The sequence below is a fragment of the Sesamum indicum genome, unplaced genomic scaffold (assembly GCF_000512975.1).
Source record: "Sesamum indicum cultivar Zhongzhi No. 13 unplaced genomic scaffold, S_indicum_v1.0 scaffold00120, whole genome shotgun sequence".
Lineage (NCBI taxonomy): Eukaryota > Viridiplantae > Streptophyta > Magnoliopsida > Lamiales > Pedaliaceae > Sesamum > Sesamum indicum.
In genome coordinates, this window is record NW_011628049.1 from 1 (window position 1) to 69,331 (window position 69,331).

The 69,331-nt window shown below is 34.3% G+C and overlaps 6 protein-coding genes and 1 long non-coding RNA gene across 8 annotated transcripts; 1 reads left to right on the plus strand and 6 right to left on the minus strand.

Annotated features, from left to right (window-relative positions):
- Positions 1-4,169: 4,169 nt before the first annotated feature.
- Positions 4,170-6,039, minus strand: LOC110011292. The gene is made up of 3 exons (XR_002286270.1): positions 5,860-6,039; positions 4,529-4,996; positions 4,170-4,376 (listed from the first exon to the last, which is right to left on the minus strand). It is a non-coding gene; the product is annotated as an uncharacterized LOC110011292 (long non-coding RNA).
- A 2,226-nt stretch (positions 6,040-8,265) lies between these two features.
- On the minus strand, positions 8,266-14,290 carry LOC105178998 (probable inactive receptor kinase At5g10020). The gene is made up of 3 exons (XM_011102580.2): positions 13,287-14,290; positions 9,880-11,538; positions 8,266-9,062 (listed from the first exon to the last, which is right to left on the minus strand). The coding sequence occupies exons 1-3, from the start codon at positions 14,224-14,226 to the stop codon at positions 8,485-8,487; spliced, it is 3,177 nt and encodes a 1,058-aa protein (XP_011100882.1). The 5' UTR covers positions 14,227-14,290; the 3' UTR covers positions 8,266-8,484.
- Positions 14,291-24,281: 9,991 nt separating this feature from the next.
- On the minus strand, positions 24,282-35,209 carry LOC105178999 (uncharacterized protein sll1770). Its single transcript, XM_011102581.2, has 21 exons — positions 34,592-35,209; positions 33,697-33,832; positions 32,824-32,990; positions 32,240-32,360; positions 32,043-32,143; positions 31,644-31,742; positions 29,940-30,050; positions 29,671-29,750; positions 29,498-29,567; positions 29,238-29,311; positions 29,055-29,124; positions 28,827-28,915; positions 28,003-28,127; positions 27,620-27,700; positions 27,479-27,539; positions 27,290-27,344; positions 27,087-27,185; positions 26,897-26,986; positions 26,145-26,204; positions 25,936-26,060; positions 24,282-24,785 (listed from the first exon to the last, which is right to left on the minus strand). The coding sequence occupies exons 1-20, from the start codon at positions 35,057-35,059 to the stop codon at positions 25,944-25,946; spliced, it is 2,274 nt and encodes a 757-aa protein (XP_011100883.1). The 5' UTR covers positions 35,060-35,209; the 3' UTR covers positions 24,282-24,785; positions 25,936-25,943.
- Positions 35,210-38,491: 3,282 nt separating this feature from the next.
- Positions 38,492-41,236, minus strand: LOC105179000 (cytochrome P450 CYP736A12-like). Its single transcript, XM_011102582.2, has 2 exons — positions 40,130-41,236; positions 38,492-39,236 (listed from the first exon to the last, which is right to left on the minus strand). The coding sequence occupies exons 1-2, from the start codon at positions 41,003-41,005 to the stop codon at positions 38,622-38,624; spliced, it is 1,491 nt and encodes a 496-aa protein (XP_011100884.1). The 5' UTR covers positions 41,006-41,236; the 3' UTR covers positions 38,492-38,621.
- Positions 41,237-46,699: 5,463 nt separating this feature from the next.
- LOC105179001 (cytochrome P450 CYP736A12-like) lies at positions 46,700-49,665 on the minus strand. Its single transcript, XM_011102584.2, has 2 exons — positions 48,644-49,665; positions 46,700-47,560 (listed from the first exon to the last, which is right to left on the minus strand). The coding sequence occupies exons 1-2, from the start codon at positions 49,589-49,591 to the stop codon at positions 46,946-46,948; spliced, it is 1,563 nt and encodes a 520-aa protein (XP_011100886.1). The 5' UTR covers positions 49,592-49,665; the 3' UTR covers positions 46,700-46,945.
- Positions 49,666-57,110: 7,445 nt separating this feature from the next.
- LOC105179002 lies at positions 57,111-61,529 on the plus strand. 2 transcript variants are annotated; one of them, XM_011102585.2, is made up of 14 exons: positions 57,111-57,505; positions 57,779-57,817; positions 57,925-57,978; positions 58,161-58,224; positions 58,579-58,637; positions 59,218-59,342; positions 59,423-59,485; positions 59,806-59,864; positions 60,089-60,168; positions 60,318-60,356; positions 60,520-60,582; positions 60,685-60,732; positions 60,822-60,950; positions 61,058-61,529. In XM_011102585.2, the coding sequence occupies exons 1-14, from the start codon at positions 57,260-57,262 to the stop codon at positions 61,103-61,105; spliced, it is 1,116 nt and encodes a 371-aa protein (XP_011100887.1). In that variant the 5' UTR covers positions 57,111-57,259; the 3' UTR covers positions 61,106-61,529. The 2 variants fall into 2 exon arrangements, with proteins under 2 accessions (XP_011100887.1, XP_011100888.1); XM_011102586.2 differs by lacking the exon at positions 61,058-61,529 and having other exon boundaries at positions 60,664-60,732; positions 60,822-60,890.
- Positions 61,530-62,312: 783 nt separating this feature from the next.
- Positions 62,313-68,491, minus strand: LOC105179003 (protein CPR-5). Its single transcript, XM_011102587.2, has 5 exons — positions 68,080-68,491; positions 64,506-64,562; positions 64,179-64,214; positions 63,167-64,042; positions 62,313-62,985 (listed from the first exon to the last, which is right to left on the minus strand). The coding sequence occupies exons 1-5, from the start codon at positions 68,440-68,442 to the stop codon at positions 62,455-62,457; spliced, it is 1,863 nt and encodes a 620-aa protein (XP_011100889.1). The 5' UTR covers positions 68,443-68,491; the 3' UTR covers positions 62,313-62,454.
- Between the last annotated feature and the right edge of the window lie 840 nt (positions 68,492-69,331).

The following is a 69,331-nucleotide window of genomic DNA, read 5'->3' on the forward strand; positions in this document are numbered from 1 at the left end:
TAGTTGAAGTCAGGTTATCTATAAAGTTATGTGACGACTTTTATATTATAGCCTGCGAAAAAAGTGAAGAAATTAAATTAGCAAGATGCCAAAAGAATAAAGTGATCAAACAACACATGTTTATTAATGGTTTCCAGGCCTAGGAAAGATGAATTGGGGTGTTGATATCACAGAGCCGCATCCCCTTTTAACCTAAATCAACAAACTACTCTTGACAGCATTCTGTTTTCAGAACTACGCATCATTAGGAATATCAATGTATCAAATGGATCTTCCACACGTTTCGAAAACTCTGACAACATGTCCAATGCCCTTAAACAGAAACAGGATGTCTCCCAAGTTGATGAATCTCATTAACATGAAGAATAAGATATATATTAAACAATCAAGCAGGCATATGCAAGACCCTTGGCAAAATTAGGAATTTATAACTTGAGCATGATAATCGTACAGAAAGATGAGGACTCTTCCCACCATCATCTCATTGTCGAAAAGTTCAGGGATATATCGTAGAACTAAGGTAAGATTACAGCCGCAAGAAAACAATTATGATTATAACAAAACTAACTAAGAGAATTATTGGAAACCAAAGAAAACTTCATAATGAGGGTGTTTGTAATCATGACGTTCAAGAACAGAAACCAAAACTGGCAAAAAGAGCCACGTAGATACAGCCAAAAGATGGCTTATATGCACAATAGATAACAAAGCAAACAAGATATCAACAGGCTAAATCCACAACAAACAACACTTCTCATAATATCATTACCCACATGCTACACGTAACATGTGGAATTCTCAGTGAGAGTCCTACCATCCCTCAGTTGTTTCCCAGCAAATAACAATTACCCATAATGCACACATTAGCTATGGGACGAAGAAAACCAAAACTGTTTGTTTCTTGAAATTCTTGACAAAAACATGGACTTCTTGAATCTTTTGAGTTCAAGAATCCATGATTTCTTGACAGAAACCTTAAATTTCTTGAAATCTTTTACAGAGAACATAAAAGTTGTTGAATCTTTGGGTTCAAAATACTTGGTTTCTTGAAATTCTTGGCAAAAACCTTAAATTTCTTGAATCTTTGAATGGAATGGAAAAGGGCCTTGTTATTTGTCATACCTCAGGTCTATGGTAATTGATCGGAGAAAACAAAGTAAACGAACCTTTTGTTGGGTACTCCAAAATCTGCACAAGAACACATCCATACGTTAAGAAAGAATGAAATAAGCATAAAAATTCCGGTACGCAAACCCAACTCCAATGGTTTGTTTGGACTCTAAGCAGAAGTCGTTCTTCACGAACCTCCTCTATCCCGACTGCCGAGTCCCCTATGAGGACAGCCTTGAAGAGATAATCACACTCTTCGTCGAAGGACTCCGTCATGATAGACGGATGGAACTAAACAGAAATCAAATATATGTGTGTCCAAAGAACAATGGTACTGTATAGGTAGTGTTTGATGTGTGTAGAAGTTGAGAGTAAACAAGAAGATGAAAGAAAGATGCAGAAGATAATTTCAAGATTAAAGAAGAAGTATTTACAAGGCAGTATATATACAGAGCCCAACTGCACCTAATCAAGAATTCGTTAATCTCTTCCCAACGGCTAGTTGGGTATTCTGGCAAAGAAGAAGCGCGATAGCAACTTTACAAGACAGAGTTGCCAGTTAAATAAAAACACGCCTAAGACAACTAATAAAAGTGTTAGTGCTGATTCGGTTCTCACGTTTTCTTCTTCTTTTTGCACTGCCTACCATTTGTTGATTCCACAAAAAATCCTTATTATTTTATTAATTTTAGTGTATTTATTTATTAATAATATTTTTATCTAACTTAATTTAATAAATATATTAATTGAAAACATTGAATTTGTACAATCTTGTAACAAATTTAATAAAATAGGTTCATTGAGTTCTAAAATTATTAATTAATTTTGTATGTACATCTGTTATTTAGATTTAATTAAAATCCAAATATTTTATCTATATATTTATATATTCTTGTCACATTTTATATATAAATACATAAAAATATACTATTTTAAGAGTATGAGCATCACATATTTATATTCCTTATAAACAAAAATATAGGTATACAAAAAGTCACTAAAACATTAAATTAGTATACCAATTTTTTTATAAATTTTATTTTATATGTAATAAAAAAATATATAAAGAATATAGAGACTAAATATATTCAATTAAATTCAAGTGGGATTAATAATTATTCTATCTAATTTTTTAGTGAGTTAAATAAGTTGATAATTAACATAAATGATCTAATACTTCTAACTAAAAATAATATAACCAGAAAAGCACAACAAAGATCATTATGATTTCACAATGTGTAATTTATTGAGGAGTACAAGTTTAATTAATTATGTTGATATAATTCATGCTAAATTAATAACTTAGATAAAAAAAAATTAGGTTTGAATAATTTATTTATATTTCATACACATGCGTCTCAATTTATGTAATATTTTAAAAGTTTTGAACCAGTAATTTGGAAGAATAATTATTTTTATGCCCGAATTCAATTCAAAATAAAAAAGATATATATGTTTCTAATCTTTTAATGAATCTTTATAAAGAAGTATTCTATTTTTGACGTGAGATCAATGTACTTGGATATGTGGAAGATATGATGGATTTTCTCAAATTAATTTTATAATTTAAACTTTAAAATATGTTAAAATTAGATTATACATATTTATTGCATGGGACAAAATCGAACAACTTCTTATATGTATTATAACACTTTATAATATTATGTCAAATATCAATGTAATTATTCTAAAGCAAAATGATTTTGATATAAAATAAAATATACATGTACAAATTTTGAAAAGAATTGATCTCATAACTTTACTATCTCAAATAAGTAATTTAATACGTGAATCAATTGAAAATAAATGTCATCTCTCTTGCATTACATATTTGGAGAGCCAAGTGTATAAATATTGGGTTGAAGTTCAATTTTAATAATCAAGTTTCGGTATGAATATTTTTTTCGATTTCAATCAATATACATTTTACACTGTCACATTACTCAATTTGTTAATAATTTATTGTGCAAATAATTATTTTAACATTGTCTCAAAAGAACAAAACGCCTGCATGAAATATCAAGAACTGACACTCAAATATGTACAGATACTGTTGCTCTCTCAAAACAACATTTAAGAGAAAAATCCTTCATATCTTCCGGATATCCAATAAATTCAACAAAATTATAGAAATATTATCCTTGTTCCATTTCTGAAGTGCGAGGCTCGAAAAGTAGTTAGCCGCAACTTGCCAACAGGGTCAACTCCTAGACCCCTTTTATTTAATAGGTTCGTGGTATTCTTTCCGTGCCATATTAAGATTCGTTTGTTAGCCACCGCACAAACTTTTTCATTTGTCATTGTATCCCATAAGCCATCACTAGCCAGAACAAGTCACTCGTCTTCTAAAACACGAGGCACAAACATGACTTTGTGCTCTACTATAATCTACAACTTTAAGTATCTATCACCTGAGAAGTATGAGGCAAGACATTTTGTAAAATAAATGCAAAAGTTTGAGAATTATATGAAAAGCACCTTCACGTGGCTTTTAACATGAAATGCTATACAAATGTTGGTTAGTACTTTCACTAGGAGAAAAAGCAGATCCACAAAATCAGCGACGTAACTTATAACATGAAATGGTATCTAATTGCATTACTCATGCTAGGCGCCTTGACCAAAAGAGTATAGCCACACAAACCTTAACTCAAATATGTGGGTAAAAGGATGCGTAAGTATGTTTGCTAGTTGAGGTGGAAACCACTTCATCACCTCCATTTAGCGGAACACTTGAACCTTAAAATAAATCTTTGCATTCACCTGGACAACTGCTTTTTTATTTATTTATTTATTTATTTTGCCCAGTAATTTCAAACAGCACAACTGATTCTCGTCCTGGAGTCACTAATAGAATTAATTGAACATCTCAATAATTTTCCAGTACCTTGACAAAATACCATGACGAGTTGAACCTCTCAACTAAACTAACTAAAAAGCAAACACATAACATAACCTCTTATTCTATATGCTCGAGATTGCACGAGGATTTACTGATTGTTGGATCTCTTACCCACAAGTCACATTGGAGGCCTTGACCAAGAGTGGAAGTAGGACATTGCATTACAATGAGGATTCTGCCAGAAACAGATTGTGCCAAAAAGGTGATGATTACGAATTGCTATTTATCATTGAGAACAACATTCATGCTGGTTCACAAGAGTATGCAATACATGAAGCCTAATTCAAACCTAAATTACGAGGCACGAAGAAATTTATAAGAGTGGTGATCTTGAAACTTTACAAGAACGGGGTCCTTGACATCCCTGCAAATAGGAAGAAATTTAACTGCTAGTTAAGTACCAAAATTATGAAAGTGTGCAGCAAAATGGACCAAAAAAAAAAAGAAACTTATCAATCAAGGTAATAAAAAGGAATCACATATACAAAATTATATAGAGTCAAAACACTACGGAACTGGGTTTCTTTCACATCTTCTAGTGCCAGATGTCATCAGAAGTAACTCCAACATCACCAAATGCAACAGCCTGAGCAAGGATTTTCTTCTCAAAGAGCACATCAGGATGCATTCTCCTTCTACTTCACACATATGAAAATAAATCAAATTATCCAGGTTGTACACCAGTAAAGATCCCTCAGTTAGTGAACTCTGCATGCAAAACCAGGAGGGTTTGCCTCAACTTTCTTTCATTAGAGTAAATATTCTCACCATGTGACAACATAGAGCAATCTTACCCTGTAAGGCAATTAAAACCCTAAATCACATCAAATATGAGAATCTTAGCTGGAAAAACTTATCTTAACAATGCAGTCTCTGCTGACACAGAGACTGTGGAGAGGAGTCACACTGCTGGCGTAGATGATTCAAGGTCTCCTCAGCAGTAGGGGAAGTGTTCACAAAGCAATCAGGACGTTCCTCAGACAGCTTCGTTTCGAGAAATTTAAAATCAATAGTAAAGCAAAAAATGATGTGTGAAGAAATATGTCAACGTGCCTCAAATGCACATCCTGAGGTATGATATGACTGAACAGCATTACAGAATAACAGAGCCAAGAACACTGAAGCACTATGAAACCTGGACAAATGTGAACTGAAGATGTTTAGAAAAATTTTTGTGAAAATTTCATCTAGATCATGTCCCAATAACCGAAAGAGCTCACTGAAAATAACTTATGGTATGCAATTAGGAGTTGAGCAACCTATTGGCACTGGAGACACAATCATGCTTGGTCTGGTTTCAGACTGCACACAACCAAGGCTGAGTGGAAGACTCCTTGTTTCTACACATTAAACTTAATCTTGTTGAGACTATCCTTGATGCTTGAAATTCTTGACACAAGACTTAGAATTCTTGAATCACAAAGATTCAAGACTCGTTTGTTTATTGAAATTCTTGACAGAAAACATGAAGTTCTTGAATCTTTGAGTTCAAGATTCCATGATTTCTTGAAATTCTTGTAAGAAACCTTAAACTTGTTCAATCTTTATTTGTTTCTTGAAACTCTTGATAGAAAACATAAACTTCTTGAATCTTTAAGTTCAAGATTCTTTGATTTCTTGAAACTCTTGAGAGAAAAACATAAAGTTTTTGAATATTTGAGTTCAAGATTCTTTGATTTCTTGAAATTCTTGACAGCGGTTGAATCTTTGAGTAAGAGTTTTTTGTTTCTTGATAGAAAACTATTAATGTTCTTGAATGTTTGAGTTCAAGATTTGACAAAAAACTAGGACTCTGTTCAAATGAAAAAAAACATAAAACAAAGAAAGGAAAAGGGCCGTGTTCATACCTGGAGTTGGATGAATTGCTGCAGAGAGAGAAAGCAATATTGTTGAGTAATGTGAAGAGGAAACAGGTCTTCAACTCAACTCTCCAGTCTGTATACAAGGAGATAGATGAAAACTTCTATAAGCGTGTTGTGCTAAAGGTTTTTCATATTAAGAGTGATGAAAAGTTTTCTAGAGTTGCATCCGATGAAGTCTGTATGAGCGTGGTGGTGTGGTAGGCTGGCTTGTTTATATTGAGATGAGAGAAAGAGAAAGAGAGAGAGAGAGAGGGAAAGAAAGGAGTTAGTGACCGTTGCGATCCAAGAGTATTTTGGGAAATTAATTGACAACAAACTCAACCAACAACATTACAGTTTCTTGTTTCCTAAAATAAACATCATTTTTCACTCTTTGTTTTCATAATCAGGAAACCCCAACTCAGAATGCTAATGCCAAATGTGTAACCCAGTCCCATTTTTATGAATTTTGATAGGCGCTTACGGTTTGGCTCTGACAAACCACTTCCTGAAATAACAAGCATAAATTACATGGGAAGAATGTTACATACCGTGTATCGATTTTTCTATTTGGCAAGAAGAAGAATTTTACTAGTACTGATGTTGAAGGGATGACCCAAAACCATACTAACTCAACGTGTTTGGTTGGTGTTGGGAAACGGGAAGGTTTGAGTTTGAGTTTGGCTTTGCTGCCTGGATGGAGGATATGTTTTAAAACTTGTTTGATCGATAGAGCAAAGTTTTTTTTAAATCTTTTTATTAGGTCTATGTATCCGATTTTGATCAACTTATGTGCTTTTTTGCACACTTGTTAATAATCTACACATATTTCAGTTCATAATAAAAAAATACAATTTAACATTATTTGACATCATATCCTATTGCTATCAAAACTGTGCTATACGGCAGCTTCTCTTTCAAGCTTAATATCATGATTTCACAAAACCTCTATTTCACTCGCAGTTGCCAATTTCCCTGATTATAAGTATTCCAAATGTGAACATCGTCACTACTTCTCATTTAACACCACAAGTACGGTTGTTTTCACGACCAATTAACTAGATATCCATCATAATAATGTATACCAATCAGTTAGAGATCAAATGTACTACTCCTACATGTAAGATTAGTAAAGAAATTTCTTGATTTCATATAAAAAGTAGACGATTTACCCTAACATTCCTGCAGGAGGAGCAGGTGTTACATGATTACCATTCGGGACCTAAGAATTCCATAATCCCAATATCAAAGAGAAATCTTGGATTCCATTGTTGATCTGCTTGATTTTAGGTTTCGATGGACGACTGGAGGCTCTATATATTCATGGAGGTAACCTAACCTCAGGAAACAATTCTTAAGAAAGGATTACACAAACTAAAGCTTGACTTAACACAGAACATGAAAGTTGGTAATTCAAAGTGGAGAACTCAATTTGGGAATTTGAAATTGCTATTTCGTTTTTATATTATTGTGATCTTTTTTGTGTATTAATTTACTATTTATTCACAAAAAGCTGAGCATGAAACCTTTTATTTGATTCGGGTAAATTAACGACTATAATTGAATTGAGAATTGTTACGATACTATTTTTGTTGTAAGTTTTTTAATTTAATTTTCTTATTATAAATAATGTTTCTAATTGCTATAATTACTTGTTCCAACATGCAATATTTCAAAACGTTGTTTCAATTATTGAAATTTTCCAACAATTGGAAGCGGGATGTTGAGTAGGAATGCATAGCAGTTTCCCTCAGGGATGCCCTTAAGCACAGTAGTCTGAGCCAGCCAACTTGGACCCTTGAATAGTCTTCCTTCCCTTCAGATAAGTACTGTGAAGCTCGATGGAAGCAATTCTCTTGCTGTCTGCGCTCTTGTCAATCAAAAGTAGGGGATTGATTAAAAGAGATGGATTCCTTTCGAGGCTCGGGCTAGCTTGTTTCCTCCGACTTTGATTGCTTCATTGTGCCCAATTCTATCGCTAAAAGCGAATTGCCAAGGCATGGCCTTATTACCTTCTTTCCTTGCCTCTAACCTGTTCTCAAATTCTTAAAAGTATATGTAAAATTATAATTTATCATTTAAAAAGACGTTTTGAACAATTCAATAAGATGAAAAGACAATGAACTTGTTACTACACCAATGTTAAAATTAAGAGAATATTATAATTTTTTAAATAAATAAATATTTATAACTATGTAAAATCTGACATGCATCAAAATCTCAAACTACTAAAAGAATTGTATCTCAAATCATGATTAGAAGCTAAATTAAGACAATCTTACACGAGAAACTGATCACTAGTGCTAGAGCTTTCAATTATATAGAACTGCCGGCGGGAAAAATACAAAACAAAAAAGAGAAAACCTTTAAGCAAATTAACTGAAACAATTATAGTGTATAATAAATAACAAGTTACAGCAAATGGGGGTATTCCCGTCAATTAAATAATGGACTAAACATCCCTTTACACAAAAGTTGAAGGGGAGGAACTAAACATATGTGAAGATCAGCCCAAATTACAAGGCAAATGGAAGAAATTAAAAAAATTTCCAAAAATAGAAACAAATGAAAACAGGTCACAGAAATTAAAAAAAAAAAAAGAATTAATTTCAAGACACATGTACAAAAATTTCACACAGATATCGAACAGATATCCTCGCAGACTTGTCTGATGTTAGGCCTTTCATTTACAGGAAGAATGCACCTTAGTGATACAGCAAGCAAGTCATCCATCGCCTTGGAGTGTTCCTCTCCACCAGCAATGTCTCTGTCGATGCAATCCATTCCCCGTCCCTCTCGATCACAAAGCCGTACCCAATCTGTAAGATCGACGGCACCTGACTGGCCCGAGATAATGTCGCCGGCACTTCTTCTTGTCAATAATTCCATCAAGATTACACCAAATGCATATACATCAGCCTTAAATGAAGGGACGGGTTTGGCTGAACTAGCGAGTTCTGGGGCACGGTAGCCAAGAGCCCCCAGGTTAAGTATCTGCTCTGCAATTCCTGCAGGGGTCATCAGACGGTGGAGACCATAATCAGTGAGTTTAACATTGTACTCAGTGCCCACCAATAGTACATTTGTCGGCTTTAGGTTTCCATGAGGTAGGCCTCGGTCGTGAAGGAACATAAGAGCCTGAGCAACACCACTAGCAACTTTTAACCTCTCGCTGAATAATAAGGGAGAGTACCGCCGAGGCGTGGTCTCTGCATGAAATGTATATACTGGTAAATATTTTGGCATAGTATGAAAAGTCATTTAAAACTATAGTTAACCACATGCTTTGTAGTAAATGCGTGATTTAAACTAGCAAAAGCATTCAAAATCAATTACTGTAAAAACGATGTTGTAGTAAATTCTCATTTGCGGGTTCGTAAGTGCAATCACTAGGAAAGGTCAGGCCCAAGGAACCAGTAAGTTAAGACTTACAGACAAGCACCAAGAGCAACAACTCAGAGACATAGACAAAGATGATAATAGAAGTAACAAATAAAGTTCCTTGAAAGCAATTCACAAGAAGCTAAATTAAACCTGGAAGTCAGAAACCCTTGAGAATGCAATTTTCAGAATGCTTCAGATGGCATTTCGGGCAATCCATCAGAGTTTAATATTTCAGACAGAAAGTAAAAATGATGAAAGTTAATTAATTGATTTCTCATCTTGAAAGAATATCAGTAAAGGTATTAGCATAAATCTGATGCTAAACTGAATTTGCAAATCTTTAACAGACACTGGGGCATTAAACAATGGAAACAGAAAGTCTGTCATAAGTAATGTAGGTTTACCGATGCCATGGAAATGGAATTGTAATGAATTAGACATATTGAGATGAAAAGCCTCTCCTCAAATATGTATACTAAAGATCTGTTGCAAGATTCTGTAAATAATTTCATGGCCTCTTGCACCTCAATATCAGGCAAATCACTATATTCTATATGGCTGAAGCATATAAGAAAAACGCCAATAAAGTAAATCCAATTTCAGATCCAAATACTATATAAGCAGTATTATCCAAATCCTTACCATAAAGATGTAAAGCCAAGCTATCTCCCACAACATAGTCAGCCAGAATAAGCCTCTCTTGTTCTCTTGGCCCCCAATAATAAGCTCGTAAAGGTACAATACTCTGATGTCTTACTGATCCAATCTTTTTTACTTCCTTTGCAAATTCTTTCTTGTGTTTGACCAAGCCAACCCTCAACCATTTTACAGTCAGCATATGCCCATTATCTAGGGTAGCTTTGTACAAAGTGCCATGACTACTTCTACCAAGTACTTCTGCTGGAGCTCGAGACAACTCCTCAGCCGTAAATACTAGAGAGGTATCTACAAAGAACAGCTCTCCTGCCAATCTATCTGGCGAATACACATCCAGAGTAACAGGTTCTAATGTGTCAATGAATCGGGGGGAGGACACTATTGGAGACCCGGGAGACGATTTCCTTCCAGAGGTTGTTGGGCGGTTATCTTGTTCAGAAGGATTTGTGGAAGCAGCACTAGCAGCCACTCCCTCAGGCAATACATTCCCAAAAATTTCAGTACCAGAACCCATTTGGCCCGACAAAGATCTTGAGTTTGAAGTTAACAAATGATCATTAGAAAAGCTCAACGAAGTTGGAGGGGGCTCCATGCTGGTATGGAATCCGAAAAGGGAAGTACGAGCAAACCTTCCTGCTTTGATATCTCTACCGGGGGTTTGGCCACAAAATCCTCTTCGGACATGGAAATCGTGAAATCGAGCCCGACGATAAGCTAATATAACAAAGGCAATCATCACAGCAGCTCCAACAGATGCAACAATAATGGCTACTTTAATACTAGATTTTGACCTATGATGGTTTACCCTGTCTTGAATTTGTTTAGGAACATGATTACCAGGTGCAAAACCATGACGGGGTTCAAGGCTGTTTCCAGAAAATGAAGAATCAGGAAAGTAGTTCAAATTTTCTGGGATCTTTCCTGATAAGTTATTGTAGGCCACGTCAAAGAACTTCAGTGTCAATGGTAGTTTGTCAGGAATATTTCCACTGAAGGAGTTGTGGGACAAATTAAGGTACTCAAGGACACTAAGTCTGCTCAACTCAATTGGCAGCTGCCCAGATAAACTATTGTAAGCAAGATTCAACAACTTCAGCCTCCCCCAATTACCTATATCAGAAGGTAATCCACCCGCCAACAAATTATTTGAAAGATCTAGAGACTCCATTGCTGGACCAGATGATAGAACCAGTAACTCACTAGTATGTGAGCCTCCAAGAGGAATTCCTCCAGTCAAACGATTGGTAGACAAATTCAAATTTGTTAAGGTAATTGAAGCAAAGAAGCTATGTGGGATTGGACCGTCAAGTCTGTTGGAGCTAAGATCAACTGTATTGAGCTTTGGCAAGGAGCCCAATGCAGAAGGCAAGTTTCCTTCTATGGAATTGTTTCTAATACTAAGCACAGTCAGTCCTTGGAACTGCATCAGATTCGGAATGCTGCCAGTCAAGCTGTTGGAGCTCAAATCTAAAATTTCTAAATCAGCATTCCAATTTGTCAGAACAGAGATTTCATCTGATAGGAGATTTCTGCTAAGATCAACAATCCGACAATTTCCTATTGAAGGCGGCAAGAGCCCGGAGAGTGAGTTTGACGAAAGATTCAGAGTACCCAAAGTTGTTGAATTGATTCCCGGAATGACACCTGATAATATAAACCGAAACTTTAGGTTTTATGTTCAAAGATAGTAATAACAGATAAATGCAACAGCAATAAGAGGAAGCAATGTTTCCTGTCACAGAAATATGGCATTCTTTTTAGCCAAAAATATAAAATGGTGGTATAATAAAACTTGTTCCAGTTACATATATGTCAAATATTACCACTTCATGATATTAGAATCTTAAATCTGATTCTTGGTTATGTTGGGTACAGTAGCTATATGCACATGATACTCCATTTAAAGATCGAAAAATAAACAGCAAATGTGGCACAGGTAGTAGCAAAAAGAAAATCCAAACTCCATGTGAATCTATAAGAAAACAGAGCAACTAATTCAAGAACACAACTTTAAATGTGAAAAGACGTGCAACTTTTAGTTGAAGCATCTACTTAAGGTATGAAATGTAATGACCACCATCTTTATAGACAAAAAGCTTCTCAATTTTCCGGCTTTTTCGTTAAGAGACTGAAAACATTAAGGCCATATTCATCCGGACCCATTTAATAAAATTGACCAAATCAACTACTTTAAATTGGTTCATATAAATAAAACCCACTGCACTCGTTGTCAGTTTTATTTTGCTTCAATCACCTTAACTTGATTGTCAACCAATTACTCTCAGTAACATAAATCCATGGTAAATTAACCCAGCTCTACGGCTTCTGTCACCTATTCTCATCTACCAGCTACGCTAGAAAACCTATATCGGCGTCAGGAAATTACCATGCCTACGATCTTTAGCACTAAAAATCCAAGCACTAAAATTAGCTGGGGCCAGAGCAAGTTGGGTAGAGAGCCACAACCAAATGGAGCACAAATTGCATCAAAATACAAACAAATGGCACAATTCTCCATTCAAGCACTATCTCTAGTCAACGTATGAGTTGATATATACCTCTGCAACAATTCATTAACCAAAAAAGACAGGATATCCCCAAGTATGGCATCTTCTGGACCATTCCAACTGTCAAAGATCCGAGCTTATTAAAAATTGGACCATTATATGATCCTTAGTTCTTGTAATTTTGTAAAAACGTGCGTGTCTGACGCGCATTTATTTGAGGTGGTAGCTGCTGCATGGTGTTTTATTTATCTCTCAGCAAAGTAGACAGTAGAAATTTAGGTTTTACTTCGAAAAATTCTTGTTAAAAGTGTGCAATCACATCTTTTGTTTCTACTGCATTTTCTTTTTAAACTGCACACAAACCTTGCCATAAGTGACAAAAATGAGTCTTACAACAAAAACAGTTTTCTGAGCCTGATATTGACTTTGAGATACTTTTTCGTGTTCAATGAGGCTCACAATAAATGCCCATCTGAATGTTCTAGCTTGAGGTCTATGCAATCAAAATAAAAGTGCAGCTATTAAACAACTGAATACAATAAGAGTTCTTCTTATCGTTTTGTGATTGTATTAAGTTAACAGTATATAAGTACTATTCGACTGGAATCAAATTAAGCTAAATGAATTACACCACACCACCCCGCAATCGCAGATCACATAGCACAAAATAATTAATGGACAAATGTCCCACAAGAGGTGGCCAAAAGATCAAGGGTAACAAAGCTAACTTTTTCCAACTATAACCACATTTATTCACACAAGAAACAGCCCATCATAATTCAAACAAAGAAGGGCCAAAAGTTTTTTCAGCATAACACTGATCTATCTGAACTAAAATTAGTCATTAATATAAGCAACACAGCAGAATTAAAAATCAAATCTCACCCGATAATTCATTCCCACTGAGATCCAACTCTACCAGTGGGAGTTCCCCCTGCAAGAACCCACCTGGCACCAACCCAGAGAGCCGATTACTGTCTAGCTTTAAGACCTGAAGATTTGGCAACTGCCCAAAATCTGGAAGCTCACCAACAATCCCATTGTCACCTAAATCCAAAACCCTCAAGTTACGGAATAACTTCATCGCATCGGTCCCCCAAAGGCTGCCTCCCAGATCATTCCCTCTCATATTCACGAACTGCACAGTATTAGCCAAACTAGAAACATTCTCCACGCTCAAGTCCATCGACCCAAAAAACTTGTTTCCACTCAAATCCAAGTACTCCACGTTCCTCAGCTCAGGAATCAGCTGCCCCACACTCCCCTGGAGCTGATTCGAATGCAAATCCAACACTTTCAACTGCTGCAAATTCCTAATTCCTTCCGGAAAAGTCCCAGAGAAGTTATTATTTGACAAATTAACAAAATGCAGTGCCCATAAATCAGTCAAGCGAGCAGGAATTGGGCCGTAGAACTGATTTCCTGAGAGATCAATGACTTGGAGGGATGATATCACACCAAGAGTCGGGACCAACCGGCCGGAGAGTGAATTTCCGGCAAGGGTTAGATTCTGCAGGAACTTCAACGGAATGAGAGTGCTGAATTTGAGGTCGCCAACAAGGCCGAGTCTGTCGAGGGCAATGGCGACGACGGAGGAAGTGGAAGGGTCACAAACGACGCCGTGGAAGGCGTCAGGGCAGGCAGAGGCGTTGGAAGGAAAAACCCAAGTGGAGAAGATTCGGTTGGAGGGGTCGGATTTGATGCCCTTCTTGAACTCGAGGAGGGAGCGGATTTCGTCGTAGGAGGCGGAGGCATGGTGGTGGTGGTGGAAGATGAGGAGGAGAGAGAGAGTGAGGAGGAGAGAGAGAGAGAGAGTGAGAGTCATTGGTGGTGGTGGAGAAGTGGAGGGGGTGCTAGGAGTGAGGAGGCATTGGGGGGTGGGGAGGAAGAGGGGTAAAGGGGAGGGGGTGGGGAAATTAGGGTTTTTATATTATTTGGGAATGGAAGAAGATGATGAGTTGGTGCCTGTGTGTGTATGTATAGGTGTGTGCTGGTCTCAGTGTTCTTCTCTCTGAGTTGTGTGTGAGAGAGAGAGAGTGTGTAGGGTTTTTATATGTGGAAAATGAGTTGTTAGAGGGAGATGAGTGAAAAAGGTGTAGAAATGGGAGTGGCGTGGGCCCCACACTGTATTTGTATATCTATACATACATATTTTTATTTCTTATTATTTTTTTAACTACATCCAAAATTTCCAAAAAAAAAAAAACCTAAGAAAATTCACTTGATCAGATTATAATGAAAATTTTTATATAAAATAATTTTATCATATTTGTTTAATTAATTGAAGTAAAAGAATGTAAAACCAGTTAAATCTAAATCTAATAAAATAGAAATTTATTGATATAATTAAATTAATGAATATAAGTATGATATTTTAGAGTAAATTCATATTTCGTCTATAAAATAGTTACTTTAATACCTCGACTAATAAATAGTACTGAAAATTATTGATATAATTAAATTAATAAATATATATATGATATTTTATAGTAAATTCATATTTCGTCTATAAAAAGTAGTTACTTTAATACCTCGACTAATAAATAGTACTGAAATTTACTGATATAATTAAATTAATAAATATAAGTATGATATTTTATAGTAAATTCATATTTCGTCTATAAAAAGTAGTTACTTTAATACCTCGACTAATAAATAGTACAAAAGTATTGAGTGTAAAATATTAAATTATGTAAATTAAATTCTTCCCGCATTCGGCTATTGAATTTATAGTATTTAATATTTTTATACATAATACATAAAAAAAACTGTGGCTTTTAAATATTCCAATGAGTTCTTCCTATATTTTTATTAGTTAAATATTTTTACACTATTATTACCATATTCTAATCTAATTTAGTTAAAAGTGTTCATAATATTTCATACTTTTCTCATAACAAATATATACAAAATTATTCTTATTTTTTTATTTTTTCATATGGTAGAAAGATACTTCCTACATTGCCCAAATCTTCTCCAAATAATTGTCTTTTATATGTTTTAGGATTACAATTTTAGAAAATAATACAAGATAAAGTTTTCATCTTCTTTATGACTCCCATGTTTGTTTTTCATATAAATAAAAGTGAGGTTGGTGTTAAATTGGACTTATCGATGCTACATTAAGTATACAATACTTCGAACAGTTAGCTATCAACACATACCTTATTAAGTGAATGAAAGTATATGACGATTATCTGTATACACAATGCACAAAGCACCGAATGCACACTGAATTTAATTGGATAAATGCATAGTGCCTATCTTAATTAAGAAAACCTAACTACAATGAATGTTTTCTTTCAGTAAAACTCGTAGAGACATAAATATTTGGCCATTGAAATTTCACTGACACGTTACAAATTAAGCAAAATCTCCTTCGGTCAAGTGTTATAAATTGACCACCGCCAGCCAATAATACACCGATATAAAATGGTAAAACTCCACCTCTGCAATGAGGTTTGATCGTAACATTGAAGTTGAGAACTGGTATCTTAAGTACCAAGTAGAGCACCGTATTAATGGTATTGATATTTAATTTTAGGAATTTTTTTTATATGTAAATAAATCGAATATAAAAATATCAAACGATTTGAATAATATTATATTAAGTGCGAGGGTTATACTATGCCAACATGGGTGTAATTCATATTGTTAATATTTTTTAACTCGATTTTTGCTTGGGGGGGAGGGGCGTTAAATTACATCCACATTTTTTAGGTTCAACTAGTTACAAATACACTCCAATATATTAAAAATTACAATCATCCCACTTGAAATTTGTTTCTTCTTATGTGTAACTTTATGGTTCCCACAAATTTTACATGGAATACACCACTTAATTTTGATCATTTTTTTTCTAGCTAAAATACTCTTAGACCATACTTTAAATAAGATATCCTTAGTTACATTCTCAGCATCGCAACTCTTTCGATTACTAAAGGCACCTGGCTTGGCCTTCTTTACTATTAGTTTCAATCTCTGCTGATGAGACACTTCTATCCTGGGAATTACCTTTCTTTAGTATAAGCATTCAAGCTCCGTTGATTCTCCCCTAATGGTGTCGAGCATGCCCAGAGCCGAAATCCTTCCCGGCCATTGTAGCACGTGTGTCGCCCAGGGCATAAGGGGCATAACTTGACGTCATCCTCACCTTCCTCCGGCTTATCACCGGCAGTCTGTTCAGGGTTTCATGAGGGTTGCGCTCGTTGCGGGACTTATTTTAAAGTGAAGATTGGTAATAACAAAAAAGAAAAAAAGGCGAAAAGACAGCTAGATACATATGGGGACATGATGGAGACAATTCAGAGTGATGCATAAAAGAAACAAATTGGGAATTTTGATCATTTTATCAAATTTTATATAACATTTTTCTTTTTTCCTTCCGCCAAAAAAGAGGAAGGATATGTAAACACTTCTAAAATTATTCAATCAAGCTAATAATCTTTTGCAGGTTTTAAGGAGGTAATTATAAGTTTCAATTTAACATGAACGTATTCTATAATTAGATAAAAAACTTGAAAATGTGTCGATGTAATTTCCGTTAAAAGAAAAAAAATCCATTTTAGAATACAAAGTTGTGAGAACAAGAAGGGTACAAAAGCATGAACAAGTGTGCAAACATTGAAGCAATAAGACCAATTGTGGTCATATTTGCCACAACATTTATGTGAATTCACAAGCGTAAGTAAAGGGAACTCGCATTGTTTCACGTTTTACTCTCCTGTCCATATGTGTACAAATGAGCAAGAGACAACTAGTACAAATTTTTCCCACTTTCCTTGTGCATTTCTTTAGGGCTTTTGAGATTAGCTCTTTGGCTGAAAATCTTGGCCTTTCATTATTGTAGCAAATGGACATGATTTCTCGATATTTGATATTTTCATACTCGTTTTATAATAAAAGTTCTGTTCAGTTACTTCACTAGCTCTAATTCTTTTCAATTAAATAATAATTGCGTCTTTGTTTCGAATTTTTGGAAATAAAATATTTACTTCATAAGATATGTCGGGATATACTATTATATTTATGCTGATCAAAACTAATTAGGGTTGATCACCTTGTATAAATTAAAAAAACAAAAAAAATGGATGAACAATCAGACCTAACTGTTGTTATGTTATGATCACCAAGAAATATGATCTTTGTTATGATCAATTACTATAATCATAAGTGAAAAAAAAAACACGAATCCTAATTAATATTATTAGCTATTGTTTTCGCTGACATACCATTACAGATGTTTTTGGTCATAGCTGGGAACCATGATAAATATTTCGGATATAATCAGAACCATGATAAATATTAATTAACTATACCACACTATTTCTGTTTGACCGTGACAGATAGTGTTGATTTATCATAATTTTTAAATTTTAATAATTTATAATATATGGAATAATTTATCCTTTTTTATAAATAATCAAGATTGTCATATGCCTTTTAAATTTTTGTTAAATAGATTATCTTCCGTCTCATTTTCTATTTTGATGCAGAAATCGAACTGAACTGCAAGGCTTTTATCGTAACCATTAAATCAAGACATCATCGATATATATGCAATATTATCCGAAACAAACAAGTTTACAAAATAGAAAATTAATGTTTAGGTTCTAGAATTTTGTAAAAGCTTTCTTTATAAAAACAAATCATGATAAATTAATATTTTCGCAGAACAAAATATGACAAATGACTTAAAATTAAAAACATAAATATCACAAAACTAGGATTTTACGTGCATATGTTACATTCTAGTTTTTAAATTTTTCGACATCTCTTTGAATATATCTATTTATGCACTTATACTCCAATTTTTGTCGGTTTTTCTGATCTAAAATCCTTTTATATTTATTCAGAATATCTATTTGCATATTGCACTAGAAGAAATATAACTTTTCGTTATAGTTAATTATCATAGCTAAAAGTAAAAATTTGTAGCGAATACTAATTAATCAATGATTCACAATTATTACTACCCATTGCTTCTGCAATCCATCTCAAGATACTAACTACTGCTAAAAATGATGGCAAATATAAAAACTTTATGTAAATTACAGCTACCTTATTGAAATTTGACATAATTATAAATACTTTGTCGTTGTTAGAGGAATTATAACACCTGATCAACTTTGAACACATAAGTTTGTTCTATTTATGATCAATCCATTTCAAATTTTAAAATTTTATGATTTTTGGTATATATACTTATTTATGAGATACTTAAATTTGGATGTTTGTGCTAACCTGCAACTTGGAATTTTTCTGAGTTTGGTTCCAACATTAACTTTCTTGGTATTCATCAAAATCATATTCTAAAATGGTGTATGAATATCTGGGCAGATCTTAATTCAGACCCATAAATAATTTGGTTAGAAATGCAAATTTATAAAAATTGTGAAGATGATAATTTCATTTCTATTTTAAGAAATAAAATATACCGCCTTTTTTTTTATGAAAAATTATATCAAAAAATCGTGGCCTCATGATCTGAGTTAAGTGTTGTAACGGTATATGTGGATATTTCGTTTATTTTATGTGAATTTATTATAATTTATTAATTCTTAATTATGTAATTATTTAATCATTAATCGTAGTATGTATTAGTTACTAATGGCGTTTCTAAAGCAAAAAAAAAAAAAGAGAGAACTAATTGTAATTATATACATTTATAAACTAATTATATATATTTCTAAAGAAACTTTGCTAATTAATTACAAGCAATCAAAATTAAACCTAAAGATTTTTTGCCAATTTTTTTATTTATATTATAGAGTGTTGTTGTTTACTATTTATTATAAATATCTTATTGCATAACTACAAAAATGAAACATATTATTACTACTAATGTCTAAAATTGTCAATACTAAAAGTAAGATTTATTTATGATTACTTATATGAAGTAGCCAAAAAACTTGAATTTCAAATTTAAAATAATCTTAAAATACATGCTAATTAAAAAAAATTGACACGAATAAATGAGACCGGCCCCACGAGAATTTTGAAGTTGAATATCTCCTCAAAATTAAAAAAAAATATTAAAATAAAATAGAAACTCAAGAACTTCTTAATAATTTAAAATTTGAATATATAATTTTTTTTTAAAAAAAAAGCATAAATTATGTTATCTGAATGAATAACATGAGGAAATGATCTTATGTCTCCTTCAGGGTCTCTATCAAAGTAGGTCAATATTGTCCTTGATGACTTTTTCATAATTTGCTTGGAGAGAATCTTCCTTTACTTTAGAATTTTGATCAATAATGCATAGTAGTTAAGACAAATAAGACTCAAACCCTAAACTACAGAGTTATTCACATTGAACATGATAACGGACCACAAGAATAAGGAGAAATAGCATTTTTCGTCTCTTCACTGAGTGTCTTTTTATTTTTGATCTCATTAGTTACAGAATTCTCACCTTTTGTATTGTAAATTTCAAAATGTAGTACTTTTTATTGATTTCATGACACATTTTTTTAATAAAAAAAGCAACATGGTCTATAATGCATGGGCCGAGAATGCTACTTTTTTAAAATTATGTGACTAAAAGTGAGAATTTATTGACCAATGAGACCAGAAGTATAAAGATTCTGTATTTTTCATTAAAGTATTTAAGGAAAAAGGTACCATGAGACCAAAAATGCTTCTTTTTAGAAGTTATGGAACCATAAATGAGAATTTTGTAGACAATAACACCAAAAGTGAAAAGAAGTTACAGGATGAAAATTGTTATTTCCTCATAACCACATAATAGTACGTGTATGAGATCTATCATAAAAGAGTTACATTACGACCAACAAATATATGGTTGTTATTCACTGTAAACATCTATATATGTAAATTACACATTCCCCCAAAACAAATTTAACATTACACTTCTAGCCCCTCCAGTAATTTTTTGTTCCCATTGGTCAATTTCTGCCAGTATGGAAGCAAATTTTTTGTCCATACTTTTTGTATTTTTATAATTTAGTCCTTTATCTTTATAGATAGCAAATATGTCCTCTAACATAATTTACTGCAATTTTAGTCCAGTAAATTGATCAAGAGGAACAAGACCTCAAATTAAAAATAGCACATACTAGACACATGCTTTTTTTTTTTTTTTTTTTCCAGCAACATTTGCAAACTTCAACAATTGAAAGACCAAAATACAAAAAATTAAAATATTACAAGACCTATTTACTATCTTAGAAAGATAAAAGATTAAAATATCAAATTACCAAAAATACAAGACGAAAATTACATTTAATCCTATATATATAGCATTCGTTGTCGTTTTTGTTATTTTTCTTCCTTGGTAGAAAAATATAGCATAGGAAAGAATAAGTAGGAAATGTGTATAAATTAATGATAATATGTGATTGACCCACCCATGTGGTGGATTGATATGGAAATATATATTTTGATGAATGCAATTCTTGAAGAAGAAAAATGAAGTAGGCACGGCACATACATGTGATGTGATGCAACTTTGTTTCCCATCAAAATATTTTTGCCATAGTAATTGATGAGATTGTTAGTATCTCCTAATTTGAACAAACATGAGATGGTATGTATTTGTCCACAACTTTTATGTTACATCTTCCTTTTTTAAATTGTCCATCATAAAAGGGCTAATCCTTTTCTAATGAAATAACACGAGGACGAGGACGAGGACGATGAAGACGACAAGAGAAGAGGAGGCGCAAAAATTGATCGGTCCTACATTAGCGGAAAAATCAATTAAATGTCAACTTACAACATTTTATTTTTATTTAAATGCAAAATCGATATTATATGAACAGCGTAAATGTCATAAATGATTTCTTAAATTTGTATTTAGAATCATTTCAATTTTTTATCCTCGTTTCCTAGTCTTATTATTTTTAAAGTTCCCAGTTCCTCAATAAAATTTGAGGCAAAAAAGTTGGAGGAATTCTGAATCATTTAAAAAAAAAAATAGTTTATCCCTCAAAATTCTGTAAGCATTACAAGAAAAAATAATTTTTCCCGACTACGAGTTGAAAATTATGGTAATTGAAGACTATTTATTATGGTCAAATAAAATTAATGTAAAAACTTAAACTTTAGACATAGTTAATCAATATTTATCACTATTTTAATTATGACAGAAACATCCGTCACAGTTTTTAGCTATACAAAATGTTTTGGCCTCATATGCATAAATAATGGCTAAAGACCGCCGCACAATCAATTTTTTTCTTTTAACCATATACATAGAAGAAAATATATTATTGGCTACAATTTTATTAACTATTGACTTAAATCGTGGTAAATATCTATTATTAACTATGGTTAAAAAAATAGATGCAAAAACTTAGATTATCTATGATAAAAACTATTTTTAACCTGTGTATGAGGAGTAGCAAATATTACATGTCTTTTAGCTATCATAAATATTTTAGTCACACTTGCAAAAACCACGACTAACAACCATTGTGTGGTTATGATTAATGACTAAATAATAGAGTTATTTATTTTTTATAATGACAAATTAATCATGATTAAATGATAAATTTCTTCTAATGATAGTAATCAATCATAGTAAAAAAAAATCCATATTTGTTGTAGCGATGTGCACATCACATGACCAAATTTCGGTGACTATTTGGCCGGATAGTTGACTGCGGACTGGAATGGCACTAAATGTGAACTTTATGGATGATAACATTATGAATGAAATAAAGAATTAAAGTGATTTTAAACACAAATTTAAGGAGTGATTTATAGCATTTATTCTATATAAATATCATTAATGCATGCTGATTCAATTGATAAAAACATGTCACTTTCTATTAGACGGCATATTTTTATATTAATATGAGAACTGCATTGGTGGATAATTAATTATAAATATTTCTTTAAACTACTTATAGTTCATGCAGCCTGCTTGGTCCTATGATCATAATCTCAATTGAAATTATTTAAATTTTTTAAATAAAAAAAAGAGTATTTAGTAAGATCAATGCTTTAGAACTCACCCTAAAAATTTAGAACCCATATATAGATTTTATTGAGTTATAATTATACATATATGAGTGTGAACTTTATGGTGCAACACAAGACTTCTTCAGTGTGAAATCAATGAATTGGAAAAAAGAAGACGACAAAAAAGAGTATCAAACTTTAATTTGGTGTTTTATATTTAAGGAAATATGCCTTTGTTGAGACATTTAAATTGGTGGGGCTGAAGCAAGAGTTTTTGGGCCTAACCCTTGAAAAAGACTAGTGTCTCTATAATAAAATACCAACGATTTCTTCTGAGAATTGACATGATTATAAATATCTTTTCGTAATTATACCAAATTTCAGGGGAGATCGTTGTAATTTACCCTAAAATATAAGGTAAATTACAATAAATTTTTTTAGATTTGTCATAATTATAAATATTTTTTTGTTTTCAAGAAATTATAAATACTTTTTGAAATTGATGGCTGCCGAATTAATACCCCCTACAAATGGGCTGTCATGAGGGGTATTTGCTACATGGCTATTAATTTTAGTCGATATTTATAATTGTTCAAACAATGATCGGATATTCGTTATAATAAAAACTCTCAAGGAACTTGTTGTAATTTACCCTAAAATTAAGATTAATGACAAAATATTCAAACGATGATTTTAAAATTGTTACTGAAAATATGCGTAAAGTGGCAACAACTTTTATCTTGTCACTATATAATTGTTAGTGTAAAAAATTTATATTATAAATTATCGCTATAAGTAATTAACAACACATTTATGTTCTCATTTTTTTGAGAAAAATATGAAAAAGATCCCAATATATTCTTCAGTAATTAACAGGAAAATAATATTTTTTGGTTCATGCCACGATATTCAAGTTGGGCACTTAGTTAAGTGGATTTTCACAATGATAGCAGCATTTTTTTAATGGTATTTTTATATTCTCATTTATCAAAATTCTATAACATAAGTTGTGATTTAGCAGTACTACAACAAATATAATGTTTAATTAAAATTAATTTTTATAACCAAATATTAATAATTGTAGTAAAAGATTATAAACCACAACCACACAACGATTATTATTCGTAATTTTTGTTAGTGTGAGTAATACATCTCTCATAACAAAAATAATTTTTATGATGAATAAGTTAAATTTTTACATCGATTTTATTTAATCATAATTAATAATAATTATTTACAATGATTTTTAATTCATTCCTAATAAAATTGGAGGGAATAGTATTTTTTTCCCCTAGTCTAGCTATCTTAGGGAGCGGCTGGAATTTTTTCTTTTTTTTTAAATATTAACTTATTTTATGGAGTTTGAAATAGACAAATTAGCATAAAATATACCTTTATCCTTGTTCCTTAGTGGAAGTGATTATTTAAATTAAATTCGTCATAAATGTAGAATGTTTGGGTTGGTTTAAATAATGGATTTTGATTAAATGAATCTCAAATAAGATTAAAAATTAATAATTTTGGTTGGTGGATTGACATACCATTTTAATTAATTTATTTAAATATTTTTTGGCACATTTTCTTCTGGATTTTTGTCATACAATTACTTTTTTTAAATTAATTACAATTATAATATGAATTTCAATCATTAATTCCTACAATCAACAAGCGACTACTATGAAAAGCCTTGGGTTAAGGTTTGAACTCCAAAAATCACCACATCAACCAAGGCTTCAATTTTCTCCAAACGAACATCATAGTGTATATGATGTTGTCAGAATCTGATCTAGGGTTAAACTGTCGATCCTTCCAATTTACTATTCTTTATCAAACATCATACTCTCTTCACGGTTGGAAAAGTTTATCCGAGATACCTTCCGACCATCATACAACTCTCTACTATATTGCTCTTATGTCCGACGGATCACAGACTAACACTAGATTGGATTCTGACAACAGAGTGGAAAACTGATTTTCCAATCGACGTTTCTTTTGATTTCCAAGTTCCCCAAAGAAGTTCCCGTAATACAACATGAACATTTGATGACACTATACATACTATATTGGCTTCGTCCTCCTTCCAGAGATCAAGTTTAACCACTATGGGTATCTAGTACACAATTTTTTACCACAACGTACCTACAAAAGAGAGCTGCGAAAAACTAATGACCGGCCCACCGCACAAAAATCGAGCCTCCTGGGAAAATATTGCTAAGATAGTGAATGGAGAACAACATTGGCTTTTGCTCACCTTATAAATGTCCGAGTTTTTTCAACTGTAAGATCTTACTAATTTCCATCGACCAATTGTTCAAGCCTCGGATGTACGTTTACCATGGATATCACAGCAGGCAGTTCCCAGCAACGAAAGTCTTCATTTCTTAAGAACGTTGGAAAGGTTGAATCAGCGTTTATGAACAAGCTTCGAGTATGTTAACTATCTCTGTTCTGAATCTGCACATGAATAGCATTTGATAAGCCTGTATGTAGCAAGTATATGCATTGCAAAAAACTCGAGAGCAAAGAATTTCGGGATAAACTGCAATGCAAAAGGCTGATGAGTGACTCCGAAAGACCTGCCAACTCACCCTCTATTATGACAAAAACTATTCGTACCCTAGAAGTTCAAGCCCGACTCTATGTTACACTTGGCCTACGGGTATTTTGGTATTTCACGGTACTTTTAGGGCGCCTTAGTTAAATTATTGGGTGGTTGTCTTTTGTAATATCACATTGTTCTATCCTAGTAAAAGAACTCAAACAACTGTGGGCATAAGAGAATTCAACCTCCAAGCCACGTAAAATCTATGTGTTCTTGTATTTACTTTTGCTTTGTCGTTTTCCTTTTGTAAACAGACTTGACATGTGTGTGCGTAATTCCTATCAGACACGAGAGGATAAAAGAACAAGCATTTCTAATCTTTAATCATGAAAAGAATAACACGAGAGCAAACATTTTAGTTAAGTTTTCCGGTCATATATACTGAAATCGAGTGTAGTGGCGAGTGAAAGAAGAGAGGATTTCAAAGCTCCTTATCCCTGTTAAGAGTATACCCCTATATTCATGGAAACCAACCGTTCAAACGAAATTAAGTGGCATGTAAACTTGGAAGGAGCATTCCGGCACTTCAATCCAGTGTATGATTAATAATTATACCAACTCTAGTAGTAATTACACTAGCTCCCAGAGCAGGTCGTCGTAATAACTCCAAGATATAGCATCACTTATAAATAGTTTCATTCGGGAAGTTAATTTAAGGCATTTAAGGAATTTCATTACAACCCAAGATTTCTACACATCCTGCTTGCATAATTAAGCATCGAGTAGAAGAGTCCCTCGCTCTCAACCAATCTTTTGTCTTAGTTCAGATTTCAAGTGAAGAACTCAGTTATTTCTCGACCATGAGCTTTAATGGAAATGAATAAATTTATATAAATTGCGTCTCAGTCTTATAACGAAATTCTTTCCGTCGACAAGTGACTAACAGAGCTTCATAGAGATCGTTCTCAACCAAGTTTCATGACACATCAGTATTTTGCAACCAAAATTTCTGATATAGAGAATGGGAACTTTCCAGATTAACATAAAGCAAAAATTCCTTACCATTTAACTTAAGCAGTTCCAGTGATCAGCCTCTCCCTTTGATCAAATTTCTTAACCTTCACTATGCCGATCAAAACCTTCAAGCCAAAATATGCACACAAGAAATACGCAATTGTAGCAGGCATCTGGAGACAGAAAGAAGTGCTGAAGTGAGTATCAGATGGGACATTATTGAGGTGTATCACATAAATATAGATAAGGAGACCAACTTGGATGGAGTTGAGGTATAAAATCGTCGCCAGGTTGATTAAGCTTCCAGCAGCGACCGCCTGTCAATTAGCGACTCCAAATGATGAGAGGAAAGACGAAGAGGATTATCAGTCAAAATGATCCTCAGTGTAAAGCCAACAGAAATCTTCCGTTCGGACATCACTTTTCTTAAATTCCTTTTGTGCGGCATACAAAAAATTCAAACTCCAGTAAATGGTGAAGAGACAGAGCATATAGATGACAATATGGTAAATGTGAAAAGTATAGGATATGATATAATTTGAACATGTTAACTAAAAGAAATAATTTCATACAAAATTAAAAAAAAAAACATTAGAAACATAATCAATGAATCTGTATGAAAATGAAACTAGACTTTTAGGAAGAAAATTGAGTTTTGCATTATATGCACATCAGAAGCATCAAACGGAGATAATGTAATTAATAACTGCATCATTGTATAATTATTTCACAGCCAAATTTATGATATATTTACTTTTCATATTTCATACTGCATAATTTGCATTTTACTCATACACCACGTGTGATATAGGTGTTGAAGTGTTGGGATATAGTTAATATTAAATACTCTTTTGAGTTTTTATGAAATGCTTTGGATATATTTTGAAGCATTGAATGCGTATTCTACGAGTATCCGCACATTATGCGCCTCATCCAAATGCAAAATAGTATTTTCATGCAAGAATATAACCTAAATTTGTGAAAGTAACTTAGTTTTACACAAACTTACACTCCCAATTGTGTTTTGAACAGCCGCAACACGTTGAAAAGCCCTCTCAGACTCCAAGGCTCGTACGCGGAGCTTCAAGTCGCCTTGTTCCTATAAAGAAGACATATAATAAACCGAAATTCACATCACTGGGGAATCAGGCCAATCATTTATATATTTATTAAACCCACTGATAATAAATGATACCAACCAATCGCTGGATGGTTTGAGCAAGCTTTTCGACTCTATCAGCCTGCCTAAAAAGATTGTAAAATGCTTGTGATTGTCTGTCCCATCTCTTCCTGAAGTCCTGGAAACATGCAAAGTCAAATTTTAGCAACCTTTTCTATTTTGATTCCTCTTACCCGATCTTGAAAAAAATTATTTTTGTGCCGAAAGGATTGATAAATTTACCTTTATGATAACTTCAACACCAGCTTCACGAAAACGTAACAATTCTAGAGCGTAGCTATTTTTGCACAAAAAGATAAATCGTTAGTCGCCAAAAAAGATAATATATGCCTTCAAAATCCAATTTATAGAATTTAATAGCAGGTTCACAATTTTGACGTTGTACTCCATAAATTTCGGACATAAACTTACGGTTTAGCAATCTCGGTGATATCAAAACGAGGATCAAGTCCCTTCCCAATACCATCCAACACTGTGCAGATAAAGTTGAGGTAAATACCGGTACTAGAAATATACGGAAGTCATGATGTACTCAGAATGACGGTGAAGTACCTGAAAAAGCTCTAACAACGAAAGTGAAAGTGGCGGGAAAGCGGAAAGGTTGATCTGCGGCAATGGCCAATAAATCTTCACCTGTTAAAGATACAAAACAGCCATGAGGACTAATCCTTCCAAGCAGAACAGTAAAACAAGTCCAAAAGTAATGAAAATCAACTTATGTGTGGAAGTCAGTTTGAATAAAACGAAGCCCACATCCGTAGAATACATATGTGATCCACAAATTATTCTTAGAGAAGATAGAGAACACAGGTTTCTGACAGAACCAACCTCATGTTGACATATTATAATTTATCGAAAAATAAATATGCCATAAGTTTAGCAACAGCAAGAACCATACTAGTTTTTACCAAAATATGAAACATTTATTAAATTACCAATTGCGGCAAGACGTTGTTTCTTTTTCTCGATCTTTTCCTCCTTGGTCAGTGGCTTCTTGAACCCAAGTTCTGCTGTTGCCATTTCTCTCTCTCTTCTTTGTGCTGCGAGGCGCTCTTCAAAGCTGCAACATTCAATTCTCAACTTAAGTGGTTCCATTGAGAGGCACCCATAGAGAGAAAATCATTACTCTAAGCAAAGAAAAGTGAAAATTATTTCTCTATCACATGAGATTATTCTCTCCAGCTACATATCACTTTGGTACTCCAAACAAGCTAATTCGCCACAAATGGTTCCAGGAGCCAAAAGGGAGATGACGGATATGGTGTCGAAAAAATCTGTTTCGTCCTCTCCTGATTAGTACATGTATTTGAATCACATCATACTGCATGTCTCTTGATAATTATTCATCAGTTTGCTTTTGGAATTTGTACTTGTTACCTTAAAGAAATGAGATTGGGCAGGCAGCCAAGCAACTATTTATTATCTGGTGAAGAATTTTCAGTTTCACTGAAAAGAAGGCAATGAATTTCTTGAATTATTCATATATTCATATTCGGAAGATATGTTTAAAGGAGACATCACAAAAGATTATGGACGAGGAGCTAGTTCCCGTATCTATGTTGCTTCATTAAGTCTAACTTCAGCAATTAAGATTTACCTAATCTTGTTATCTTCGTCATGGGCTCTCATTAGCCATGGAAAGTAAAAATCAACAGCACAAATTCTTTCAAGGAGATTAAGGTAGCACATGTGCTAGTATTAAGTTTCAAAGAAATAAAATGAAGCTACATTAGAACATCAATTTCAGAGATTGTAAAACCTGTTGAGAAAGAACTGCGCTGTTCGTCTGACAGCAGTCATATCTCCCGTGGGTACAAGAACACCCATTTGAACCATTGCTTGAAGAACCTGCATCAAATTTAGGCATTTTCTTGTGTGAAAAATATATTGACATAGTAATCACTAATCAGCCATTTCATGCTTGCTGTTAATTGAACCACAAAAAATGAATCAGACATGAAAGAAAGCCAAATTTAAAGAACATCACCTTTTCAGCGTCTTTCTCATAAACTCCATAAAACACTTCTAGCAAGCCTTCTCTGATGTTTGGACTTATACTGCATGAATTTAATGCTGAGAATTATTTTGTAGAAGAAACCATGATGACTTCAAAGAAAACTTTGAGAGCGGAAAAACATTTTTCAACAGGGAAAGCAGAGAGGAAATGCACCTTCCCATCATTCCGAAGTCATAGAAGATCAGTCTTCCACCATTAACATCATCGACAGCAATATTTCCAGGATGCTGAAGAAAGAAAGAAAGTTGACATGGTTAACTGAAAAAAATCAGTTCTGAAATTTCGGTAGTACAAGTAGTTCCAACAGTGAATGGCTGAACGGAATGGATAAAGGTATTTTAACTTGATGAACATGAGGAAACAGTGAAAGATATTTGTGAAAAAATCTAGAATAAATTTAGAGGACTACTCACTGGGTCAGCATGGAAAAATCCATGAGACAGAATCTGCTCAAGGTAAGACTCTACAGCATACCGGCCTAACCTATTGAGAATTAACCAGCACCAAAGTCATAACTGTTCCAGAATTGCGATAAAGATTCAAATAACAAATGTACTCTATGTTGCAGTTCTTATACGGCTGATACCTCTTTCGATCAACACCTAATTGATCCAGAGCTTTTATCCGGTTTATTTTGATCCCAGGAACATATTCCATTGTGAGAACCTACAGAACATGGAAAACCTACTCAAATAAAATTGATCCAGAGCTTTTATCCGGTTTATTTTGATCCCAGGAACATATTCCATTGTGAGAACCTACAGAACATGGAAAACCTACTCAAATAAATAATGTTGCATAAAAGGATCTGGAGCATTAAAATGTGAAACATGATCAATTGCTAAAAATTTAGACCTGTGGGGTTGTGTATTCCCACAATATAGTTGGGACTTTCACGTAATCCATATCTTTGAAGTTATCTGCAAATTGCTCAGCATTAGCAGCCTCCTTGGTGTAGTCAATCTCCTGAAAGTTGCAAGGAGTTTAAAATCATGAGTAAATGCAAGATCTATCAAACAAAAGGAAAAGACTATGAAATGATCGTACTAAGGGTTAGCATTATTATGTAGTCATATCATGTAAAAAGTTTAAGCATAATAGGGCTCCTTAAGTGATCTTGCTTCATATTTCCAACCTGTTACACATACTTATGTTTTCTCTATAGAAGTCCAGAGTCTTCTTAAGTTCTTACTTTAATAGTTCAAAACATTACGCCATAAATAATTACAAAAGTTCGGATCACGACAATGATGACAGAAGTCTGGATCCAGATACATAGAAGACCATCATAAATCTTGCAGTTGAGCTTACAAGGTTTATTTTGCAGATGAAGTATGCCAAATTTCTCACCTACAACAGTCCCTAAATGGAATTAAGCAGTTACTAGAATACATTTGTTCTGGCTTCTTCATTTTACTAGTTTATAATTGAACAATCGAAGCAACTCTTACATTCATTTGTTGAAAGTTCGTGTGTCATACTCTTTTTCTTGGAGCGTTCTGATTGATTGTAGTTTCCGTTTGGCACCACGAGATCACTTTTTAGGTTTTAGCTCTTATTGTGATTCATCTGGAAGACGGTCAATAACAGTCTGAGAAACTTATTGATGAATTACTAGGTAGACTCTCAAGTCTCAGAACCAATCCATTAATTAGTCTAATATAAGCATTGGTTGAGTTATTTGGTCCAAGATGGCAATCAAATGATTAGGCAGCAGGAGTAGAGATTAATATTTGATGATGAAACTGTAGAATACCTAGAGCCAGTGACGGGTAGCATTGCAATTTGAGAAGGAAATGTACTGCTAAAAGTGGTTTATCACAAAACTTGACAACACAACTGCATCCCTATGTGTTTTGGAGTGGATTCTAAGATGTTCAAATTAGGCAGAATGCAAAATATCAACAACATTGCATCCATATCTTGGTTTCACTACATTCTATATTTTATTGAAAAGATAAAAAAAGATATGATATATTTGAAATGGAGCTGCAGTCTGCAGCTATCACAAATATTCCTCCACAAAATTCAAGACTGTGTTTGCAACACATTTCATTGTCCTTGATCAATTACTTTAAAAGGTTTTAAGGCCAAATTATGACAATTCACTGATGTTTTAGCATTCTACCTTTTTTTAATCTGACCTATGGGTTTCACTAGTGTAGATGGAAACCAACCAGCATTTAACAAAAATGTGAAACTTATTAGCTATCACCATAAGAACTTTCTACAAATTATCTTTCACTCAATTTCACTCTTTGAATGGTGTAGCTTCACCAGCCTCCCTCCTTGTCAGTGAAACCAGCCCCTGGAAGATGCTAATATATATATGTATAAACATACACACACAATTGTGCGCGTATGTATGTGAGTTTCCACATATATATGTAAAATTTACCAACTAAATTGTAGCTAAATCTCAACATCTTTTTGTCAACATTTAACTCTTGAACTGTAGACCACACGTCGTTTACTTGAAAATACAGTAATGTAATGAATAAGTTCTGAGGAATTAGATATCAGCCAATAACATATTACAACTGAACAGTAACTCATTACCTGATACAAGACACTTGCACATTCATCATAGATAGCAACCCAATCCCTTTTTGCACCATCAGATTTTGGATCAACCTTCTGAAGATATTCAGCTATCACCTGAAGAAACCAAATGATAAAAATATCAAGGAAACAAGAGGACCAACCTTTATCAAAATATATGTCAAGTGAACTGTTCACCAATATCATAACGGGTAGAAGTATGAATGAAATTTCTCGTGACTTAAATTCAAAATGACAAAAGAAACCACAGCTTATTCCAATCCCTAGTACTTAAGTCCAATAACATTGATATACATGACAATGGTCAAAGTGAGAAAAAGGGATAATAGTAAATTCTTAGAACCACATTGGGCATATGAAATTGGGAACAAAGGAACCATCACTTTATTAACTCACCCTCAAATTTTTAAGGTCAATGTCAAATAGATCCTTCAGTCCAGGTCTTTGTACTTTAACAACGACTTCTTGTCCCTTCAACTTTGCACGATGGACCTGACCTAAAAGGGGAATTATTAGTCTGATAAATATAATCTTCTGATGTTAATAGAATGAACTTTATCTACCACAGCGCATCAACTGCGAATTAAAAATACCTAGACTTGCAGCAGCAATTGGCTCTCGGTCAAACCTTTCAAATATATCATTAACGGGGCCTCCAAGTTCTTCCTCAACTATTGATACAGCTGTCTCTGATGGAAAAGGAGGAACTTGGTCCTTCATGAAAGAGCAATATGTAAGATTCTTGTGGAACTTATTTTGTGTATAGAGCTAACCACATCATGAAATGATTGCTTCTTGAGGACAATAGAAAGGAGGAACAATGCAGACAGGCATCAAACTAAATACCAAAACATAGGCGTGCAACAAGAAGGTGGCGGAATTGATGCATTGTTGACTAAATTTACTTAATATTAGATAAGCTTTGGTGGTAAGCTTTGGTGGTCCTATTAAACACAAATTCTATCTCTTATATCAAAGTTGCGTAAAACTGCCCTAACCACATTTAAGTAGCATACCGATTAACTAAATTTGAATCAGGCAGAAGCTTGTAACAAAGTTCTTTTTACAATTTCCTGTACCCGGAAACACATCATTACATAACTTCTTAAGTAAACATGGGTTAGAAAACACAGAGTTAGTGATCAGTGATAATGTTTTGCAGATGACTGAATTTTACCTGAAGCTCTGACAATTGATCAACGTACTCTTGTGCAAGAATGTCTACTCTTGTAGAGAACTGCTGACCAATTTTGATGAATGTAGGACCCAATCTCAAAATATTTTCCTTTAACCATTTGGCCAGAACCTTTCTCCTCTGAGATTTTTTCTCCTCCGTCATCCCACCTGCACAAAGACATCCTTTTAGATCCCTTTGTAGCAACTTAAGGTGAAAGCGAAAAGGGGTAAAAAAGAACAAAAAACTTTGGCCCTCTAAAATGAAAACTATACAAATAATAGCACAAACTAATGTGCCAGAAGCATCTATTTCAGCTAGTGATGTCTAAGAAATAGAAAATAGCAGTGCTAGCACTTAAATTCGTGAATGATTGCTTGTTGAACCATATTGAGAATGTTAATGCCGTCGATAAGTGACCAGTGTTTTAACCAATCAAGTGGTTGGTTTCCCTATAGAAACATTGAGATAGACATTACTTTATCAATAGGTTAAGTTATAAAGCATGGTAACAACAGTGCTACTCCAGAAAAATGGTCCCATCCAACACGTTTCCTGAAACAACAACAACTACAAAAGGAGCAAAAGAAAAGAAACACATACACAGTGAGGTAGGACATAGTGATTCTATCATGGAAGTCAATTCAGTTCATTATGGATAATATTGATTATGAAACATAACGCTCAAGTTGATTGAGCAACATGTATTCGAGTAGCTGGATATCAGAGCTGGAGACAGATTTTCGGTAAAGCAAACTGCGTACGCTTATTAGTTTCTTAGGCTTCCCAACATAGCTGAGGCAACATATCAGAACAAGATAACAAGCTAATGCCCAAACTGTGCAATCAATGATAGGTTTTCTTGAAGTAGTTCACCTCTGTATGAGAACTTCTGATTGTTTAACCAAGCTTTGAATATGAAGCTAAGAACAAATCCCCATATTTCCAAAGTCCTTTGAATTGTTGAATATGTTTTAAATCTGCTCCATCGTCCACCAGGGGCAACAGATACCTGTGAGAACCATATATCACATTTATAAGACCCAATTTGTCTCTCTACATAAGTACATGTATCACCAAATTTTGCACGTCTGCGAAGATATTAAGGGAAGGTTAAAATTTTCCCATGTAAGGTATAGGGCGAAAGTCTCACCATTATCATTATAGTAAAAGTGGTAGGAAATATCAAATACGTGCTTGTCTGCCAAATCAAAATTCCACATCAGTGGTTCTTTTCTTCAAAGATACTAAATGTTTTTTAACTCTTAGAACTTCCCAACTGCCAAAAACTTTGCATTTCTTCCTAACTAGCATCATAATGAAAAAAGAGAGACCTTCTTGAGCACCTAAGAAACTCATTAAGAATAAGAAAATTATGTAGTAACAAGGTGATGCCATGAATACAGGATCCTTTTTCTTCCTAAGATCATTTCATCTAAATATTCCTTTCTAGGTCAAGTTTGCAAGCATCACATCAATCATATTTCGGTTCACCATTTTCATGATATGATGTATAGACTTAAGGTAATACAATCAAGTCTTGCAATTTCCATCAATTAGTTGAACCCACAGTCTTTTTACAGAGATCCCCTTAGTAAAGGCAGCAAGAACAGTCATAAAATGAAAACAAAACCTATAAGAAACATGACTTTCATCCCACAAAATAACAAACACCCAAGCCATATTTGATCAAGTTTTCAACATGACAACAGTTTTATATAAAGAAACAAACTAAATTACTGTATGAAAATACCATAATTATGTAATATACCTCGACTTGATCTTCCCCATTTTTCTTAAACCAGGCCTCTTCTTGTCCAATCTCCTCTATGCTCTTCTTTTGACTAATCACCTCCTCCACTTCTACTACTTCCAATTCGCTCCTACTGGCAACACTTCCATTCGCATTCCCATTCCCATTTACATACTTGACCAAACTCCCATTCCCACTCTCAACTTTCACACTCCCGTTAGTGTGATTCGCAACTGAACCATTCCCATTCACACTACCATTCAGCTTAGTCACCAACTCTCTGTCTCTTTCATCAAGAACAGTACTGCTTTCTTCTCTCTGAACAGCTCTAATTCTAGTTCCAAGAACCCTGATATTGCTCCTGCGCTCAAGATTATGAGGTCTGTAGAGGGAAAGTTTGAGTCTTTTTGCTGGGCTGTGAGGAGAAAGAAAGATTAGCTCAGGTAAAGTTGGAGTGGTAGAAGAAGCTGCAAAAGAGGCGGCCATTTTTGGAACAGGTTTCTTGAATCTCAACAAACCCAAAGAGTCATTCTTTATGTGATCTTTGAGCGTTTGAGAATGCAGAGAGCAGAAACCACAGGGGGGGTGGGGGGAGAGTGGTGGCGGAGAATGAAAGTTGGAATTATTTCTAATATTTAATTTTTATTTATGAAGAATTTCAAGAAATGAGAGGCTGAGGAGGGAAGAGTGCCACGTTGAAACAGAAAGATGAGTTTAGGCAATTTGAGGTCTGTGATTGGCTGGGAGGAGACTAGGTGGTCTGACTCTCTCCTTTGCGTTTACAGTCGTTACCATCTATGCATATCAATCTACACTTCCACGCACAAAATTAAATTTATTATTAAAAAAAAATGTAAATGATACCAACCTATGGATGATTATTTGTCAATTTATGAAAGCAAAATGATATTTTTTATATTTATATATTAAAATTAGATCGGAATATATTAACTGTTACCATCCCAATTAAACGAATTTAACTAATCACTATTATAAAATATTTTTCAGGGCAAAAAATGTTGAAATATTGAACAATTTAATTAGGGATGATTAAGTTCTTTTCTATCAGATTTTATGTAATCATACATAAATATTTTATAATTTAAAAAATTATATTTAGTACCTCTAAAATTTGCTTTCATCTAGAAAATAAGTCTTTCTAATAGTCAAAATTCACTAATATTAATGAAAAATTGAATGAGAAATTATATTTACCAGATTTACTGATTTACTCACTTACTGCAGGTTAAATATTTTTTTCAAACTAAACTACACTTATATCTGTGAAAATATACCTCTTCACATACATTAATGCGTGAAAACGTATGAGGTTAATTTGGTCATAAAAGATATATGTGACTTGCAATAAATCATAATAAGACAACCGGGGATTAATATAGAATTTTGTTTTGATTTTTTTTAATATCAGCAAATTCGATTAATTTTGACTAATGGAGGGACTTATTTGTTAAACTGAAGCAAATCTCAAAAGTGTTAAATGTAATTTTAAAAAAATACAAAAAAATTTATATATAATTATATCAAATCTTATTGAAAAAGAATGTAATTATCTCATTTAATTATTATAGCTCAGCCAACTAAGTGTAATGTCAAGCCCTATTGAGGCCATGCAGCCGACAGGATTTGACCCGATTACAAGGGCTATTAGCCTATGATTTTTTTTTATTTATTTAATTTTTTTATAATCATTAATCATTTGTCCTATCAATTTGATAGGACTTGGTTTTTGGTCATTGACTAATAACAGGCCCATATTAACAATAGAGAAACCCATTCAATATGAGATTCACAAAATCAACAAGGAATGAAGCCAATAATTCAATATGGCCCAAATCTATCTAGAATTGAATTGAATTAATAAAAAATAAATTAATTTAGCTTAGGGCAACTTGAAATCGGGACGGTCTTGGGCTGATCCCAAGTATTAATATTAGGAACAGCGTAATCTAAAAGTTTAGAAGCACCTAGTCCTGAATCAGGCATGTTAGGTCAATATTTTCTTATAATACCTTATGCTGTAATAACATTACTTTTTTACCGACTTATACCTTTCAACTTAATTTAAGAGAAGTATAAGTAGAAGTTACATTTCACTTTATATATGCAAGTCAATTATCCAAATCTAATTATAATTACATGTTTATCAACACAATACAAAGATGTAGGAAAGTCCCAATCATTAATTATAACATGATCTATTGGATTAACAAAGTTAATGTACCCAAATGATCATATCCCACATATGTCTCAAAATCACTTTTCTGTTGGAAACATAAATGCATCTTATATCTCTAAATAGGATATTAATCGGACACGAAAGAATATTACTATCTACATATGTTAGAGAAATTAAAAACCATGAAAGTTCACCTTATAAATAGCCAAACATAAGGACTTAAGTCACAACACAAAGATGGTGAAGATACAAATCGCATATTTCATTCTATTATGTCTTTTCATTCTTCTCACAGGTCTCACTCTTCATTTGTGTTTATTGGTAAAAAAAATCTAATATTCTATATGAATATATGAGTGATCGATCATTTATCAATATTTTTTCTTTGACCTCCACTTTAGTTTATACTATATATATTATATGTTTAGAAGAAATAATCAACTAAGAATACTATTTTTCTTTCTTTTGTCTATTTTAGTGATTTAAAATTAGTGCTTAAATCGACGTACAACTGAGATAATAATTAAATCACAAAAGATAAGTCAATTAGAGAAACAATTGGATTATTAATTTTTTATTATAATTTATTTTTTTGACAGACAACTCGCTAGCCGCACTTCAAATGTGTAATGAATATATCGGGTGTGTAGTCAACATAAATGTGTGCAAAACGAAGTGCACACAACAATATCGTGGTCGAGGAATGTGCGTTGCAGTCGGCCCACCAGCTCCTCCTCCGACCCTTCTGCATCCAACCAAGCTGCCGAAGCCTGCCAAAAAATGCTGCCATTGCAAGTGCCTATTCCCATGGAAGAAGGACAGACGGTGCCCAACTTATCTTCTGAATTAACAATCAATGCTTAGACTGTTGTTGTGAAAAATAATTCGGGCATGTAAAATTACATGATTTTAACTGTTGTTAGAATGATTTAATTATGAAGTTGAATAATTTCTCTAGGTGTGATTTAATTTCCTTTGCTACGAGAAAACATTTGTACCTTGTGATGGTATTCTTCTTATATCTTGGAAGCAAGCATAAGTTTTAACCAAACTAATGTGATTTTTAGCTAGAGAAATATAATGTGGTAATTTGAATCGATGTTTTGAACGTAAAAGTAGGATGATGAATTTATGTACGTGTTAATTGAAATTTAAGTATCGATTTTTACGTTTTATATGTATGATTTCTTTAAATGTTTTTAATAAGCTTTATTTCTATTATTATATAATATGTATGTTTTTAATAAACTTTATTTCTATAATTAATTAAGATCCAAAATTTTATAATAAGAACCTAGATGTAATTTTGTAATAAGAAGATTTTTTAAATGGAACATCTATACTAGATTCTAACAAAATTAAAGAAGAAATCTACATGCATGATATCAACACAATTAACATTGATGACGCCATTGTTTTTAAAATTAGGGGACTACTTTTGAGAATTTCGTAAGTAATAAGACTAAAAATGTACAACATTACAAGAAAATGGCTCAATAGCTATGAAAAGATTTGATGCTGTTAAACAAGTAAAATTCTTGTTGCAAAATCTATATTACATTCATTAGCAAGTAAATTTCCGTTACTACATTCATTAGCAAGTAAATATTTTATATTAAATAATATAAATTAGCAAAGAGAATTTTACTTATTAATTAGCTCAACTCTATTTTTTTTACGTTGCTATAGACGTATTTTCTTGTAGTGCAACATCTATGATATGGTCCATTGCAAACACCATACCTCTCATTCAAATCAATCCACAAGGTTCTAGCAGATTTGATATATATATGAAACCATTCCATAGGATCTTATTCATAGCATTAGACGCAACCAGACCAAACGTTTCAACTATTTATGTAATCGATAACGGGGAATGGCCATAAGATGCTTAGCTCTGGATGTAACTAAACCAAAATGCTCAGACATGTCCAGATCACTTGGCAGCATACAATTTGGAAGCTCCCAATCAAAGCAATGCACCAGCTGTGCAACCAACAACCGGACCATGGTAAGTCCTAGTTGCAATCCGGGGCAACCCCGTCTTCCAGACCCGAATGGTATTAGCCGAAAATCACGCCCCCTAATGTCTATATTGCTCCCAATGAACCTCTCAGGTTTAAAAGCTTCAGGGTCAGGCCACACGTTAGGATCTCTCCCGATAGCCCATATGTTGACCATGGTTCGTGATCCTTTTGGGATGTGGAAACCATCGATCACACAATCTTGCATCGACTCGTGTGGGACTAACAAGGGCGCAACAGGATGCAGCCGTAACGTCTCCTTCACCACAAAGTCCAAGTATTCAAGTCTGTCGAGATGTGATTCCTCCACCATTTGCTCCAATCCCACCACTGTTTCTAGTTCGTTTTGTAGCTTCTTCATCACTTGTGGGTGCCTGATGAGCTCTGAGAATGCCCATTCTGTTGCTGCTGCTGAAGTGTCCATTCCCGCTATGAGCAAATCCTGACAGACAGAGTATTCTTAAATTTTATACAGTACAAACTCACAAACCCCAAAACCTAGCTAGCTATATATATATATATATATATATAAATATATATGCAGGTTGATGAAAAGAGACTAAACAAAAATGGATTAAAAATAATTTACCCCCAGATGTTACTGATAATGTCAAACAAAAAAGAAAATTCCCTGTGGAAAAAAAAAGTAAAATACCTCCATATGTTAAAGTGATGCAGAAAAATACCTCCCACACAATTAGTGCATTACTCATGCCCTTTTTTGTATTTTTATATTTTTTAATTTAAAACAACATTTATACTTATTTAAAAATCATTAAATCTTAATTATTATAAAGTATTCATGATTTAGATCTCATGAGTAAGATCTACAAAACATATTTCATCATTTAATTTTTTGGACCAAATATCATCTCTACCATTAGGATTGTCAACGGGTAGGATGAGACTCTATACCAAAACCTATAGATTAATTCTAAAATTCAAACCCAAAACTAATGAATATTATTTGACACAAATCCAAATTCATTAAAAATATATAGATCGGGTCTGGATTGGGTCTCCGTCCATCAATATCCATTTCTTTATATATCCAATTTGGACCAAAAAATATATTTATTTTTCTTCGCAAGATGTGTATTTTATATTCATTGTATATCTTAATCTGTAATATTAAGGATTTTGCACCCACTGTTTTCGTAATAGTTGTTAGGTTTTGAAGAAATCACTAAGGGATATTCTCCTCACAATGATGAAGTGATATTGTGTCCAAATCTAGTATTAATTATGGTGGATGGACTTGAGTGTAGGCAAATAGGCGGGCCTTGATGCGGTCAACTAGAAGATGAGATAAATATAGGACCAGGATCAACATACCAAGAGCACGGCCTTGACATTGCGGCGATCGAATTCAAATTCAGCTTCTCCGGACTCCATAATCGCCATCATTATATCCACGAAGTCCTCAGTCTCCTTCTTCTCTTGCTTATTCTGAACATGATCATCGATAATTTTTTCCAGGAACCCGTCGAAAATTTTGCTCAGCCTCTTCATGTTACGATTCATTCCTTGAAGATCAAGAACCCCAATACCCGGAAAATAGTCGGCAAGATTAAATTTCGCAGCAATCGCCACTGTCTCCGAAATCACAGCTTTGAAGCCCTTTTCATCCAAATCCCTGTCAGCATACTTCCTCCCGAATATCATCAGGCAAATCATATCACCACTCAGGCCCGAAACTCTGGCGCTGAGATCCACGATTTCCCCCAGTTCAGAAGCCTGTTTGAGTGAACTAACTAGCAGCGACAGCTCGGCCTTTCTCATGGCCCGGAATTGGTCAATCCGGAGGTTACTCAGCAGCTCCAAGGTGCAAAGTTTTCGCATGTTTCGCCAATACGGGCCGTATGGCAGGAAAACCAGGTCTCTCTGCTCATAACCTATATATTTGGCGGCTTCGTGAGGAGGCCTGCTAGCGAAAACTAGATCGTGGGTCTTGAGGACGAGCTCAGCTCCGGCAGGTGATGATACAACGACAGCAGGCACGAAGCCCAAGCGCAAGCTCATAATCGGGCCATGTTTTCGGGCTAGATGATATAAGTCTTGGTGGGGATTCTTCCCCAGCAGGTGGAAATGGCCTAAAATCGGAAGCCCTCTCGGGCCTGGAGGCAGCCTTTTCTTCTTTGTCGGGCTGAGAAGCTCTTGAAGAAGATAAACCAAAACAATCACTGATACTGCTGCCAACATCCAGGCCATTTTTAGTACGTAATTGTTTTCTTTGTAGGGTTTGAAATTTTCCAGCTGGATCTGATGAAGAAATAACTAAAAGCTCTGGTTTCTGCTTCAGAAACTTATGTATAACGAAGAAGTATCTCGATTTTGGCAGCCACCAAATCTGAAAACTGCAGCAAGATGACGATATTAAGGCCACAAAAGAACAAAGCCGACGTGGGTATTTTTGTGGAATAGAGCCCACCATATATATATTTATTGGAACTATTGGATCGATATTGTAGAATATGTTTTGAAATAATTTTTCCACCACCATTTTCCACTAGATTTAATATACTTTTTGGAATGGTTCCTACGTTTTTTAGTCATTAATTTTGGAATGGTATTTATTTTGTTTAATCACATTCACAAATCCTGCAAAAGTCCATTTCTAATTTATATTTTTGTTTATTTTTTAATTTTGATATAATAATTAATTAATAAAGTTAATTATTTTGTTTTATGTTAATTAATTAATTAACAGTGAATTATAGAATGCAATTAATATTAAAAAATGAAATAAATATTATATTAATACAAACATTGTATGTTTACAAATATATACATAAAGATGTTTTAATCTACATCTCGGTGGTATTAAACCTCATTGGCTAGCCACATCGGCCTAGTTAGGTGAGCCTTGGCAAAGGCAAATCGCTTTCGAATGAATTTGCCCACCCACATATGAAATTCTTAAAATAGTCCTAAAATTGAGAAGACTAGACACATAGTCCTCTGTTCTACGGAATTTGTGGGACCAAATGTGTAAAAATTTTCAATTTTGGGACTATTTTGAAAATATCACAATATATGAAACTAAATATTTCGAGTTTTTTCTATTTTAAAAATTCTATAAAATAGAAGACTAAAAATATTGGAACTCTTACCTTATAAAACTAAGAATGTAATTTTACTCTAATGAACATTTAAAATAAAGGTTTGCAAACACCTACTAAATACTATTGAAATTATTGAAGTTATCAATTTGTTGTTATATGATATTTTCGTTTCCAAATTCTCAACGTCTCGAAAAAGGCAACAGGTCACGTGTACGCAACATTTCGATTCTATGTATGAATATTTTATGTTGACTAAGAGTAAAAGGGCTGATAATGTTTTCTCGAAATGTGCGAAAGTATTGTTGAAAATAATTGATATTTTACATCGTGATAATTGTGGTTTAAAGTTTTGATTATAATTGATAGGTTTGTTAAGTATAATAATAATCTTAAAAGTAACTTTATATATTATTAAAAAAATAGGTAATTAGATACGAATCTCTTATTATAATTTAAAATAATTAATTATAACTTCCCTACTTATCATGATTTTTTATAATTAACTTTAGTAATTTTTTTTCTTATTTATTTTATTAATATCTACAAGAAACTATTAATAAAATCGATATACTACTGCATCAAAAATTATTCATTTACACTTTATACACTTTCTTTAAAAATTAATGTCGAGATATCACACACGGAACTTCAATGGGATATGATCTAACGTACCAAAGGAATGAGACGGACCCCAACTTTCATGTGATCTGGGATGTGGACAGTCAAGAGAAAAAAAAAATATAATAATAAGATTATTAAAAATTTTATAAATCCTAAAAACTTTGACTTCAGTAATTAATTAATATAACAAGCATTTATTTTCATAAATTGAGGTTTTTCACAAGCACATCTGACATATTTTCTCAAGTTATTCCAAATATGTTATTATCAAGGAATTAATAATCTCTCTTCTACTACTCGAGACAATAGTGAGTTAGAATTTATAAAAAAAATCTACGAAAACAGATAAATTATGTCTACGTATCTCTACTTATCATTCAATTAACAAAAAAATTACTCTTCCCACTATATAGAATCCCTTCTCAGTTCATCACTAAATTAAATTAATCTAAAAGGTGATCAATATTCCAAATTAATTCAAAAAATTCAATAAATTATTTCAATGCGGCTTCCCAACAGTACCGTGCCTCTTTTAAAGAAAACAGGAGACACCTGAGCAAGAAAAATAATAGAAAGACCATGAAACTAACACTAAGAAAATTATTATTTTTTAATTACGATCAAAATAAAAAATTGTGATGAATATTAATTAATTATTATTACTCAACGACTATTGATCATTGTTTATGCATATGAGATCAAAACATTAGGCACATTTTAAATTTCGGCATACAAAATGAACTGTAAATTATGTAATGAGATTGCTATTTTGAATTTAATAAATAATTCACATGTTATTAAAAGAACCTGTGTTCATTTAATAACATAAAAATGAATGTCAAATTTGAATTAATTGATTTATTTCTGTAATTATTGATAAATTATCCGCATTCTATTTGATTTTTTTAGAAAAGGAAATTGTTGAAAAATTTAATTTCAATGTCATAATTAAATTTATTTTTGAACTTTATTTTTGGTGAATAAAAATATAAAAATAGTATAATGATATGAAATTATATAAGCTTAAGAATTTTATATATAAAATAATAGGTTGGTATTTGGTCTGATTAATTCGATAAACCAAAATTAAATACTGAGTTGACAAAAGACCAATTTCGATTTTGATAGATACCAAAATTTCAAATTTGATTCAATTTAATTAATGCTAAGTTGTGAAGATTGATTTGAAGAAGTCAAGGATAACCTGATTCAACTTAGAAATCCCAAGTTGAGTTGGAGAAGGATAACTCGATTCAATTTAGAAATCCCAAGTTGAGTTGGAGAAGGATAACCCGATTCAACTTAGAAATCCCAAGTTGAGTTGGAGAAGGATAAGTCATGGCTATATATACTACTCTTATTAGCATTGTTTTGTAGAGTAGAGTAGAGAGAAAAACATATAGGTTCTCTGTATAATCGAGAGAAAGAGTTGAGACGAGAGTGAGTGTTGTCTTCACGTGTGGTGAAGACTTACATACTAGTGTGTGTGCGTTGTACTCCTCAATTTTCCTCCTCTTTGAGTATTTTCTCCTGGCTTGGTATCGCCCCCAGAAGTAGGATTTATATCCAAACTGGGTTAACAAATTCGTATGTCTTTTATCGCCTTCATATTCCAACCTGTTGTCCATCTTAATCCGATCCATTTCCTAACAACTGGTATCAAGAGCCTGGTTCAAGGAGTTAAGATGGAGGGAAAGTTTCCAGTCGAACGGTTCAATGGTTCCGACTTTGGGTTTTGGCGTATGCAGATGGAGGCCTACCTGTACGGGAAGGACCTATACGAACCACTTGCAGAGAAGTCCGAGAAGACGAGTGATGAAGAATGGAAGGTGCTCGATCGAAAGGCGATGAGCGCAATAATCCTGTCGCTCTCTCGAAATGTCGCCTATCATGTGAAGGGAGCGAAGAGCACGAAGGAAGTCCTACAGACTCTTGCCGATATGTACGAGAAACCCTCAGCAATGAACAAGGTTATGCTGATGAAAAAACTATTCAGGTTGCAGATGGAGGAGAGGAAGTCGGTGGCCGATCACCTCAATGACTTCAACCAACTCACGACACAGCTGGCGTCTGTGGATATCGTGTTTGACGATGAGGTAAAAGCGTTAATTTTGCTTTCATCTTTACCTGACAGTTGGGATGTGGTTGTTACTTCAGTGAGCACTTCGTCTGGGAAGGAGAAGATGAAGTTCGACAACATCAGAGACATGATGTTGAACGAGGAAACCCGTAGAAAGCAAACGGGTGGATCATCTGGCTCTGCGCTACATACAGAGTCCAGAGGGAGACCTGACACACGGGGTAAATACCGTGGAAGGTCAAGGTCAAGGTCCAGGGGGAAGAACAAGGGCAAGAAGGAGATGGTGTGCTGGAACTGCGAGAAGCCCGGACACATGAAAAGCGAATGTCGAGCGCCAAAGAAGGAAAAGGAGGGCCGAACAGCGAATGCCGCGACGGAGGAGATCACGGATGCACTCTTGTTGAGTGTGAGCAGTTCTTCCGATGATTGGGTTGTGGATTCAGGGGCCTCATTCCACTACTCATGCAGCAAAGACATCATGGAGCCATACACCTCAGGTGATTTTGGCTTAGTTTATCTTGCAGATAACAAACCCCTCAAGATTGTAGGAAAGGGAGATGTGCGGATCAAATCAACGAATGGGTCATGCTGGACCCTACATGATGTGAGACACATACCACGACTGAGACCGTGTAATTCAAGAATTCGATGATCATCAAGAAGAACTAAGATCAAATCTTCCGTCGGACAGAGAAATTCCTTTAACCAAGATACATTTAATTTCACAATTGCTTTAAAAAATCAAGAACCCTAAATCAAGAAACTTTACAAAAAAAAAAAAAAAAAAAAAACGAAAGAAAACACTTGCTTTGAGTTGATGACTTTCAAGAGATCCTTACCTAAACAAAGAAGAAACCGAGGCTGGAGGCGGAGGAATGCAACAGACGATGATCAGAAAGTCAGAAATAATGAATAAATTTTGTTTTTCCTTGTTATTTTTCTAATGCATTTTCATCGAATTTTCCATATTTATAGTGTGTTAGTATGTGTTTGTATTATATAACGGTAACAAAATGTGGACTTTTATAACCCTATTTTACTTTCAATTGGGCCGGGCCGATTGATCTCTTTTAAACTAAGGTTCACTAACAAATAAATATTGGGCCTTAATGGATAAAGTGAGTTTGCCATATTTGGGCCTCTGTTTATTATTTGGCATTTGTAAAATTATAATTATTCAGTGGTAAAAATTTATATAAATTCCTCTGAAGTATAATATATTAACACTTTTTTAAACAGATGTATCAATAATTTTATAAATAACAGAATGTGTAAATACATTTGAACTTAATTTCAACAAATGTTAATATAAATCACCCATATATATAAAAATAAAAAAAAATTATTTCGGTAATCGAACAAAAAAATCCCTATATATAGAATTCATAATTGTGTTATTCTCCACTACTTTGAACTTATGAAATATTATTATCACTAATATTATTGGTTGATTCTATACTTATCATATCACGTTTTTTATTTCTCCATTACTTTATGTAAATATAATTAGAATTATTATATTTTTTTTATTTAGAATAAACACTACTCAAAGTTTATGATTTTTATATTGAGTATAGAATCTGTATAAAGTCCATAAATTTATAATTTTTATATATTTTACATAATTGGTAAAAAATTTACATAATATTTGCTTGTGTTGTTATATATTTAATATTTTAAAAAATTAATTATCAATACAAATTTAAAATTTTACATTATATACTATAAAATATGCAAATTTATAATATCATTAATATAATATTTTGTATTTTTTAAGTAATTATATGATATACTTTTATTATGTGGACATATAATTGAATAAAAATTTATAAATTATATTACATACTTTTTCTATAGTATTGTAGGATTATGTATTGACACATATGTACATGTACTTTTTTAACGTAATTTATTTAATTTATAAAATATATTTTCATATATTGAGCTTGTAAGTATTTTCTGTGTTCTATACACTTTATAAAAAAATATAAAGAGTATATTTTAAATAAAATGTGACCAATATTTTAAATCACTAAAAATAATTTGGAGGAGATATATTAACAAAGCATATTTTAGAAATTAAAATAAAATGTATACAATGCTTTATATTCATATTGCAAGCATTCATTCGGAAAGAGATTAAAATGAGAAACTTGTATATGGATATCACATATACCAAAATTTATACACAAGAAAATATTGTCTGCCTCATTAGGGATAAGTATCTGCACAAAAATGATGAAGAATAATTACAAAAACTTGCTGGCTAAGGTTTCTTGTATTGTGAAACAAACATTAAGCTTTGGATGGCACGACGAGCTATATCATTTGGTGCTTCCAATTTCATAGAGTAGTCCTTACTGTTTCCTGGAATCAAACCTTCAATTATTTAAGCAATCGGTAACTGGGAATGGCCACAAGATGCTTAGCTCTTGCAACCGTTAAACCAAAGTGCTCAGACATGTCCAAATCACTTGGTTGCATACCATTTGGAAGCTGCCAATCAAAGCAATGCACCAGTTGTGAAAGCACCAATTGAACCATCGTGAGCCCTAGTTGCAATCCAGGGCAACTCCTTCTGCCAGACCCGAATGGTAAGAGTTGGAAATCACGTCCCCTTAGATCTATATTGCTCCCAATAAACCTTTCGGGTTTGAAAACTTCAGGGTCAGGCCACACGTTAGGATCTCTCCCAATGGCCCAAACGTTGACTATGGCTCGTGATCCTTTTGGTATGTGGTAACCATCGATCACACAGTCTTCCATCGACTCATGTGGGATTAACAAGGGGCCAACAGGATGGAGTCTTAGCGTCTCCTTCACCACAAAGTCCAAGTATTCGAGTCCATGAAGATGTGATTCCTCCACCATTTGATCCATTCCGACCACTGTTTCAAGTTCTTTCTGTAGCTTTTTCATTACTCGTGGGTGCCTGATGAGTTCCGCGAGTGCCCATTCTATTGCTGATGTTGAAGTGTCTATTCCCGCTATGAGTATATCCTGACACAAAAACAATTTCTTTGTGTTGTAGCATAACAATAAGCAAACACAACTTTAAATTAAAACATGAAACACAAAATTTAGATAGTTCGATCTTCTGTAATTTTAATACAAGTTATATGAAAAATTCATAAATTAGGTTGAGAAAATGAGAAAGATGTTTGTCCCATATAGGAGAATGATGGGAATCGATAAGTATATGAGGCATTGTGCGGGTGAGTTTTATACACTTATATTTTCTTCTCCGACATAAGAAGTTTATTAGACAAATGAACTTTTTATATTAAGTTCAAGTCCAACTGCGACGTCACGTGTCCTGCACATGGCAATTATTTTTTGATGAAAAGTGCTTTCGGGTTCTAGCTAAATGTGTCAAAACATTCCAATTTTTGGAGCTAAAAGTTTAGACCATCATATTATGTAGGATCAAAAAATGCAAATTTGCCCTAAATATTTTTGTCGTATAGGATACGGGATTCTACACTTTTGGTATCAGTTATAATATTTAAATTTTTTCTACACATTTAGTTCCAAAAAGTCACGTTTCATAAAAAAAAACAACAATTAGGTATAGGATACGTGATTTTGCCATTTAAATGTGTAAAAATGTTCAAATTTTTAACCATTTTAAAATTTGCATCAAATAAATAACCAAAAATATAGAATCCCTTGTCACGTACCATGAAAATTGCAATTTGCCTAGAAATTCAGTTTGTATTATAAATGGAGTCATATCATTTCATGAAATAAAAAGAGAAAGCCTTTTTTCTCTCACAAACGATTATTATGACATTGCAATATCAATTTTATTATTATACCAATAATACCTTTATATTAATTTTCTATTTTTTCTTTGTTACTCTCTTTCTTTCTTTGTTTTTTTCCTTTTTAAAAAAAAAAAAATATATATATATATATATTCATAACATATTTTAAAACATACAATGTTATTTATTATACACACAGGAAAGCGTACCATACGAACTAATTTCATAAAATGCAAGGCTCTCAACACTTTGGTATGCGATCAATAGAACATAGTGAATATGGAAATTGTCGTTAGAACATAATCAAACTAGGTACCAAAAGCACGGCCTTGACATGGCGGCGATCAAATTGGAATTCCGCGTTTCCAGACTCCATAATCTCCATCATCGTATCGACAAAGTCCTTAGTCTGCTTCTTCTTTTGCTTGTTCTTAACATGATCATCAATGAGTTTCTCGAGGAACCGATCGAAAGTCTTGCTCAGGCTCTTCATTTTACGGTTCATTCCCTGCAAATCAAAAAACCCAACATATGGAAAATAGTCAGCAAGATTAAATTTCCCAGCAAACTCTAGTGCCTCCATTATCAGAGTCTTAAAACCCTTCTCATGATCCAAATCCTTGTCAGCGTACTTCCTCCGGAATACCATCAGGCAAGTCACATCCCCAATCAGGCCTGAAACCCTGGCGCTGAGATCTACAATTTCCCTCATTTCAGCAGCCCGTTTGAGTGAACTGACCAGCAGTTCCAGCTCTACCTTTCTCATGGCCCCGAATTCGTTGATCCTGCGGTTACTCAGTAGCTCCAAGGTGCAGAGTTTTCGCATGTTTCGCCAATACGGGCCGTATTGCCCGAAAGCCAGATCTTTCTGTTCATACATTATATATTTGGAGGCTTCATTCCGAGGCCTGTTGGCAAAAACTAGATCATGGGTCTTGAGGACGAGCTCGGCTCCGGCAGGTGATGATACAACGACAGTGGGCACGAACCCAAGGCGCAAACCCATAATCGGGCCATGTTTCTGGGCTAGATGATACAAGTTTTGGTGGGGATTCTTTCCCAGCAGGTGCAAATGGCCTAAAATCGGAAGCCCTCTCGGGCCTGGAGGCAGCCTTTTTTTCTCTGTCAGGCTGAGCAGTTCTTGAAGGAGATAAACCAAAACAATCACCGATAGTGCTGCCCACATCCAGGCCATTTTTAGTATGTAGATATTTTCTTTTTGGGGGTTGAATTTTTCAAATTGAAGCTCTGGTTCTGCAAGCATTAGAATTTATGATGAAGACACACCTGCTTTATAGAACAGAACTATGATGACGATTTTTAGGCCTGAAGTTAGAAGAGCATAAAGCTGGCGTGGACGTTCTCCAAACTTGTCTCATGCAATTATTGAAGTTAAGTGACAAATTGGCCAGAAACCTTAGACATGGAATTTGGGTTTCTTATCACAAGTTGTGTTCGTATGCAGTTTGTGTGAGCATTTAAAAAAAAAAATTAGTGTAAAATGATAAAAATAATTATAAATTATAATAAATGTGAAGTTGATAAAGAAATGTATTGGAGTAGTGGACAGTCAAGAGAAAAAAAAAATATAATAGTAAAATTATTAAAAATTTTATAAATCCTAAAAACTTTGACTTCACTAATTAATTCATTTAACAAGTATTTATTTTCATAAATTGAGGTTTTTCACAAGCAAATCTGCATATTTTCTCAAGTTATTCCAAATATGTTATTATCAAGGAATTAATAATCTCTCTCTTTTATTACTCGAGACAATAGTGAGTTAGAATCTATAAAAAAATCTACTAAATTAGATAAATTATGTATATCTATCTCTACTTATCATTCATAAAAATTACTCTTCCCACTATATAGAATCCCTTCTCAGTTCATTACTAAATTAAATTAATCTAAAAGGTGATCAAGATTCCAAATCATAAAAAAATGCACAAATAACTCATGAAAATATAAAAATAAAGTTGTAAATTAATTCAAAAAATTCAATAAATTATTTCAATTCGGCTTCCCAACAGTGCCGTGTCTCTTTTAAAGAAAACAGGAGACACCTGAGCAAGAAAAATAATAGCAAGACCATGAAACTAACACTAAGAAAATTATTATTTTTAATTATGATCAAAATAAAAAATTGTGATGAATATTAATTAATTATTATTACTCAACGACTATTGATCATTGTTTATGCAGATGAGATCAAAACATTAGTCACATTTAAAATTTCGGCATACAAAATGAACTGTAAATTATGTAATGAGATTGCTATTTTGAATTTAATAAGTAATTCACATGTTATTTAAAAAGAACCTGTGTTCATTTAATAATATAAAAATGAATGTCAAATTGAATTAATCGATTTATTTCTGTAATTATTGATAAATTATCCGCATTCTAATTGATTTTTTTAGAAAAGGAAATTGTTGAAAAATTTAATTTCAATGTCATAATTAAATTTATTTTTGAACTTTATTTTTGTTGAATGAAAATATAAAAATAGTATAATGATATGTAATAGATATGAAACTATATAAGCTTAAGAATTTTATATATAAAATAATAGGTTGGTATTTGGTCTGATTCGATAAACCAAAATTAAATACTAAGTTGACAAAAGACCAATTTCGATTTTGATAGAAACCAAAATTTCAAATTTGATTCAATTTAATTAATTCATCAAACTGCGAATATCTTTACGAAATTAACGTGCAACCTACATAGCCGCCAAAAGTAATGACCTCATAATGATAATTAGGGAAAAAAAAGTTTGTATTTGCGTACGCAACTTAGTTCTTTTGTGATTTTAATTTTATTATTTTTTATTTTTTATATTATATTCCATAATTCGCTGGAAGAAAAATATATATTTACAATTTTAGTGCCAAATCTTAATTTTGTTAATCTTTTTATGAAAACATCATAAATTTAATGCTTGTAGGTACGTTGCAAGTTATGAGATACAATGTGGTGATATAAATTAATATTATTAAAAAAAACTCATCTTATAGAACGTAAAGTACAACTTTTTCAAAAATTAAGTTTGAGGTGGTTCATAAGTCATCGCTGGTAAGCCATATCCCTATAACCCTATTAAGTTGTTCTAACATGACATATTATATATCATACTCCATAATTCAAGAATTAATTTATGGGTTAATTATATTTTGTCATTCGAATTATAATTATTTTTATATTTTGATACTTATTTTTTTGGTATTAATTTACAATTATAATTTTATGATTTTTTGCACTTTTGCCCTTTATAACTATTTTTTAATCAAGTTTTTTATCAAAAAAATATAACATACATGTGATATTTAAGGGTTATGTAAGGAAAAATAAATGTCAATTTATTATGTCAGCAAGGTCTTCAATCGTGCAGAAGGACGATACACTCTCATCGAAAAAATCGCCCTTGCATTGGTCACTACAGCTAGAAGGCCACGTCCATACTTCCTCTCACATCCCATCGGAGGGAAAACCAATCTACCTTTGAAACAAACGTTGGGTATCCAGACACCTCAGGACAATTGGTGAAATGGGGGGTAGAATTAAGCGAGTACGATATCTACCTCAAACTACCATCAAAGACCAAGCCCTAGCCGATTTCATCTCTAAGATGACAGGGACATCTGAAGAAGGCACCTCTCAAGCCGAAAAATAGCTGTTGCTTATAGACGAGTCGTCCACTATTCAAGGTAGCAGTGTAGGCATAATCCTCACCTCACTCCAAGAAGAAGATTTGGAGTTTGCTGTCAAATTTGGATTCAAAGCCTCCAACAACGAGGCTGAATATGAGGCACTCGTAACATGACTTAGGATGGCACATGTTGTGGAAGCCAGACATGTGATAGCTTATTCAGACTTCCAGTTGATAGTGAAACCAAGTGGAAAGCTCTTACGAAGCTAAAGAGGAAAACATGATTTAGTATTTAAAGCATATAGTGAAATTCAAAAGGGGATTTCAGAGCTTTCAAATTGTTCAAATTCCAAGAGAGAAAAACATCAAAATCGACTGTCTCTCCAAATTAGCTAGCGCTTTAGAAGATTGCATAATAAGGCACATCACTATACAATATCTCCCTCAACCAAGAGCTCCAATTTGTATTCAATCCTCCTCAGAAGATTGGAAGACCCCCTTCATCCAATGGTTGAAAGAGGGACACCGTCCAAACAATAGGTAGGAGGCTGCTAGGCTTAAGCCCGAACTACCCGTTTTCAACTACAAAGAGGGATCCATTACAAAAAATCTTTAACACATCCTCTACTCCGATGTTTATCCCAGTTAGAAGGGATGCATATCCTAAAAGAAATACATAGTGGCTGTTGTGGAGCACATACGCACACTTGGGTGCTCGCCAACAAGGCATTACAGCCAGGATACTTCTAGCCTTCCATGAAACAAAATGCAAAACAGCTGGTGATCAAATGCGAGAAATGTCAAAAGCATACATCCCTCATACATCAGCCTGCGGAGCCCCGTACAATCGTGTTATCACCCTATCCTTTTGCACAATGGTGGATAGACATCATGGGACCATTCCTCTAGCAATTGGTCATGCATCATACATCAGCCTGCGGAGCCCCTTACAACCATTCTATCACCCTGTCTTTTTGCACAGTAGGGGATAGACATCATGGGGTCATTCCCTCTGGCACATGGTCAAAGAAAATTCCTTCTGGTAGCTATCGATTACTTCACCAAATAGGTGGAAACTGAGCCACTCGCTCGCATCACAGAAACGGAGATGATGAAATTTATATGGAACGACATCATTTTTCATTTTGCGCTCCCTTGCGAAATAATCATAGACAATGACCAGCAATTCCAAGGCCATAAAATACAAGACTGGTTTTAAGGCCTTACGTATCAAGCAGAGATTTACATCAGTGGCACATCCCCAGGCTAATGGACAAGTAGAGGTCACCAACAGAATCCTTGTCCAAGGAATCAAAAAATAATTAGAACGTATTAGTGGAAATTGAACAGAAGACTTAACTAGTGTCCTTTGGGCATATCGCACAACCCTTCAAGAATCCACAGGAGAAAGCCCCTTCACCATGGTATACGGGACTGAGGCAATTATCCCATTATAGTTGGGGGTACCCTCCCACAAAATACTACATTTCTCCGAAAGAAAACTTGGACCTCATCGAAGAATTAAAGGAAAGAGCTTTCATTCGTATCCAAAGATACAAGAGTACCATGATCAACACCCATAATACAAGGGTAAGGACGCAGAGTTTCCAAGTAGGTGACTTTGTATTACAAAGAGTGGACACACTGAAACCAGTGGGAAAGCTGGACCCTACTTGGGAAGGACCCTTCAAGGTTTAGGACGAGGGGCTTATGAGCTTCAAGAATTTGAAGGGAGGCCACTATCACGCCTCTGGAATATTCACAACCTCAAGAGGTACTTTGCGTGAAGCAGGGTGCCCCCCTCATAAGCAAGGTATCTTCCAATAAGTCCTCCTGAAGGATTTTCTTTTTTCCCCAAAAAACAGCCTATGCCTAGGCGGGGGGTTTGGCGAATCCCTACCTGTTTATTACCTAAAAAAAATATAGTGTGTACAATTGAAAAACGGTAAACAAGGAGTACTTACTCCATTTATAGTCAAAATTTCTAATATATTTGCAATATCAATGAGTAATACTAAATTTTCAAGGTCTATCTAAGCCTAGGAAACAAAAAGAACTTTTCCAATAGGCTTGCCCATCCCTCTATACGGTGGTCGGACCTGCTGTGTAGTGCGCCCCGCCAATCTCTCCCCCAATACCCGATATGAAAACAATCCCAAAGCGTCACACAAGCTCACCGACGAAGGTAGGGAATACCCAATTTATCAAGTTGGACAATGCCTCGCAATACTCCCTTAATGTCCTCCTCACACATAACCCGAGTCAATTGTCAAGAAGCGCCATCCTTCGCAAGATGATCAGCCGCACCATTAGCCTCTCGAAAAATATATCGTACGTCCGATCCTAATTCCTGTTGGAGCTGCACAATCCACATGATCAAATGCTTTACCTCCCAAATCCCAGACTCTCGTGACTGTAAGAGTTGGAGAACTACCGTAGCGTCCACCTCAACTACTAAGGGGGCTAAATCTTGTGTTCGGGCAAGCTCTAAACCACGCCAGACAGCAGTAAGCTCTGAAACCACACTAGTGATTGTGCTCAAAGCAAACTGGTATGCTAGTTGCACCTATCCAACTATATCCCGAATAATGTCTGCCACTGTTGCCGGCCTAGGGTTCCCGAGCGAGAACCCATCCGAGTTAAGCTTGAACTATGCCGGAGAGGGGCTACTAGTGGGAAGATATTCGAGTGGTTTCTCCTCGGCGGCAACTTTTTACAGATATATGGCTCCGTTCCTTGTGGCCAACGACGTCCGTCTTCTTGTGGCGGCTTTTCCGGGACTAGATTCCAGTGGATGCATGCATGAAGTAGAAGGGCTTTAGTTTCCCATCTAAATGTCAATGTTGCAAGGCAGAGGAGACCATTTCTTATCTATTTGTTGAAGGTGCAGTAGTGTGGGATGTGTGGCAGCACTTTGCTAATATCTTTGGGCTTACGCTTTGTGAAATGAGGGACCTGCTTCGTATGGTGCACTTCTGGCGTTACTCCATCCCGTTTCACTCGAATTTACATATTCGCACTTTGGTACTATTTCCGATCCTATGGTCTACATGGACACAATAGGATGCTGCAAAATATCATGGGGTACAATTTACGGCCACAAGCATCATATTTGAGGTTCAGCGCCATTTCCGCACACTGTATGCGCATGGATCTTGACGAGCATACAGTGGAAGGGTGATTTGCACCGGGAATTGACTATGGGCTTCTGTTTCAAACGGATGGTACCTCGGGCACCTAGAGTGGATGGCATGTGAACTAATTAAACAGTTTAATTTTGTGGTGTTTGATATATATATATATATATATATAATTTTGTGGATGAAAAGTTAATTGAACTTTTTGTGATAATAAGATTACGTATATATATTCAGAGTGACTGAATTATGTGTATATTTACATATACATATGAATAAGTTTACTTTAAATATAATATTTAGGAAAATATGTATAATCGTAGTACAGTTAGAGGATGCTGCAGAATACCTACAAAAAAGGATTAGAATTTCGACGTTCCACTCTATGTGCGAATTGGAATGAAAAACAAACCAATTATGTAAGAATAATACTTGTAAAGCGTATATCAACTGATGAGCATGAAAGTAGCAAGTGTATAAAGTGAATTCTGTTGTGTACGCTTGTGTCCTGATGGTAACTGTCAGGAAGGGCATAGATCCATGTGGCTTGATTATTAAGCTAGCCAATAGTCCACTTTAACAATCGTTGTGCTATATCAAGCGATCCAACAATCCGCTTTAATGACCATTAACCCTTTGTAAATACTAATAGGCACCATTAAACGTGGCATGTCTGCATAAGCATTTATAATGTTAGGATCCGACTGATCGGTTCCAGAACCCTATATAAGGGGTTTTAGCTGTATTCTGACTTTATTATTAAGTTAAGCTAATACTAGGAGGTTTAGTTGTGGGCTGAATCTCCAATCATGAACCCCATTTTTAGTTGAACTCTTTACAACCTCCATCCATATCAAACAGTTTCAGTTTCATCCACTAACAAGAGGGCAAGTTTTGATGATCATCAATATTTTTATTTCAAGACTATATCCCCAATTACCTTCTCAAAAATAATTTAAGTATTATAATTATATTATGATAATTAATAAGATCAACAGAGAGTACATACATATATATTTTCTTGTGAGATATTTCTTTTCTCAGGTTACAGGATTTATTTATTTTTAGGGATAATTACACTTTCTTCTCTGAGTTTTGGTGTAATTACAGGTAAATTTTTTGTAATTTGAAAAATTACATTTGATATACTTGAGGTTTGCTTCAGTCTAACAAATAGGTCAATTCGTATTCAGAATTCACTGAATCTGCTGATATTAATCAAAACAATATTGAATGAAAATCGATATTTACCTACTATTGACTTATTGCAGGTCTAATAATTTTTTTCGGACTAAACTACCCTTATAACGATGAAGAAATACCTCCCCACATGCGTTAACGCGTGAAGACGTATGAAGATAATTATAAAAAGATTGATTCAATCTGCAATAAGTCAGTAATAAGCCAATCGAGAGTAATTATAATTATTTTAAATTTTTTTATTAATATTATAAATTTGGTGATTTTTTTACTGAAGGAGGGACTTATTTGTTAGATGAAAATAAATTTCAAGGGTACTAGATGTAATATTCCATAGTATAAGGAATTCACGTGTAATTCACCGAACCTCATAAGAGGAGAGTGTATTATTCCTTATTTTTATACTTATGCACCCAACTCACGCATACCCAATATTTAAATATATTTTTTTTATATTAAAATATTATGATCGAACCATTGAACTGTACTTGAAAACTAGAATCAAAATATGTTGATATGTATATATATATATATGTACATTTACGCATACAAAACATGCATATATTAAAATTCGAATACAAGAACATTCATATAAAGATCTTGTGCCTGAACTATTACATTGTCCCGGGAACAGGGTGACATTACGTTTGATTGGTACAAAATTAAGTGTTGTACATAGCAAATCGAAAGTTGTACCATGCATAGATGAGTGTGACTCACGGCCTCCTCCTAGCGAGAATTAGCGTAGTGTTCACGCGCGTGATGTACACGCCATATAAATATGCAAAGCCATATCCAATTTCAATCTGCCTGTTTCCGCCATCGGATTTCGCCTCTCGAATTCAAATTTGGGGTTCTCACCAAACCCTAGCTTTCTCTCTCTAAACCCGGACTTCCGAGCACATCTTCTCTCTCTAGAAGTGCAGTGTGGGCATACAGAGCGATGAGGAAGGGCACTAAGCGTAAGGCAACTCACAAGGGCGAGTCTCCAAGCAAGCCTGCTGAGGATCAGAAAAATGGGCGGAGCGAATCCCCCAGCAAGCCGGATAAAGAGAACCACTTGGAGGAGAAGAGCCGGAATGGTGAGCCGGAGCGGAGCAAGAAAACAGCTGCACAGGGCAGGCCGAAGAGAGCCAAGGTCTCGAAGCCGGAAGCCGAGCCTGAGTACTTCCCGGAGAAGCGCAATTTGGTAAATTGTTGTTATTTTTAGCATAAGATTGCATGGTACTACGCAAGTTGCTTAGTACATTCTTGTTTATTGAATTCTTCAACAGTTGTTTATTGTTGGTTTCAAATTATTTATCTATTTATTTGTTGCTGTGAGATATCTTGCTTTCTCAACACTGAGGGAGAAATGTAAACTCTGCATCTGGAGGTTTGATGAATAGTGTGTCTTTTTGAAAATGGTTGAACGGAAGGACCTCTGGCAATATAGTTAATTTTTGCAATATATGTTGAACAGGAGGACCTCTGGCAGCAGGTTTTTCCAGTGGGCACAGAGGTAAGTATACGATTAAATCCTAGGAATTTGAGCATCTATGTGGTTTTTTCTTGCTGCTCTAATGATGGTGAGATCGATTCTCCTTTTTCTGTAATTTTGGCTCCCAGTGGGATCAGTTGGACATGGTATATCAATACAAGTGGAACTTTTCTAATTTGGAAGTGAGTTGCCCAAATCTTGCTACCCTCTTACTTTTCAACCAGTAAAATGTTTTGTTCCATTGGTTCTTCTTTAGTTTGTAGTCTGGTTATTCACCAATTGACCAATCACAGAGAGCATATTTAATTAGACAAGTGAAGAAGTCAAGGATTATAAGGTTAATGTTGCTTGTTGATCATGCCAGGATGCATTTGAAGAAGGTGGAGAATTATATAATAAGAAGGTCTACCTCTTTGGCTGTACAGAGCGTAAGTAACCCTTTGAACATGGTGTCTCCAATGTTTTTAAATATCACATGTAATTATTTATTTTGCATTTCAAGCTTATGATGTGTATCAAATGCCTAAACTGCTTTACCATAACCAGAGGGGTTTGCTGGAGTTTACATTTTGTCACTATGGATATAGTTGTCCTTTTCCTGCTGTTTAATACTCCATGACAGTTTCTTGGTGTGCCTGAACATAGTTATTGCTTGGATACTAGTTAACTTCCTCAGCAGTATTTTAAGGTTCAGGGATTTGACATCTCCCCGACTGATAATTGCTTCATGCTGTGTTTGTGAAATTTTCTTGGTCGCCTTCTTATCCCTGTTTATTCTGCAGCTCAATTGGTCTCCTTTCAAGGTCAAGGAAAAGTTACAATGATACCTGTTGTGGTTGCTGTAAGCCCTGAAACTTTCTATATGATAAAGACAGTTCACGACTCTGTGGCATTTTGATTTTTTATCTTTTATTGCTTAGCATTGCAGACTTTTGGATTTTTTCTCATGCCGCAGCCTGCATTGAAATTGTATATGTCTCAGCGTGGCTTCATTCATATTCTTGAAAATGTTTTATTATGATCGAGTATTGACCATTAAAATATGTTGTATCCAATCTTCATCTTATATTGTCTTGTTTCAAATTCAGGGGTATATCCTCTTTTATTTTATAATGACCAATTCCGAAATGTCTTTTCCTCCAGTAACTGTCCTGCTGTAACTTGCATTACTGTGATGATTATTCCCATGCATTGCTGTGCTTGAAGTTTCTGGAATTTCTAATGTATTTGTGTGAAAATCTCAACAGTGCTATTCGCTTATGATGTTAGTAGTATGATGTGTTGGCCCTCAGAATTGGAAGTTATTCGTAGAGTATCTCTACATTAAGAAAATTATGGTGCTAGCTATTTCTTAACCCCTTCTTACATGTTCTTCAATTATTGTGGAATTTATTGCTCTTTCATGCATATGTGTTGAACAGGTAGTATCACCTTTTCCTCCTTCTGACAAGATTGGGATTAAATCAGTTCAGAGGGAGACTGAAGAAATCGTTCCCATGAAGCAGATGAAAATGGACTGGGTCCCTTATATCCCACTTGAAAACAGGTCTTAGTTTTCCTGTATTTGTCTCATGCTGCTTTCCTCCATCAAATTGTTGAAAGTTCTTCAATTGTATTTCCCCACAGGGAAGCCCAAGTTGAAAGACTTAAGAACTCCCAAATTTTCATTTTGAGCTGTAACCAGAGGAGGTAATCTCTCTCAGATTCCACTTCTCCCCCTGTTCCGCTTAATCAAGATAATTGTAAATTAGTTTTAACCTAGCTTTGCTGTGTTTTATCTTATTCTTTGATACTTGATCACCTTGTGGTATTGCAACCGTTAAGGGTAATTGGCTGTACTGTTTAAGACCATTTTGTTATCATTGCTTTATTCATCTTATCCTGTCTTATTTACATATTCATTGTTGTTGATAAGTGATGTAGTTTGTGAAGTTGAAGGGAACACGAGGTTGGAGGACAGAGTGCCTTATTGAACTTCTAATATTTATTTGCCAGAGTGCTTATTGCAGGGCTGGTCTCAAACATTTGAAGTTAGAACGTGTCAAGAAGTTTGAATATTGCTTACCTTGTGAGTGAACTTGCTATCACTTCATCTTAATTTCATGTGCACAACGATTATGTTTCTCCCCTGTCTTTAGTATGCTGTCTGCTGCAATTTAGACACCCATAAATTCTTAGTGGCTTTAATAAGCACTGAATTGATGAAAGCTTCTTAACTGTTTATCAACCGTCTTTATGGTCCTTCTGGTTGCACTGACTAGAACTTGTCATGTCATCGGCATCTTTTGGCAGACTTCTACCATCCCTTCCAGGAAGATGAACTCGAGCAGAGCACAGTGGTGCAACTTTTATTTCCTATTGATCCCAAGCCGGTAAGATTGTATCTGTGATATGATCACATTCATAACAGTTACAGAACTGTTGAGAGATTGTGCACTGAATTAACAACAAATGCTGGATCACTTTAGGAAGCTATTTGAATCAATGCAGCAAGCTAACCTAATCTCAACTTTGTGTCCAGGTTTTCTGTGAGTTTGATTGGGAGCTTGATGAGCTAGAGGTATGCATCAAATTATGTTTGCATATTAGTTGTTTTTTGTGTATCAACAAACTGATACATATATCTATTGCATGTTTTGTATTGTTAGGAACTTAGGATGTATAACTTCGTTAAGCATCTTAACTATAGGAAACTTTTGGCTGTGGTATGAAAATTTATTCAGGAGTTTACTGATAAGCTTATTGAGGAAGAGGAGTTGCCTGCAGATCAGAATGATGCCTTCAAGGTACATCTTCATGATAATTTGCATGTAGCTCATGTTACCACGTTCCTAATATCCCATTTTTCCTATACTCTGGTGTTTCAGTTATATGTTTTATTCCTTTAGGATTTTGTGAAGGAGAAAGTTCGGGAAGCTAAAAAAGCTAACCGCGAGGTATTTTTTTCAATAAGACAGGACCATGGAACTTCTTGTCAATCTTTGTTGCCTCATGTATGTTGAAATGTTGCCCTCCTTTTGCATAGGCAAGGGAAGCACGTAAAAAGGCACTGGCAGAAATGAGTGCGGAAACAAAGGCTGCGTTTGAGAATATGAGATTCTATAAATTTTATCCCGTATCTACACCTGATACACCCGATGTATCCAGCGTCAAGGTGAATATTCTCATAATTTAATTATTTGCTTCTCCGCATGATTACCATTAATTTTTATTTATTAGATTACGGTGATACGACCTTTTCTTGCTTTTCTTGCATTACAGTCGCCCTTCATCAACAGATACTATGGGAAGGCTCACAACGTTATATGAGTGGAATGCCAAGGACAAGTCATCTAAGAGAGGAAGCAACTTATAACAGCATTGCGTGTCCTTGGCAATGAAATTTAGCAGACAAATTTATGGAACTGCACGGTGCCATGTGGATTCAGTAAGGACTGGTTTACAGTTTTCATTGTTGGAAGTGTAAACTTTAGAGGTCAAGACCAGAGAAACAAGATTGAACAACCAAAAGCCGGAATCATTTAGCGCACCTGTTTTGTATTAATGGGGAACATCAATTTTGGAGACAGTTAGTTGAATACAGAAGCTGTGAGTTCCTTAGACTATTTATCCAGTCTAATAGTTACTCCCACTCAATTTTTGACAGGGTTCACTACAATGTAATATTTGAAATATAGGCCTTTCGCACTTTGCTGAGGTGTACCATTATTTAATAAATTGAAGTTTCATTGCACGTCGATGTTATAGTGTTGCATGATAAGCCCTGCTTTCTTTCTGCTTCGCAGCAAGAGCAGTGAAAAGGTTTACCTGATACTGTAGCTTCTCGGTGCCCTTATGATTCCTCATGCCTGGACTGGAGGTGCAGTTTTTTGGCTCCAGTTGTGCGGATATGTTTCATTTTGACTATTTAAGTATAACAAACCAAGTTCGGCTCATTCACACCTATATGCCTGAAAGTGAGGTGTTCCCAGTATGATGTGAAGGTTTTCCTTAGGTGGCTTGGAGCTCCGGCTACTGGACTAAGTGGCTTGCTTACTTCCGAATTAGTTTCAAAAATCAACAGCGCTTCAAATTGTAAACATATATTGTTGTATGATACCACTGCCATCAAGACTGATGTTTAACTATGTTGCTTAACTCTGACTGTTAGAAGCCGGTCAAGTGATTCTACAGTTAATCTCTGTAGACTCAAATTGGTTTGATAAGTCCGATGTCACAAGTTCGGATCCCTTGCACACATTTGTCGGGAGTATTTGCCTGTTGGGTGAATAGTTTGATACTTAACCTGGGGCTGCCACCAACTTTTATAAAGTAAACTCTGTCGTTGCTAGGCTGGAGAAACAGTGCTTTGATTGTTTAAGCATCTAACACGTTCACAGTTCAAAGAATAGAAACAGTAGATGAACTTATGGAAAGAGTAACAGGCTTATAACATTGTCACAGGCAACATTAGGAATGATGCAACCCTTCACGAACATGCCTATTCCCATTTGTAACTTAAGGAGAAGTACCAGAATGAAAGGAATAAAAGACTAAGCACCTAGAAACCCCCCAGATCTACACTCTGGATTACATAAACAATGACTGATATGGTACAATGATGTGAGGATAAGAATACAATTAAACTAATCTACAACATTCTGCTACTCTTTGATCAGTTAATCATCTATGTATTCCATGAAATCCGTAGCCCGTGATGAGAAATGGTTAAACCATTCCAACGGGCTCGCAAAAGGCATAAAACCGCATAATAACGGGAGAACTAGCAGGGTAGCATAGAACATCAACCTTCTCATCCAGTACGGAAAGATAGGATTGCCTTCCACCTTTTCTGCAACGATGATAGGTCCATTGAGGATAAAATACAGAATCGAATGGAAGGTATTGGAGAAGAAATGGAGCAAGCATAAAGCCTCCCAATAAATTAACCAATGGTTTCCACTGCCACCCAACATGTCGACACAGAATTTTCCTGCGTAGCCACATACCACTCCTAACAGCAACAGTATGACAGTAACAGGCATCGTCTGATTTGAAGTGGCTGACCGCTGAATGAGTAAAACAGCGATTGCTCCGATCATTAGAGCGCCAAACAACATGCGACTGAAAACTTGAACTTGGCATCTTAACAACTGCAGGCCTGAGTTGAATGTTGCCATTGATTTCGGCATCCACCAAGACTTGGATTCCTGAAAACAAATGAGTAAATGAACCTCTCTAAGTGATAGAACCACGCAGAAAACTGACAACACATGGAGTAATATCGCACTGATAGAACATACAATTATCAACAGAAAGTTAAGTTTGCCCCATGCACATGCAATAAACAATTACGATCAGATACACTGTTAGAATAGGGATAACCCTTACTGTGAACGGTGAGCAAACTTCAGTAGCCTCAACAATCCTTCGGTGAGAATAAATATAAGTTCCATAAGCAAGGGAAACCAACATCATGATCAAACCAGCAACCAGAAAGTCCAAGCATTTCCTAAGTAACTCCACTTGTCTTGTATCTTGTAACTGAGTATTGAATTTTTCAGCTTTGAAGGATGCCTTAGAGAAACCCATTGATAATTTCCACCTCTCCAGGAGATTTGAATCAGAATTTAACGCCAATTGTCTTTCCTTAAGCTGCAACTTTTTCATGATAAGACCAATCTCAAATGTCTTTAGGTCATTGGAACGAGTTTGCTCCATGACAGATTTCTCTATGGTGCTTAGCATAGTTTGGTTGACCCCGGAATTAAAGGAGCTGGTGCTTGCAGAAACACAAGCCAGCCGCTGCTCTGGCTGTATATCATGCAGCATAAGCTGCCGATTCATCAAATCCATCGTCGGGTTCTCCTCCATTTGCTCACTAGTGCAACGTTGCCTGTCAGTATTACTTCTACAGGAAAGTGATTCCAAGCCATCTGTACCACCAGAAGGGAGTGCAGAATCTTCAATTCTATCAAGAGACGTAGAAGCACTATCTTGAAATGCAGCTGTTTGGTGTTGTTCTTTGCTGTTTTTATGATGAAGTGATTCTAATCCATCGGTAGCACCAGAAGTACATGCAGAATCTTTGAGTTTGTCAGGAGACAAGAAGTTCCTTCTTGTTGAGCTAGAACTCCCTGTAAATCCAGGTCCTTGGAGTTCTTCTCCATTTTGAGATGAATCACTAATTAATCTCAATGTCATCAATGTACTCCGAAAAGATTTCTCAAAGTTCGTCAAAAAATTATCAAATTTATCACCAAAAACCTGTTTAACAAGCAAAGAGAGTGGGGGAGAAGAAAAAAGAAAAGACATAGCCTTAATTATACTGCTCAAATTGTTAGGTATGAAAGGAAAGATTAAGATGACCGCAAGAGCAGCACAAGGTTAAGATAAGGCTTACATTTCCTAGAGATTCTCTTACGGCCAAAATGCAGATCTGCAAGTTTTTAATTTCCAAACACAGAAAAGATAAGGACAACTAAGATATGGAATAATTATCAAAAAGTACAATAGTTTTCTACCAATCCAATGAATATAATGAATTGTTTCTCCATCTCAGCTTAATAGGTGTTAGTTTGATAAAGAAACATCTGACTTATCAGAAGTTTGTACAAATCACTGAGACAGTTAATTGCCGAGATGAAAGATTCTTTTAGACAGAAATAAATTCATAGTTTAAGCAAGTATATGTCATTTACTATGCATCAAAGGAGGTCACAGAAAGTACCCCAGACAGATGATCAACAGACATCTTCTCCCCGGCTGCATTTTTTCTCTCCAAAACCTAAAGATAGAACGCAACAAATACTACATTAAATGACTGAAATGTTTAATAGTAATTGAAAGATATAGAGAAATATAGCAAAGAAGCCATTCGAATGCTTAAACAATTACAGACAACAAGATTTATGAGAAAAGAATAATTTGGGAAATAACATATGTTCGTGAAGTCGGGGCTAGACCCTGCCACCAAAATGCATTCAGGCTTTACCCATGCAATAACTTAGATGGTAAGGAAGTGACCAGATTGCATTGAAGGTTAAATATTTATCATGCCCTATCTATAATGCATTCTCTTCTCAATACTCTGATTTCCCAAAACAAATTTGCTTTTTGAACAAGTAAAAAATACATCATGATTTGCTTTAAATCGTGATTAAATCCACTTCTGAAAAACTAAATATGCCCCCAACATAGTGAAAGTAGAACATGATTAACCCCAAACAATTGCTGAATAGCAGATTGACAACATGATTACTCAATGCACGACAATGCCATGTACAACACTACAATAGCAGTATTCATGTTAAGCTATTAATAAAATGCAAGTCGCTGATGTGAACGACGATACGAATGAACATATATTTCCTAACGTTAAAAGAATTTCCAGTCTTCACAGTTTTAAGGTGCTTGATATGGTGGTAAGTAATGTACGGGCAGTAAAGCATTGTTAATATGACTGAATGAGAAGCAGAAGTGTGGCTAAAAGCCTAAAACTAAAGTACACTGTACAACAAAAGAAAGAAGAAGATAAACCCACACGTCGAAACTAGAGGACCACAAACTCCACTCAGCTTTATTACACAACCATTGTGACCTCAAAGTATCTTCCTAACTTTAGATGCAGAAAATTAGGAATAAGCTTTCTAACATAAACCCTCCTATGTACTTATCAAGTAAAAGACTAGAGTATGACTACAAGATATGCATTTTAACTCCAATATGATATTATCTTACCACAAAGGAGGTTGGGATGCCGCCAGAATGTAAATAATGATTCTAAAATTTTACTTCATTTGCACTAGCCAAAATCTGTATAAACTTGAATGAAACATAGGATTGCAACTCTCAAATATTTTTCCATAAGGAAAAAGAAGGCATCTAACTAAGAAGTAATGGGCAACTAGAACTGCATAGAGTAAAATTAAATCTAGCATCCAATTATCATTACTTATGAGCATCATCCACAGATTAATACTATTGTACACTGCCTCGACCAAAGAAAGCACTCTGGAAAAGCCTGGATCAAAAACAAATTTACTTATACATGTCTGAACAACTAAGTCATTTTCAATGGATAGACAACAAAAGACACTGTAGCACTCACCAAAACCAACATTTCCTCAACTATGAACACAGATGAATGTAAAAATAAAAACAGATAAACTAGTTGGTCAGACTTTCTCCTTGAGTTTTTTAGCACAAAATCACAAAACTCCACATCGATATGAAGAAGCATCATTGCTCAATTCATCAAAGCTATCAACAAAGTACTAAATACTTCCGTCAGAGGAACTCTTCCACAAACAAAGGAAATAACTGATCATTTGTCTGTTTTCCCAGTTTGATAAACGAACACCTCCTCTTGCTTCATTTTGGATCCATTTTCTCATTTTTCTACCGTCATAATTTTGGTTACAGTGTTTGTCTTAGTATCCTTGATACACACTTAAATTATGCAAATTCGTATTGTAACTATCCTCTTTCCTAGTGATGGCAATCCGTTTGTCGTTTCCCTCCGTGACTCCATATTTAACCCTTTTCTCCAACTTCCCAAACAAAACACCCTTTTTTAATTCTCTCTTTTAAATTAAACAAAAATTTAATCCATCTATCCCAGATTTATTGTCAAATTTCTTTCCATTTCCCAAAATAGAAATTGTCCCACAAAGCTACGCTCACTTTATGTAATGATATGATATCACTAACTCCCAATAATTACAAGATTGCAAAGATGTCTAAAAATTCACCTCTTTCCCAATGATGGCCACCTTTTTGTTGCTCCTCTTTTTCTCTCCTTCATTACCAACCCTTCTCCGCAACTTATGAAACACAAACACTCTTCCTCAACTCCCCGTTCTATAAGTTCAATGAGATTATAACCCATCTATGTCCTATTTTTTTTGTTGGAACATTAGTCTCCATAAATAGAAAACTTTCCCAAAGTTACTCTCACTTTAAGTAATGATGCGATACCACTAACTCTCAACTATAACAATATTGTAAAGATATCTAACATCTCAACTTCTTCACCGCTTCCCTAAATGCCTTATCCACTCAGACTCAATCCATATCATTGGCTGAGGAGTAATAAACTATTACGGCATAAGATAAGTAATACATTTTACATCAATCCCATAACCATCATCAGATATATTATTAAACATACAACAAACATAAAATGGAGCCACTTGAAATGACACATGGCATCATTTGATTGGAAATCAGACCAAACACATTTTGTCCTTCCCTAACTTCTGAATCAACTAATCCGAGAACATTTTCATTTTCAAATAAATGAGTATCTTCTACACATTTTCCAATACATTTCCTAAAACAAAACCAACTGAGGCCAGACATTTCACATAATACTGGTGAAATCACAATGCCATTAAGTAGTCCCTACCTGTAAATGAGTTTGCTTCCAACATGTAAAGGTTCAACAATAACAGCATGACTTTTATCCCAGTGAAAGCCTCAATATAGGTAACAGTATCAACCCAGAAATAATTAACTCTTGATAAGATGGTCTCCACCCTTAAGCAAACATCAGCTTCGCACAACAAACTCCTCATAGTGGAAACGCATTCTATCCAGAAACCCTTTTGCATTAACACCAATAAGCATTTATAATGACAACTATCCAATTATTCACTGTCAAAAAGATCTTTCCCATACATATGGTATACTAAAAATAAAAGCTTTCCCAAAAAACTGAAAATGTATAAACAGAACATGAACTTCCAATGGATAAAATCATACAAAACCATTTTTCTGATAAAAGGATGTGGGTTGTTCTCACTAAAGCTCGAATCTTTTTTCCATAAACCGAGAAATGCATAGGAGAAAATACATAGGTCAATACCCCACTTCTCAACGTTGTAATCAGTAAAAATCATTCCACTACTTAGTTATAAATGCCATTAAAGCCCAAACTTCTTCCATAGAATCATGAATGCATGTAAACCACAATCTGAACCTCCCCAATTTATGCTCGGGAAAAGCACTAACATCAGGAATTGTATCAATAAAAGCAAGATTTCACCCTTAAAGTTTAAAACTTTTACCATAAAACCGGGAGTGCACTAGAAAATAATGCCTACAAGAAAATTTCTCAATCATTTTATTCAGAAGTCACCTTCGTCCAAGTAACACACAAATTTTTTCCTCTAAAGAAGAGGTATTTCTACACTAATCAAGAATGCATATACAAGAAAACAAAGAAAGATTAATCTCAAATGACAGAATCCTCAGCTTCAACAGGAATACATAAACAAGATCAAGATGTTGCAATTAAAAACCTGAGCAACAACTGCGGCAATTGACATTCCCAGAGGAAGGCCGAGGGCGTCAACTTCGCTCGGGCCGACTCTTCTCCGCGAGGTCGTCAAAGACCCGACCCGAACTCTAGTAGGGTTTCTCAAAACCTTGATACCCTTTTGCAAGGAGGAGGTCGCACAGCAACAATTACTGGAAGACGCTGAGGATGCAGAGTCGGAACCTAATGTTTGTTTCTTCTTTTTATTCTTTCTTTTAGCAATGGTGGTTGCAGATTTTGGGTCGTCAATTGTACGGAATCTTGAAAGGTCAGGAGGGATTTCCGCCGGCGGAACGACGGTGGCGGTGCCGTTCGGAACTGTGGGGCGGTGGTGGTGGGCATCCATGGCGAAACTTTGGGAGGGGGTCTCTGGTTTGAAAACGGGGTTTAAAAATAAATACGTGACAAATATTTACCCGACTTTTCAATTATTTTGGTATTTCCTTTATGACCCCTATACTTTGGCCAAATATGGAAAAAGCCCTATCTTAGTTGGGATTTGAATTTTGAACGCCAAACAAATACTCTTTTGAGCAATTATAAATTCTTCATTTATCAAACCCAATTTTCTATTCAAATATATTTGAAATTTAATATGAGAATTTATGAACTATAATATTTTGGCTCATTTGATTCATATAATGAACAATTTTAAAATGTTTTTTTTCCCTCTCATCAACCCTTTTATTGATTAAATTTTGTTGAGAATAATTCAATTATTAAAAAATTTATGCAAATTTCCATCTAATTTTGAGCTCAAGACTTTCAAACCTTTCTTCCAAAATATTCTAAATAACGTCTAGTTTTTTGAAACATCATATTGACTATAGCATTATATGACGCAATTGGTAAGGATTAAATAATTTTTTGTCCTATATTTTTTGTGTTTTGATACTTTTTAACCTTTTATTTTTTAGTGTAGCAAATAGGTTCATAATTTTTTAATTTTTGACGATTTTAGTTTTTCAATCACCAATTTTGTGAAAGTTGTAGGAAAAAAATCATGTGCCCTATGTGTCTTTTTTTTTAATTTAAGCTTTTGCTTTCATTGGTCAATTTAGAGGACCAAAATCACAAAAAATTAAAAAATTTACATAACCTATATTGCTATCCAAATAAGATAAAGAACTAAAATGTTAAAATACAAGTTAAAAAATTTACTTCTGTGCTGGCAGAAATTGTTCAATAGAAGCAAAAGCTGTAAATTAAAAAAAGCACGTGAGAGGCATATGTTT

Bases quoted from the DNA above. Each gene is read 5' to 3' on its own strand.
- LOC105178998 (XM_011102580.2), bottom strand. From the start codon at position 14,226: ATGACTCTCACTCTCTCTCTCTCTCTCCTCCTCACTCTCTCTCTCCTC. The intron at 11,539-13,286 runs GTGAGATTTGAT...TTATATTATCAG, and splicing joins CAGTGGGAATGAATTATCGG to GTGTCATTCCGGGAATCAAT. The intron at 9,063-9,879 runs GTAAGGATTTGG...CATTTCATGCAG, and splicing joins CTTGGCTTTACATCTTTATG to AGACCACGCCTCGGCGGTAC.
- LOC105178999 (XM_011102581.2), bottom strand. From the start codon at position 35,059: ATGGCCGCCTCTTTTGCAGCTTCTTCTACCACTCCAACTTTACCTGAG. The intron at 31,743-32,042 runs GTGAGTTAATAA...TGGTTTCTTCAG, and splicing joins TTGACCTTAAAAATTTGAGG to GTGATAGCTGAATATCTTCA. The intron at 27,540-27,619 runs GTACTTCACCGT...TTATCTGCACAG, and splicing joins CGTTGTTAGAGCTTTTTCAG to TGTTGGATGGTATTGGGAAG.
- LOC105179000 (XM_011102582.2), bottom strand. From the start codon at position 41,005: ATGGCCTGGATGTTGGCAGCAGTATCAGTGATTGTTTTGGTTTATCTT. The intron at 39,237-40,129 runs GTATGTTGATCC...TCTGTCTGTCAG, and splicing joins ATGTCAAGGCCGTGCTCTTG to GATTTGCTCATAGCGGGAAT.
- LOC105179001 (XM_011102584.2), bottom strand. From the start codon at position 49,591: ATGCTTGCAGAACCAGAGCTTCAATTTGAAAAATTCAACCCCCAAAAA. The intron at 47,561-48,643 runs GTACCTAGTTTG...TTTTTGTGTCAG, and splicing joins ATGTCAAGGCCGTGCTTTTG to GATATACTCATAGCGGGAAT.
- LOC105179002 (XM_011102585.2), top strand. From the start codon at position 57,260: ATGAGGAAGGGCACTAAGCGTAAGGCAACTCACAAGGGCGAGTCTCCA. The intron at 57,506-57,778 runs GTAAATTGTTGT...TATGTTGAACAG, and splicing joins TCCCGGAGAAGCGCAATTTG to GAGGACCTCTGGCAGCAGGT. The intron at 60,583-60,684 runs GTACATCTTCAT...TTATTCCTTTAG, and splicing joins ATCAGAATGATGCCTTCAAG to GATTTTGTGAAGGAGAAAGT.
- LOC105179003 (XM_011102587.2), bottom strand. From the start codon at position 68,442: ATGGATGCCCACCACCACCGCCCCACAGTTCCGAACGGCACCGCCACC. The intron at 64,043-64,178 runs GTAAGCCTTATC...CTTGTTAAACAG, and splicing joins TAAGAGAATCTCTAGGAAAT to GTTTTTGGTGATAAATTTGA. The intron at 62,986-63,166 runs GTAAGGGTTATC...ATTTGTTTTCAG, and splicing joins AAGTTTGCTCACCGTTCACA to GAATCCAAGTCTTGGTGGAT.